At 45.7% G+C, this 72,089-nt stretch overlaps 1 protein-coding gene and 1 long non-coding RNA gene across 2 annotated transcripts; one reads left to right on the forward strand and one right to left on the reverse strand.

The window, feature by feature from the left end:
- Window positions 1–4,752: 4,752 nt before the first annotated feature.
- LOC130045271 (uncharacterized) lies at window positions 4,753–16,719 on the reverse strand. The gene is made up of 3 exons (XR_008795533.1): window positions 16,601–16,719; window positions 10,279–10,441; window positions 4,753–4,824 (listed from the first exon to the last, which is right to left on the reverse strand). It is a non-coding gene; the product is annotated as an uncharacterized LOC130045271 (long non-coding RNA).
- On the forward strand, window positions 16,540–24,381 carry ST8SIA3 (ST8 alpha-N-acetyl-neuraminide alpha-2,8-sialyltransferase 3). Its single transcript, XM_056138024.1, has 4 exons — window positions 16,540–16,856; window positions 18,153–18,272; window positions 20,636–21,193; window positions 23,563–24,381. Exons 1-4 carry the CDS (start codon window positions 16,678–16,680, stop codon window positions 23,843–23,845), a joined length of 1,140 nt encoding a protein of 379 aa, XP_055993999.1. The 5' UTR covers window positions 16,540–16,677; the 3' UTR covers window positions 23,846–24,381.
- Window positions 24,382–72,089: the final 47,708 nt, after the last annotated feature.

Here is a 72,089-nt window from a genome sequence, read left to right on the forward strand (position 1 = left end):
AGTCTTCGAGGTCCATCACTACTGGCCTCCCTGACTGAGAAAGTAGGATGGGAGATCAGAGGCAGCCCATGCGAAGGAGGCAAAAAAAAAATCAATGGATCCCAACTCCACAAATTTCTGTCTGTGTAACTTGGGCAGCAACAGAATGATTCTGAGCCTCAATTTCCTCATCTAAAGGTAAGCATAACAATTTTCTCACATACATATAACAGGGGTCAAATGAAATTGTGTTGGGAGTAGCTCTCAATTGGATGTAGAAGGAGCCATGAAGACATGGAGAATTTAGATGAACATCTCCCATTACATTTTTTTAAATTTTAATCATTGTGATTTACAGTACTGTCGGTGATAGGGTTTTGCACATGCAATGCTCGAAATTGAAGGTAGGATACTTCTTGGGTCTGTCATTTTGTTATGATTTGGGGGCCATACCCAGTAGTGCTCACGACTTTCTTCTGGTTGTGTGCTCATGGGTCACTCCTGGTAGAGCTTAGGGACCAAATTTAATGCCAGAAACTTGAATCAGGGTCAGCCAGCCACATCTATCCCTCCGGTCTACTAGTTATATTTTTCAAAGAACCATCAGACCCAACATGAGTAATAACAAATTCTTGCCTACCCCAAATCTGCCCCTTCTCCACACCATCAGTGGCACTCCATCCATCCATTTCATTATGAGCTTTTTCTACCATTCCCTTTCAGCTCATCACCAAATCTAGATGATTTTCTCTTTAAACATTAATGAATCACATCAATTTCTCTGTTCCTCCTAGTCCAAGTCAGCACCAGTTATTACTTGGACCACTGGCTTATTTCTATACATGGCCTAACCTTCTCTTCTTCTGATCCCTCACTGACTTTTTTTGATTTTCTGTCTCTGTCTCTATGTCTCTCACTTTCTCTCTCTTTTGTCTCTCTCTATCTTTTTTCTCTTTCTCCCTTTCTCCCCATCCCCACCCAAATGCACACTCACATTAAAGCTGCTAAAAAGTCCTTCAAGTGTTTTTGAAATAAAAACCAAATGCCTTAACACCTCCTGGACCCTGATCTCAGTGTCTTCTTTCATCTCTAATCATTATTTCTTCTTTAGAGTTGACCAAACAGTCCTGGGGCTCCTTTGGCTTCCTTGAAACCACCATGCCCTAGAGACTTTGTACAGGGTAAGGATGTTTACAGCCCATAACATCCTGAGTGCACCTATGACACTTCTTGGCCCCTACCCCCACCAAGTCCTTTGTGTATTGATATAGTGCTTTATACTAGAAGGCTGTGATTTGCTCCATCCCTCTGAGAACATCTATGCAAGTGTATCTTGTCCAAAGAGATTATCTGAGGATCTAAGGGTCTGCTTTGCCCACATCAAACCCTGACTCCCTGGGGCACACCCAGCAGTTCCAGAGAAGAGTCCACACTTCCCTGGTGGGAGGAGAGCACCTTGTCCTCTCCTGGACATGACCAGCCAGCTTTGAGCAGAAGCAGCACCCCACCCAGCCATGGCTGCCCTGCAAACTTTCAAGAGGTGCTTTGAACATAAGAGAGGATGGGGGAAAAAAACCTATGGCAGGGGCTGGAGCAATAGCACAGCGGGTAGGGCATTTGCCTTGCACACAGCCGACCCTGGTTCCATTCCCAGCATCCCATATGGTCCCTCGAGCACCGCCAGGAGTGATTCCTGAGGGCAAAGCCAGGAATAACCCCTGAGCATCGCCAAGTGTGACCCTAAAAGCAAAAAAAAAAAAAAAAACAACCTATGGTATATATACATCATGGAGTTCTTCTCAGCTTTAAGAAAAAATAAGGCCAGGCAATTTACTATAAGGTGAATGGACCATATTGAGTGAAATCAGGAAGAGGTAGAGGAACACACCCAGAATGGCCTCACTCGTATGTGGAATATAAAGAAATTCTATAGGGGGAAATCAAATGCCCAGTGGTAATAGAAACAAAGAGCAGAAGAACTGGTCTTCAGGAGGAAGCTCAGCACTGGGGCAGGGGCAAGGGGAACTTGTTAGGGAAGGGAACACAATGCAGGAGAGGAAAAATGTCTGCCTCAAGGCAGGCTGGGTGGGACAGAAACAGGGGACATTGGTGGAGGATAGTAGACACTGGTGAAGGGATTGGTGTTAGAAAATATACATTTGAAACTCAATCATAAATATGTTTGTACTTTTGTAATTCATGGTGGTTTAATTTAAAAAATTTAAAAAGAGATGCTTCTGCCATTTCTCTGTCTAGACATTGCCTTCCCCATATATGAAATCCCAGCCAACTCCACTGCCAGGAGCCAGGCTGGGTCACCTGAGCTGGACTGCAGGACGGGAGAGAGGGGATGATCTGCTTCATGGGAGGTGGTGCTCCTTTCATCTCCTTGAGGTGGGCCTCAGGCAGCACCTGAAGGGTACCCGGGTCTCTTCTGTGCTTGCCTCTCCAGAGAGCAGACCTCAGATACCCTAACTGTGAGGATACATATTTCTACAAATATGTAGATACATATTTCTACCTCCACTACCTCCACTACCCAGCCGCCGCCACGCTCCAGGACACTTTTCGGACCATGCAGCCGCAAAGCGGCCGCGCAACACATTGTAAGACACTATATACCCATCTTCCAGAATTGCCATACCATATTTGATAGGGTTCAAATATTGTTTGAACCATGGTAACACCTACAAAGGTGATTAGAGGCCGCCCCAAAAGCCTCTATCCCTCTCGGAGAGCCTGGCAAGCATTTCTACAAAAAGATACAGATATTGAGCTTCTGACCAAAGAAGATTTGAGCCAGGATGAAAAATGGAATGCACTGGTTGGGTTTAGTTTTTTTTCCCCCCCTAACATCCCCCATGTAACATCCCGTGAAAATAGGTTTCCTCGTACTGTGGTATTCCTTGTCCGAGCTTTTAATTCTAACAAGGACATAAAAGAGAGGGAGAAAAACTAGGGCTGGGGGAGGAAAAAAGAGAGAAAGAAAAGAATCACACAGAAAGAAGGGAGATTGAAAGGAGGTAGAGGGAGAGGGAGATGACGGGAGGAAAGAAGCTTATGGGGGGGGATTAAATTCTAACCAGAGAAGCCCAGGGTACACAGGCACCTCCCTTTCTCCTTCTGAAGCCTGAAGGCAGACCAAGATGCTGTGTCAATTACAGAAAGAAAAAAAAAAATCAATGACGCTGCTTCTCAAGCTCTTTCCGCCATTCGGTACGGATGGGAGCCTTCACTTTCCAGCCCTGATTCATTTACGTGTAGCCTCTCTGGAGGCTGCTGACATATCGTGGTCTCTGAAGAGTTGGAAGGAAAAGCCCCTTTGTTTCCCACTGAAACTGTTCATCAGCACCGTTGGTAGAGGAGCTGCTATGGAAGCTCTCTAGGGCCTCACTGGGCCCCTCCCCAGGGATGTGAGTGCCTTCCTCCACCAGCCAGACCTCTCCCCGGAAGTGCCCAGGGCCACTAGGCACTCCATCAGTGGGCTGAAACTCTCTTAATTCACCCTTTTGGCCTGCTCGGTGTCTTTCCTGGTTTCAGTATATGAAGCCTGATCTGGTGCTACCATCATCCCAGGCTAATAGCCAGCGGGAAAATGCCTTCGTAGGGGGTGTTTATTCCAAAGCGATGGCCTTACTGAGGACCCTCATCATGGCCAAGAAAGCCCTGGGCCAGGACTGGGGGGTGAGGGTCTGACCCACCTAGCACTGCACTGTAGCACTGTCCTCCCGCTGTTCATTGATTTGCTTGAGTGGGCCCAGTAACGTCTCCATTGTGAGACTTTGTTGTTACTGCGTTTGGCATAATGAATACGTCACAGGGTAGCTTGCCAGGCTTTGCCATGTGGGTGAGATACTCTCAGTAGCTTGCCAGGCTCTCTCAGAGGGGCGGAGGAATCAAACTCGGGTCAGCCAGGTTGGCCGCATGCAAGGCAAACGCCCTACCCTCTGTGCTATCGCTCCAGCCCTGACCCATAATCTGAAGGTGGTGACCCACCTACTAGGATGAAAATCTAATGGTGAACAGAGCTGTGCACTTAACCTTTGGGCTCATTTTATATATTTATTTCTTAATTTTTATTTACACAACATGATTTTCAATGTTGTTAATAATATAATTTCAGGCATACAATGTTCCACCACCAAACCCACCACCACTGTCAACATCCCTCCACCAATGTCCCAAGTTTCCTTCTCACGCCCCACCCAGCCTCCTTCACAAACTCATTGTTTAAATGTGATTACTATAGTTGGGGCACATGTTTACAATAGCATTGCCCCTTACAGTTTTGGCATTTGTTGTCATGACCTCACTTCTACACCACTCGTTTTCAAGTTCCCTGATCCCTTATATTACCATCATTCCGCCTCCTCCTTCTCTCCTACCCACAAGTCCACCCTTTCTTGGACATTCTCATTTCCAGGAGCAAGGGTTTGTTTGGGCTCATTTTAAATTTGAAACATTTCTAGGGAGGTCTAACCTGCAGGGCCCATACTAGTTTCCTACAGCTGCTCAACAAGTCACACACACACACACAAAAGTATGTCTTCAACAACACAGACATTCTGTCATCGTGGTAGAGGTCAGAGGTCTGAAATGGGTCAGCAGGACTGCTTTCCCTCTTGGGAGCAGGCAGTGGCTAGAAAAAGACTCCTGCTTGCTTATTTTTATTTATTTATTGGCACTTAGGTGCTGTCTGCCTTCCCTGACTCAGGACCATCTTAGTCCATTTTGAAAGTTACAGCTTTAACATCCTCCAAGCTCAGGCTGTTTCCATCATTGCCTTTGCTTCTCAGTGTCCTTTACCCTGTTTCTTTTTCTGCCTTAGACACTCCTTCCTTCCTCCTGTTCCTCCCCCATTAAAAAAAAGGGAGTATCATCATTGTGATTCCATTAGATCCATCCAACAATGCAAGATAAATTATCTCCAAACCTTTACAATACTCATCCTAAAAAGCTCTTTTTGCTCCATATGGCAATAGAGCTCATGTTGTAAGAGGCATTAGTCTTATGTAACTACCATATTTCCAACTTCTATCTCTCTGTCTCTCCCTGTCTCTGTCTCAGTTTCTCTGTGTGTGTGTGTCTCTCTCTCCTCTATCTCTCTCTGTCTCTCTCTCCCTCCCCCCCCCTTTCTCTTTCTCAAATTTCCTAAATGAAGTTACTTCATTACCTGTCTTTGCTGGAAATTCATTTCTGCAACAAAAAAACAAAGAGCCTTAAGCCAGGTGGAGATTGGCTGGGACTGAGTTGTTTTCCTGGGGATCAACAAGACCTCACTTCCACCTGAGAAAACCTAAGCTATAGTGGACAACTCCCATGCTGCGTGGAAACAGTGATCCTAGGGCATAGCTCTATGGATGTTTTAGTGAAGCCAGCTGGACCTTGATGTCCAGGCCATGCAGGAGCTCGTACCTGCACCAACCTGCCCTCTCTGGTCACTCAACCCACCAAAGATAGTTCTCTCAGGACTATGTGGGCTGCTAATAGATTTTTTTAATTTTTTATTAGTGAAACACCATGAGGTACAGTTGTAGACTTACAAATGTTTGTGCTAATAGATATTTTTGTAAAACAAAAAAAAAGTCTTTAAAAACAATTTTAACAAACTAATAAAGAATATTCTTTAGCAAAAGTAATGGTCAAACAATGGATAGGGGATAAGTTACCTAATGAAACCAGAAATTGTAAAACACACAGGGAATGTAGTCAGTTAAAAGGCAGGGAACCTAGGGGTCATTGGTATACGGATAGGGCCAAGGAATACTGAGATTGAAGGTGAAACCAGTCTGTGCCTGAAACCCTATTGTAAACAAATTTATAACTCATCATATCTAAATTAAAAATTTAGAAAGGAAAAGACATTCTGTGTTTTTTTCTTTTTTTATGCTTTGTTTTTGCATTGCTTGAGATTGAACCCAGGGTCTCGACCAAAGACTTTCCATTGTATACATTATGACATTTGGATGGTTTTTCCACAATGAATATAACAACCTGTCTTCTGGTTTGTCTTTCTCTACAACATTGTTTAAAAAAAAAATCTTTGTTGTTTTAGTATTAGTCACTATTTTGTTATGTTAAATCCCTAACTAGACTATTTCAGGAAATTCTGATCACTCTGATAAGGCCTGCCCTAGTTCGAACAGAAGGACCTTTCAGTTTGTTCATTGCAGCACTCTTTACAACAGCCAGAATCTGGAAAAAACCTGAGTGCCCGAGAACAGATGACCGATTAAAGAAACTTTGGTACATTTACACAATGGAGTACTATGTAGCTGTTAGAAAAGATGAAGTCATGAAATTCACATACAAGTGGTACTATGTGAAAGGTATCATGTTAAGCGAAATGAGTCAGAAAGAGTGGAATAGACACAGGAAGATTGCATTCATCTGGGAAACATAAAGCAACAAAATGGGAGACTAACACCCAGGAGTGGCTAAGATTAGTACCAAGAATTTTGCTCCATGACTTGGAGGCCAACCACATGTGCTAGGGGTAAAGGAAGCTCAGATAGAGAAGAGAACACCAAATAAAGGGTGGGAGGGACGCTGGGACCCATGGTGATGGAGGATGGGTGCTGGTGGAGGGATGGGTACTTGATCATTGTATAACTGAAACCCAAGCACAAAAATTTGTAAGTCTATAACTGTATCTCATGGTGTTTCACTAATAAAAAATAATAATAATAAAATAAATATAAATTTTTTTTTAAAAAGCATACAAGCAGTTCTGGACTGAAAATTCAAGGTGTGATGACTTTAACAACCACACCAAAAATACACAATCAGAATGATAATGCCTTCAAAAAGTGGTACCAGGATATTTGTAAATCTACATGCAAACGCATGAAAATGGACCTTTACCTGATACCATACATTTAAAGCAAATAAGAGTGAATAAGAGACTTAAAATAAGAAAAGAAAGAGTAAAACTCATATACTAGGAGTCAGATAATACAAGGGTTACGAATTTGCATGTAGCCAACCCCAATTTGATCCCCTGAGCACCACTAAGAGTGATACCTGAGCAAAGAGCCAGGAGTAAGATCTGAACACTGCTGAGTGTGGCCCAACCTGTCCCCCCAAAAAGCTCCTAGAACAAAACATCAAGAAACAGTTTCAAACAGTTTCAATTTGTCTTGACAATAAGGTACTGAGTTTGACAAAAAGTTAATGGATATGTCCCTAAAAATACAGGTAAGGAAAGCAAAGAGGAGCAAAGGAGTTCTGCACAGCAAAAAAAGTAATATTGAAAGAAAAAAAATACCGATAGAATAAGAGAATATATGTGCAAACCACAAATAAGATATGAGCTAATTTTCAAAATATATCAAGAACACCTAAACTAAATAGCAAAAAAAAAAAAGCTAAATAACCAGAAGCCTAATAATTTGATTTTAAAATAGGTTAAAGATTAGAAACAGGGACCAGGAAAACTGGTCCATGGTTGGAAGTCTGCCATAAGTGGGGTGAGGGGCGGGCGGGGAGGGCAGTTAAGATAGAGAAGGGACCACTATTATAAGAACAGTTGGAAATGATCACTCTGGGTAAGAACTGTGTGCAGAAAGTAAAGGGATACACATAATAACCTATATTGCAAATCCTAATGCCTAAAAGGAGAGACAGACAGACAGACAGACAGACAGACAGACAGACAGACAGAGAAGAAAAGTGCCTGTCATAGAGGCAGGCTGGGTGTAGCAGGAGGGAAACTGGGGACATTGGCGGTGGAAAATGTGCACTGGTGAAGGGACGGGTCTTGGAACATTGCATGACTAAAACCCAATCATGAACAACTTTGTAATGCTGTACCTCATGGTGATTCAATTTAAATAAACAATAAAACTAAAATAAATAAAATAGGTTTAACAGCTGGATAAATTTTTTTCCAGAGAAAAGATTGAAATATCCCATAAGTACATGAAAAGATGCAAAATGTCACTAATCATCAAGGAACTACAAATCAAAACCACAATGGGATCTTATCTCACATCTGTTAGGATGGCTGATAGTAAGAAAAGAAAGAGACAAGTGTTGTCAAGGATGTAAAGAATCCTGGTACAGGCAATAGAAATATAAAATAATGCTGCCTCTTTGGAAAACTCAAATATTAAAAACATAATGACTGCATGTTTTTATGTTATACACTTCTAAGTGTATATTCAAAAGAGTAGATCCAAATCTAAAAAAGATATTAGCATTCTTCATTACTACTCACAGAAGCCTACATCTGGAAGCAACCTAAATACCCATTGACCAATAAATGAAGGAAATGTGATATCTACCTACAATGGAATGGGATCCACCTATCATGGAGGAAAAGAGCAGGGAGTGACCAGTCTCTGAAGGATCAAATTAATACATCATAATTAACATATGTGACCCAATTGGTCAACCTCTATAGATTATTTGCATAATGGGATGGCATCATCTTGTCATATAAAAATGTTTATATGTCCATATAAAGATATGTGCAAGTCAGTCCCATAACCACCCACACCCTCATTTGCCACCAGATCTGTTGTTCCAATAAGTTGATCTCAAAAGGTATAACCAACCAGATAACAGAAATAAGTAATGGACAGGATATGTAATAAATATGAACCCAGGCCTCTGTATAGAAGGGGTTGTCTTTCTCCCTTGTTTCTGTTCCTGCACCTTATTGTGCTATCTACCTGCCTGCCTGTCGTGATATACCAAGTTGAGCTGTTAAGTAAAAGAGACAGAGTCATAAACTAAAAGGCCTGTGGTGACTGGCATGCTAATCTTACACACTATCCACAAGATCCCAGAGCAGATCTGTATCTGCTCAACACATCTTTTAATAAGAAGAAAATCCTTTCACATGCAACAGCATGAATGACACTTGAAGTGTTCTGCCAAGTGAAATAAGCCCGTCACAGAATGACCAGGAGGGCATGAATCTGCCTGTGTGAGTAAGTTAAATTACTCAAACTCAGAGGAACAAAGAAGAGAATATTAATTAGCAAGTGTAAAATTTCAGTTATGCAAGATGAATGAATCCCAGAGGTCCACTGCAAGTCGCTGCCTATGATCATAATACTATACTGTACACTTAAATATGAGTTTAAAAGATAGATTCTAGACTGGGAATAGGGCACAAGTCTGATCCGTGTTCCAACTAGTCCCTTGAGCCCTGCTGGGTACAGACTTATAGATTGCCGAGTACCACTGAGGTGACCCTCAGTCTTCTGAGCACTGCAGGGCCAGGGTCGCCTCTCAGCCTGGGCCCTGAAATTGACCGGCTGGCCTGGTTGGCTGAACACAACTGAGAGTGGAGCAAACACTGAGCACAGCTTGGAAGGGGCCCACAATACAAAAAAGATGGTAGAACTCGGAGCCCAAGAATACAGCTCAGTGGCAGAGAGCCTTCTGGAGCCCTGTCTTGAATGCATAAAGGCACAAATTAGATCCCTGGCATTACCCCACATCACTGGGTGTGATCCCCAGACACAAGTGAGATCCCTGGGATCCTACAAAAATGTGTGTGAGCCCCAGAGCTCCATAACCAAATATGCAGGCACAGCAACCAAAGGTGCAACACCTCAACCCTACAAAAAAAAAAAAAAGAAAAAGAAAAAAGAAATGTGTGATTCCCCCAGACCCCACAGCAAATGCAGCCCCCAGCAACGATGACACCACCTTTACAGAGGAAACGGCACGAAGGAAAGGGTGTGGTAGATGAATGGATAAATAAATAACAGAATTTATTCTAAAATGGTAGATCTCATAGTAAGATCTCTGATTGCTATAAAACATTTCGTTTCTAACTTGAAAAATGAAAGGTGTTATCTTGAATCCATTTCTGCCATGCGCCAGCCAATTGCCTCCCTGGGAGGCAGGATCCAAACAACGGAGTCAGGCAGAGGGCCAAGCCTCATGGTCTAAGTTTCAGTGATTCTTTCTTTTTCATTTTGGGGACCATGCCTGGCTGTGCTCAGGAGTTACTCCTGATTCTGTGCTCAGGGATCAGTCCCAGCGGTGCTTGGGAATTATACATAGTTCTGGAAATCTAACTGGGAGGCCATATGCCAGACCAATGTCCTACCCACTGCACTATCTGGCCCCTAAATTTCAGTAACTCACCACACTGAGAGCACCCTTCTGCTCAGATCCCCCAGTGAGCTTTCTCAGCCCCATCTAAAGGAGTTTTCCCCTCCCAGGCCAACTCAGAAAAGCCTCTGGCCCTGACACAGTGGAAACTTCTCCCTAGTTCCAACTACTCAAGCAAGTGACACCAAGACACAGGAGCTGCTAGCTGAGACAGGGACAGCACACCCGGGGGTCAGATTTCCACACGACTTCCATTCCTGGGCTGTGTGCCAGGCCTGTTGGCTTCTCTGTACTCACTCTTTGTCTCCTGCCTCTGATACAACACATCAAACCGACCAGTGTTCTGCTGTGCTGTTTCCCAAACACAGAACACCAGGTAGTCAGACCCCTGGGAGGAGAGCAGAGAGATAAAAAGATCTACTGCGGCCAAAATGCATTCCCTCCAGAACACACAAGCTTTTCTGTGTTGTATCTCACACTCTGTCCATATTTACTTTCAAACAGAAATCTTGTTGCCTTCTTCAAGTAAAACTGATACCCAGGAAACCATTCTATTTCATCTTGTACCGAGAGGGTGTTGTTTCATGGATTCCAAAAGAGGAGTGAGGTGAGTTTGGTGAGGGTGTGGTGGAGGAGTGGTGGGCCCCCAACCCCCTACCAGGGACCCCTCCCAAAGACTGACTGCCTTAGGAAGTGGTGCTGGGGATTCTCCAGGAACTGCAGGGTTACACCAAGCAGTGCTTGGGGGCCTCTGGGATTCTACTCAGCCATGTTCCAGGGACCATGTGGTTCCAGGGACCTCACCAGGGTCATTCACATGCAAGGCATGTGTACCTAGCCCCTGTTCTATATCTCTCTGACCCCGAGAGGAATGAGTTAAAGAGGACACTATTGTCCAGTGGTCCCACACAAGCACAGAAGGAAAGGCCATTGAACTGTCACAGCGACTGTCATACTTGAGTCTCACTGTGGGTTGGAATCACTGAAACACCTTCCAGATTGCATTCCCAGAATACACTGAAATTACTTACACCGCCGTTATGATTGGTCTGGGCTGGGACCTGGGCATCGGTATCATTTTTAACTCTGGCAATTTAATGAGCAGGGAGAGATGAGAAACACTGCTTTAAAATAAAGAGATTTCAGAAGTAGAACTAGGTTGCAGAGAATGAAAAAGCAGACATGTGGTTTTGGGGGAGTTTGCTTTCAGCAGAGACCAGCAGTCTTCACCCTCAGACATGAATGCCTCTCCTCACTCTCCTGCTACCTTGCTGGGTGATTTAACCTTCTCGTGTCTTATCTGTAAAATCAGAATAGAAATACTTGCTGTGCCCAACTCGCAGTTTCCTTGGGAGGTCAAGATGGGATAATAGATGTGAGAGCACTTTGAAAAAAAAAGAGATTGAAGTGCTATAAAAAAGGTAAGATTTATACAGTTGTCAGTTTTCCCCCCAAAGATGGCCCTAAAGATAGTGATTATCAGCAGTAAAGACCTCCGTGCAAGCAGCATCCCTGAGCTCACAAAGGCAACGTCCTTTGACAAGTGCGCTCAGTCACTCTGAGTGTCCCGTGCTGTTTGCGACGCACACTTGCCCGTAACCTGCCTTGCACTAGAACTATAACAGAAGTAGGTCCCATCAGCTCGCAAATCCAAGACCTTAAAAAAAAGCCGAATGCTTAGCACACTTAAAACTCCAGTTGCAGAACACTGCTCTAAAGGGGGAAAATGTAGGGTCCCAGTCTTGTCCATCCTGGCTGTCATAGAAGACGGGGGCAGGGGACTGAGAGTAATCTATCAGGGCAAGATGTGTGTCAGAAGCAGAAAAGCCTGATTCCCCTGGCAAATAGAGCAGACTTGTCAAAGATCAAAGCCCAAACCTGCTGTAGAATTTAGTCCCATCTAGACATCTGCTCCAGCTGCCTGGATAAGCATCTCTGTAAGAGACAGTGCCAAGTTACCAAGAAATGAAGCGACTTGCTCCACCTTCTCTCCCCACTGGTCCCGGGGTGCAGTGGGGCCCCTCTTACAGGGAGGCGGTCTTGAACCATAGATGGCCACAGAGTTGAAGATTAGCATTGCAACACACTCTCCCCTCTCTTTGGTTTGATGTTTTCCTTTGGCTAAGAAATATCAGCGATACAGTTCTTTTTCAAGGAAAACACATACAGAACTGTTACGTCTCTTTGATTTTTTTTTTCCTAATGAGCAGCTTGGGCTCAGAGCAAGGATGGAGAGAAGCCAGGATTTGGCTAGGAATGATCCTGGTGGTAGGTGTGAGCATCAGAGAGAGGCGGGGCAGATCAGTTACCTCCTTCTCCTCAAGTTCTTCCACTCCGCTTCAAGGTGGAGGTGCTCATTATAGGCGTCTGCCTGCTGGGCTCTCTGCTCTTCCACCCAACCCCCTCACTTGCCTCAAAACTACGCCCCCCTCAAAAAACTAGAAAGATGCAGAGTAGGGAGAGTTAAAAGGTTTTCCTTGCATGAGGCAGATCCCAGTGGATCCCCAACACCAAATGTGATTCCTTAAACCCCACCCAGAATGATCCCTAAGTGCAGAGCCAGAAATGATCCAGAGCATAGCCAGGTGCAACGCAAACACCCCAACCCCGCAAAGAAGCCAGAAATACACTCAGCCAAAGCTAGTTACACCCTGATCTTAACACGTTTCAGATCCCTTTGCAGGTAAAGTTACAGTCAAAAGTGAGACTTGGTGTCCAAGGCACAAAGTTCAGAAGTTAAATGTCAGCAGTCATGGTCTCATGTTAGACCCCCTTGCATCTCATTTTCCTGTACCTACGCAGAGGAGCAGACACTTGTGTGTCAGCCAGTTTTTCTCGTAGAGCATATTATGAGCAAGAACAGCTGTTAGAGAGGGAGTTCAAAGAACACAGCATAGTGCAAGCTCTCTTTCCAGTAACTGAGACTACTGCCTTCCTTCCTAGGAAGTCCAGGAACTTCCTAAGCTTTGTGTCCTGTGACAAGACTCTCAAACGTTCTCAGGGGCCAGAGATATAGTAGTTTAGGATTGTGGTAATTATAGGAGTTAAGACACTTGTCTTGTATGCAACCAACCCCAGTTCCATCCCTGGCACCACAGATGGTTCCCCAAGCACCACCAGGAGTGACCCTTCATCATTGCCAGGTTGGGCCCTGAAATAAAATTATTTTTTTTTAAGATCTTGGATAGGGGTATTTATCCTTAGGTGGGGACAAGGGGTTCAGAGCTCAGGAAAAAGAACACTCAACCATTCATCCCTCAAGGACTCCCTCCCTTTCTTTGGAGGAAACAATACTCATCGATAAAGCAGCAAGAGGTTGTACATTTTCTCAAAGGACATGGAAATTGTAGCATTTTTGTGCTGTTAGAATTACATGCAAACAAAACAGTAGATTTTTTTTTCTCAGCTCTCAAAGAGTGAAAATTTCTGATGCACCAAGGATAGACAGGCCCCAAACTCAAAATAAAGGTTAAAATTAGATTTTCTTGTAAGATACCTCCCAGGGGTACCCAGGTTAGTTGCTGCAGCTGCTCTTCACAGGGACCACTTCCTCCACCCAGTCAGCCTAAGAAAGAGACACAATACACATAATAGCCCGAAACTTGACTGTAAGATAATTTCTCAAGTAGCTTCTCCAAGTATAATACCTTTGCTTCCAGAAAAAAAAAATCCCTGCCAATATTTGAAAAGTCAAAATTCTATGCAAAAAAGAATAATACAATTGAACATAAAAGCTCCTTTCAAACTATTTCCTAGGGACTGAACCACCCCAAAAAGCCTCACAACAGCTTTCCAAATATGTTTTATTTATTCACTAAAGAAAAGGCAATTTGGAGTTCTTGTATTCTTTTCACATAGAGATGCTCCACTGAGCTTTAAGGAAATCATTCGTCTTTTGGTGCGAAATGAGTAATTCCTCAGCTTCCAAGGAACATAATTGTTGCAAACATCTGAAATGTGAACATTTACTCAAAATACCTTTTATAGAGGTACAAACAAAAAAACTTGAAAAAAAGTCATTTACTCCTCTCGACATTAATGTTTTAAAAAATTGATACACTGACCAGGCCTCAACTGCCAGCCCCCATCACATATGGCCCCCAACCTGCTCTGCTGCACTGCCAGATATGACCAAAATAAACAAAAAAATCCATGTACTCTCAAGCACTTGGTATGTACAAAGTAGCTCTGAACAGTTCTTTCTAGGGAGAGAACAGGAGGTTCTGTCCTTCCCTGAAACACAGTGCCTGAAACACTGTACTAAGAGGCAAGCACTGAGACGCACCTAGCTTAGGCAAATGGCTTAATTTCATTAACCAAGATCCCTTAAATAGAAATGCCAACTGATCCATCCAGCCCTGATAAGAACAAACTTCGTCTGTAGTCAGCGCAGGAAAGGGGCCTTCTCCCTAGCCTGGAACCCAAGTACCCAAAGTAAAGCATAGGGAAGTCCCCTTCCTTCCTGTCATACTGTGCCCCAGCCAAGCAGGCACCATGGGATCTCCTGGAAATGAAGACCAGAGAGATAATCCAGGGGTCAGGCTGTCTTGCACACAGCCAAACCAGATTGGATTCCTGGCACCAAATATGCTCCCCTTGTATATCACTCTAATGTTATATCACTCTAATGATATATGGCATCATCAGGAGTGGCCTGAGCAGACTCAGGAGTAGGCCTTGAGCCCACCAGATATGACATCCCCTACACACACAGAAAATGAGATGACCTCTCCAGCTGTCCCCACAGGGTGGCTGAATGTGCCACCACACCCCCCACTGGCACACATCACACACACACACACACACACACACACTGATCCCCAGGCTCCAGACCCGAACAGGTGGTAGCTATTAGATCATTCAGTTCCCACCCTCCACCTTGGGTCCAAATAACCTTTTACCAAGAGGCTAATTTCCTCTCTTCCTTGGTACCCACAAGACACAAGGAGGAGATTAAGGTTTCTGTTCCTCTGAGTCTAAAAGGAACAAATCCACACTAGCTCCTACTGGTCCTTTCTCCTCTCTGAATCCAGTTTCTTCCTGCTTGAAGTGGTCATGGCCATACTTTACCATGAAACTGTGACTGAGATCCATTATCCCCTGGTCACCATGGAGAACTCTGTGGGCACCAGTGAGTCCTCAGCAGCCTGGACCATGATCTCTGCAATTGTGGGATGGGGGGAGGGGGGAGGGGGTCTAGGGTAAGGGGAAAGGGGACTCATTTGTCCTTTAAAGACTTAACTCCCTGATGTCCTCTTCTGGGATGCCCCGGAGCAGAAATATGCTCAACAGTCACACTGGGGTTAGAGGGGACATCAGCTCAGTACAAAGGGTTTGAGGCTCCCCTCTGCACAGGAAATGATGGGCGGAAAAAGGGGATTAATTTTCTTTTCCAATGAATCTTAACACCAGTAACAGATGTTCTGACTGACACAGCGAAGAGTTCCGAGGCAAAGAGGCGATCTTCCGGAGTTCTCTCTCTTACGTGGTGCCTGGGCTGGCTCAGTCCAGGAAGAAGATCTAGAAGGTCTCCTGTCTGCCCCACCCCCGCGCCGAGGTGTGGCCACAGCGAGGGCCAAAGGAGGAGACCCCAGAATCTGAATCTTCAGGCTTGGTCAACGCCAGCTGCGAGCTGGGTGTCAGCTTCTGGGAGGGGCACCGCTACCCAGGCCAGGCCCTACACACTGACAGCTCATCTCACAGAGAGGTCATGCACCCTCTCAGCCAAGTGTGTAGTGGGCCTGGGAGGTTCTGGAAAATTCCATGGAGTCCATAATGGTTCCCAACGCAGGCAGAGGCAGCTCCCTCTTTGGTGCTTCCTTGCTAGGTGGGATGCGTGTTGCCAATGTGGAGGTGAAGGTTCGGGTGCGTGGGGATGGGGGGGGGGTCGAGAAGAACTGAGTGCGCAAACACGTGTGCCTCTGTGCGCGCACACGTCTGTGGGTGCGTTCATGTGTGTGCATGAGTGTGTGTGTGCGTGTGTGTGAGTAACCACGGCTCGGGCCTGTTGCGTGCGTGTGGGCCTCGGCCAGGCCACCGCCACCTCCTAACCTGCACCGTCCTCCTCCGGCGGGCCCCGGGGCTCCGCGGATGCAGGCCGCCTGCTGCCGTTGGGCCCTTTCCTCCACCACCGCCCGCTCCCGCTCCTCCCCGCGCTTATTGGGGAGATCCGAGTTCATTAATTAAATCCCGGGCTCAGATCGAAGTGTAACGTTATTCCAATCACATTTATCTCGCAGGCGGCGGCGGAGGAGGTGGTAACCTCGCCGGCAACGCGCGGGGGAGCCGGGAGCCGGCGGCCGGGGACGCACGTCGCTGCGCGCTCTCCGCCCCGCCGCCCGCCGCCCGCCGCGCAGACCCTCCGCCTTCCGCCCCGCCGCCCGCCCCGCGCCCCGTGGCCTCTGGGGTCCCGCCGCCCTCCGGGGCTCCCGCCCGGGCCCTCCCCCGCCCCCCCCCACCCCACGGCTCCCCGGACTCCCCCCCCGGCCCCCTCCCCCAGCCACACACGCGGCCACGCGCGCGCAAACACACACATTCACACTCACACGCGCTGACACGCCGGCGAGCGGCCGGCCGCTCCGTGCACCGCGTTCCCCGCGTTCCCCGAGCCCGGCGCGGCCCGGGATGAGAAACTGCAAAATGGCCCGGGTCGCCAGTGTGCTGGGGCTGGTCATGCTCAGCGTCGCCCTGCTGATCCTCTCGCTCATCAGCTACGTGTCCCTGAAAAAGGAGAACATCTTCACCACTCCCAAGTACGCCAGCCCGGGGGCGCCCCGAATGTACATGTTCCACGCGGGATTCAAGTGAGTGCGGGCCGCCGCTCGAGCGCCCTCGGGGGTCTGGTTTATGGGGGGGGGGGCGGTGTAGGGGAGGGTGGGAAGGGGGCTCTTGGGCTTCCCGGAGGGGTTTGGGGCCGGGGAATTGCGTGGTTCTGCCACTCTGAGCTTCCCTCCCGTGTCCCTTTTATTATTATCATTGTTGAACCCGAAGCCCCCAAGCCTTTGTCCGAATCGATGTGATTGCATGCTTGAGTCTCGTGTTCCGCGTCCCTTCCCCCATCTCTGAGAGGCAGAGGGTGTGTGTGTGCCTGTGCGTGCGTGTGTGTGTGTGTGTGTGTGTATGTGTGTGTTGGGGGGGGGGCGGAGGGAGGTGGACACTCGCGCGATCGCGCCTTCCCCGCGCCCTGTCCGCAGCCTGGGCGCCTGGGGCTCGGCCGGTCCAGCGCGAAGTCATGGCGCAGGCGCCTGTCCCCTCCCCGCGCCCCTCCCGCGGCGCTGCCCCCGCCCAGGATGCGCGCCGGTGTCCCCTGCAGCCCCCGAGGATGGGGAGTGGGGGGGACTCGGCCTCGCTCCCCCGCACCGCCCACCCCCGCCCCCTGCCCGGGATCGCTACAATCCCCCCGCCCCCCACCACCACTCCCCGCGCGCGCTGCGGGGGAAACGAGGTTCCCCCGGCCCCGGGTGCGAGCCCCCTCCGCGAGGTGGTGACAGGGGAGGGGGAGTGGGGGAGGCGCAGCTCAAGCAGAGCCCCCCTAGAGCAGGGCCTTGCGCGGGACCCGAGAGCCCAGCAACTGCCCCCCACTCCCGACCGACCCCGGCGGGCCGGGAGGTGCCGAGCCTTGGACCGTTGCAGTCGGCGGGCGCCTCCCGGATGGGGGTCGTCCTCCTCCCCGACCACCCCGGTGGGGATGGGGGCGGGGCGCGGCGCGGGAACGGCGGGGAGTGTGGGGGGCAGTGGTGCGGGCCGGAGGGAGCATCCCCCCCCCCCCATCCCGGTCCCTCCTGCATCCGCGCAACCGACTCGGTGGCGCTGGCGCTGTCCGCGGTGCTGACGCCCCGGCTCGGCGCGCGACGGCCATTTTAAGGTCGCTTGGGCACCGCGAGGGGTGGCCCGTGCGCCCGCCGGGACTCCCCGGGGCCCCCCCGGCCTCCCCGGGGCACCCGAGGGGCGCGCGGCTGCAGCCCAGGCCTCGGCGGGGCGTCCCGGGGGCCCGCGGGCCGCACCTGGGCCTGTGCGCGCGCGGCCGCCGAGCTCAAATGGCTCCTCCGGCAGCCGCCCGGCCAGCGCGCTTGTCTGTCTGTGCTCACGCTCCTCTCCAGGTCCCAGTTTGCCTTGAAGTTTCTAGACCCGTCATTTGTACCCATTTCGAATTCTCTGAGCCACGAACGCCAGGAGAAACCTAAGTGGACCTTTAATCGGACCGCGTTTTTACATCAAAGGTAGGCTAGGCGGGGTGGGGGAGAAAGAGCCCCCAGAGGTGCGTTTTGCATTCTGCAGCTCAAAGCCAAACAGATGACCCGAAGCCACCAAAGTCTGACCCCACCCCCAGCACACAGCCCAGGTGTAGTTTTGCATTGGGTGCTGGGCCTGATTGGAAGCTTTTCTACGTGCGTGCGGAGTGTCTTCCCAGAAAGAGAAAGCATCGGGAAGATCAATTGGAAGGGGGGAAAGGAGACTTTCTGCCCTGATTTACAGCTAGCAAGTCCGGCTCTCCTGCCAAAGCCATCTGTCAAAACAAAAACAAACAAAATTCATTGCGAAAAGACCACCGATACATTTTCCAGTCGCCTACCGAAGGGTGAGGGGGTGGGATTGGAGGGGGCTTGAAAACAATCAAATATTATTATCTCATTGAAACACACACCCAACACGATCTCTGTCCAAAGACCAGTGGAAATCCTGCCTAGATTTTGGGCAGGCATCTGGATATGCTTTTGCCTGTTTGTTTCTATCAGAAACCTTGGTAGTTTTTTAACATCTGACCAAAGCTACATAACCTCATCCTTCGTTTTCTCAGAGCACCCTCTTATATACAAGAAGGAAAAAGAGTCTATCGAAGTGGGGTGGGGGCGACTTTAGGGTGGGTTGGTTGGTTAGTTGGTTGGTTTTCTAAGTGAGGGAAGAAAGGGTTAGTCCTTGGAATTCATTCTCAGTGATTCTCCTTAGCCTGAGGGCTTAGAGAAGCCCTCACTCCTCCATGCTGGGTGGGGGGGGGGGGGGGGGGTGCGGACCATGCTGCTAAATGCAATGTGAGCCATCTAGTGTACTCATTAGGAGTGGAAATACTTCTTTTACATATACCGCCTTTACCATTGCAGGGAACTGTGTGCTGATCCTAGTATCCCTAGTTGGTGCATCTTCTCTTATTTCAAAGTGTGGAATTCCAGTAAATTTAGTACCTATAGTATGACAAGAATGTCACTTGAAAAGGGTGATGGTGATTTAAAACAACTTAGCACTGCTCAATTAGAATTTAGTCTATGACAAAAACTGGTTTATGCTTAAAAACTCTAGAAGTGTTCATTTTTAACTTTTGGGATTTTAATCCAAGGTGAGTTGTACAGACAACCTAGAAAATGTTCTTAGGTAAACAAATAATACCTTTTCCCAAAACATAATTCTAACTTCGTAAAAATATTCTCACTCTATACTATGTGATTGAAATAGCCCGCTAGAACAGCATGTTCCTTTCAAAATACCCCCTCTCTTATCCATTTATTAGGTGATTTTTTTCATTAATTTTCCAAGTTCCATTTAAATTTACCTTATCTTGGTTGTAAGAACTTGAAAAGAACATGACTGGATTAAAATTCTAGATTAAAGCCTTCCATTTGTGTTGCTCTATACTTCCACAAAAGAAGAAATTTCAATACAATTTCAGGTAAAGTGATGCTATGTAAAGACCTGCTGATTTGAGACAAAATAAGCAGTCATTCAAATATGATTTCTGAGCGTTGAATGATTCTAGTGGCAAAGTAACGTGCTTCTGGTTTTCTTAAATGTTTCCAAGAGCTGAGGCTTTAAGAAGACATATGTAATTTTACTTGGAGCTCAGCATGAAAGCAAAATGAAATTAGTGCTAAGTATCCCCTCTGCCTGTTTATCCTCCGAGTTCTTAGAATATACACACATTTTTCAGGACTTACCACTGCTTCTTTTGCTGAGGATTAGATTTCCCTGCCTAAATTGTGCTTTTATATAATCAAAAATTTTAAAAATCCCTGTTCCATTATTTAAAGGTCCTTAATGAGATTATCATCTCATTTCTATTAAATATTCAGCTACACCCACTGCTAGCACCATTTTCATGTTTTAATAATAGATAGTACAATACTGACTCACATCTATTTGACTCTTATTTGGACACCAGAGATATTTGATAGGCCTTGAACACTGGAAGCCAGTAGCAAACAAGTAGTGCCTAGTTACAGACTCTTGAGTTCCCAATGGCAGTGCATTAATGTGAGCTCTTTAGTGCCTGTGTCAATTTTCTCCTCGTATTTTCTGACAGTTTGTTCTATGTCCCTCCGCCCCCTGCAACCCTCCCCCCAACAAATAGACTTTTCACTTAGAGCAGAAAACCGATGGATGGCAGCTCAAACTCTAAATTGCAACATTTACAAACCTTGACTAGAAGAAGAGGAAAGCATGTCTGTAGGTTCTAAAGCAGACCAAAGAGGGTCTAATCTCAGGTTTAGTGTGTCTGCGATTCTTGTCTAAATGAAATGGGAACATAAGACATAAAATGGAAAATCAATTCTTTTGAATGGGATGCAATTTAATGAATTTCTTTCTATTTTAGGCAAGAAATTCTTCGGCATGTCGATATCATAAAAAATTTTTCTTTGACCAAGAGTAGTGTTCGGGTTGGACAACTGATGCACTATGATTATTCCAGCCATAAATATGTTTTCTCTATTAGCAATAACTTCCGGTCACTGCTCCCAGATGTATCACCCATTGTGAATAAGCATTACAATATCTGTGCTGTGGTTGGCAATAGTGGGATCCTCACAGGGAGCCGGTGTGGACAAGAAATAGACAAGTCAGATTTTGTTTTCCGTTGCAATTTTGCCCCTACGGAGGCTTATCAGAGAGATGTTGGAAGGAAAACCAACCTTACCACCTTCAACCCCAGCATCCTGGAAAAATATTACAACAATCTTTTGACTATTCAGGATCGCAACAACTTTTTCCTCGGTTTAAAAAAGCTTGACGGGGCTATTCTCTGGATCCCTGCATTTTTCTTCCACACTTCAGCAACTGTTACCAGGACATTAGTTGACTTTTTTGTTGAACACAGAGGTCAGTTAAAGGTCCAGTTGGCTTGGCCTGGAAACATAATGCAACATGTCAACAGGTGTGTATATTTTATTGCCTATAAGCATACCCTACCAGATGGCAAATCATTAGTGTAATCTCTTGGGGGTAGGAGCTATCCAGTTAGCTTAGCTGTTGCTTTTGGGATTTGTATGGGGGTTTATTTGCTGGGGAGGGGCTTCACTCAGTAATGTTTAGAATCTGCTCCAAATTGGACCTTTGAGAGTCACTCCTGGTAGTGCTCAGGAAACCATGTAGTGCCAGGGAACAAACCCTGAGCTAGCTCTCTAGTTAGCTTAGTTTTTAGGGCACACTTTATGTACTGTCAATGAATGAGTCATTGTAAGCAAGAAATTCTAGGTAAGGAATTTAGTCTACCAACTCCCAAATGAAGGGGCTGTTATTTCATTGGTCTTCCCTCTTCATCCCCTCTTACTTTCCTTGATGCGGAACGTAACCAGAAATCATAAACGTCACCACAGATCAATAACTCGAGGGGCTTAGTGGTAATACAGTGGGTAGTACACTTGCCTTGCATGTGGCAGTCAACCCAGGTTCAATCCCAGGAATCCCAGATCGCCCCACAAGCCCACCAGAATGATTCCTGAGTAGAGAGTGAGGAGTAAGTCCTGAACACTGCTGGGTGTGGCAACAAAACATTAAGACAAGAATTTTCATTCTAAAGCTATCTCCCAATAATATCCATGGCTAAATTAGATAAAATGGTATTTTAAAGAAGATGAATTTGAAAGGAAGACTTTTAAAAGTCTTCCTTTTTATTTGACGTTTGAATATTTTGTAGATGTCTAGGACTAATAAACCATCTACATAAATCACAGATTGTATAATCTGTCTTTATAATTTAAGATTTGAATGCCAAAACCTATGCAAGGAGATTTTATGAGCTTGTTCTTATGCCTGGCCTTTGATAGACAGGTTGGCCAGAGAGACAAAGTTTCCAATTGAGTTTGATGAGCCTGAATTCTAGCTGCACTTTAGAATCACTGCAGAGCTTTAAGAAATACTATTGCTTGGACTCTGTTGGAAGACACGTTAAGGTAACTTTGGTCAGGGAGGGAAATTTTGAAATTTTCAGGTAACTGCCCAAATGACTCAGACATGAAGCCATAATCCAGAGCGTTTTCTAAAGCAAGGTTCTCCCCCCCACCACACACACACCCTTTCCTTTTGCTTCAAATGCCTCATCTCAGGGCCTGAGAGACTATACACTCGGTGAGGTGCTTGCCTTGTGAAAAAGCTTACAAGGCAAGAGTTAGCAGTTATTGACCCCCAGTCAGTGTCCCCCCCAAAAGGGTAGAAACAGAATGAAACACCAGGCCTCCTTCCAGGTTGCCCTGTGGTCATTTGACCTCAACCTCCTGCTCTAAGATGCTCAGCTGAACTCAAAATTTCAGAAGTCAGTCTAATGCCTTCTGTAAGATTGGCTGGAGTGAGATGGGAGTTTTAAGATTTCAGCTGACAAGGAGGTCTTCGTCTTGGCAATCCTGGAGTAGTGAAGGAGGAATATGAGTGCTTGGAAACTTCAGGACAGGCCCTCAGAGCTGGCTGAGAGCATTACCTAGAATACCCCCTGCCACTCCAACCTGAACCAAACCCGAAGGGTCGATGAGAACTCCATCGGTATCCCGTCCATAGAAACCTTATTCCCATACAGTTGTTTCTGCATGTATAGCCAGTGAAAATAAACAAGCACCCATAGCAGTATCAAATGTTCAACAGTGTAGCTAGGAAGGCTCCAGGACCATATCTAAATAGGAAAGAAAGCATGATCCTCATGTAGCCTTTTTTTAAAAAAGAAATTCAGACCACATATAAGTACTTTTCCTAGGTTGTGGTATGTGAGGAAGGGCTTGGAGACCTCTAACTGAAAGGCTAAGGAGAGATCACTGCATTTTTTCACAAGAGGACCATGAAAGTAAAATAGCCTTCCCCCCAATCTTTCCAAACCTGAAAAGACTGAATGTGTAAGTTTGATAAGGGGGCTACAGGGGACTTAGCCTGTGTGGATGGTCCTCTCCTGGGTGACCTTCATGGCATCACCATGGGCTTAGAAACCCAATGGAGGACACAACCCCACAAAGGGGCAGGACTGGCTCTGTGCAAGCACTGGAATTGTATGCTCAAGAGGGTCTGGCCTTAGGTTAAATCATCTGTTACCACCCCCTTGGGATACCTGAGTCTTGTTGTTAGAGAGGCCCCCGTCTCCATTTTACGCATTTGACTGTTGAGGAGCCAGCCTTGCCCAGAGGTGTTGCATGGGCTAAGAGATTCAGGAAAGTATTGTAAAGGTCTGTGGACATCTCCCTCCCTCCACTCCCCCAGGCTGATCACTGTGATTGACAGCTGTGACCCAGGCCTCTGAATGCACCTGTACTTATTATCCCACAGGTACTGGAAAAACAAACATTTGTCACCCAAACGACTGAGCACAGGTATCCTTGTATACACCCTTGCGTCAGCAATATGCGAAGAGATCCACTTGTATGGATTTTGGCCTTTTGGATTTGACCCCAACACAAAGGAAGAGCTTCCGTACCATTACTATGACAAGAAAGGAACCAAATTCACCACCAAATGGCAGGAGTCCCACCAGCTGCCGGTTGAGTTTCAGCTGCTGTACAGGATGAATGAGGAAGGGCTCGCCAAGCTGTCTCTGTCTCACTGTGCCTAAGAACTCCAACAGAAAGTGCCAAACGGCTGTCTAAAAAGTGCCCCAAATCAAATTGAGTCGTCTTCAGATCAGAACCTTAGACATTCTTAGAAGGACCGTCTGCCCTTTCCGAGGAGAGCGATCTCCTCTCCCCCTTTTGTACTCACGACTCTTTTGCGGGTCTAAGCAGGACAGAAGCATGGGAGCCACGCGGCTCACGCTGGATGGATACGCAGCGTGTTGCGTTTGGAGCCATGCTGCTAGCGAAATGGAAGTATTTTCATGTTTGTATTTTAATAATAAACTGTCTCCCACTTTTTTAAATGAGGACCAGAGCTGAGGTCTCTGCATCTTTGTGCAGAGATAGACCTCCTCCTCCTCCTCGGAGGCTTCTAGCCAATTTGGGCAGGATGTCAACTTCGCTTGGGTAAGATCCGACTCTTCACAATGGAAATGCACACACAATCGGTTTGCATCTTCCAGCTGTCTCACTCTTCCTCACTCCTGTCTAGCTTCATCTCTTCTCTCGCCCCACCATGATGCGGTTGAGGAATTGGCTAGGAGTCCTGTGGAATTAGCTTTGCTTGCTTGTTGTTGCCTCTGTACTTGATGTGTTCAAGGCTCTGGGTGATCTTTGATGTTTCATGACAAGCAAATCATGATAGATCCCCGACTGGTAAGAAATGCCTCCTAGACAATAAGAAATGCCTCTAGTCCCTTTGTGGTGAGTGGCATAAAATCCCATGTATCTTTCCCTGTCACTTAGCAGGTCGATGCAGTGGGTAGCTTCCAGTCTCTTGACACAACTGTTATCAGTGCAAATCATTTTGTTGCTTTATCTATGAGGGTGATGGCATTCCGGCCTGGGTTTAGTGCCACCCATCATTCCAACCCAAGCCTGGCACTAGGAATTCCCTCTGGTTGTATAGGCAATGGATTGACCTAAGCTCCTGGGACAGAGCGAGGAACAAGAAGGAGAATGGATGGTATCAGAGAGTCCTGTCTACCACAGTGTGTTATAACCATGTTTGTCCTTTGAGAATCAGGAGGGTTGGGAAATTATGGAATCATTGAGGTTGGCCAGGCTCAGATACCACTTGCAGAATGTTAAGTTGAGGCTACCTTCAGGTTACCATTGTGTCCACCAGTGCTGCTCCAAACTGTTCTTTTTCAGCCAGTTGTAAATGCTGGATAATCCTCATTTCCATTGAAACTGGGAATATCCAGATGCCGATAAAGTGTTTCTCAAGGAACACCCATTGGGCTGTGGCAAGATTTGGTACTGAGTAACCCTTGGAATTTGAGGTGTGTCGACCTACCCTAATAGAATTAGTCGGCTATTCTCTTTTTCATTATTTCAGCCTGAGGAATAGGAATTACATCACTCTCATCCCTGGCTTTTCACTGAGTAGCACTTTGTTCTTTCCAGTTCAGCCCAAAGTCTGGCCAAGTGGATGTTAAATTTTAATAAGAGTTTCTTCTTTCCAAATGCCAGTCAAGCACATTTGTTATGCATTTAGGTAGGGTGGCTTGTTCTTTTCCAGAAATCACATCTAAATTGTTTTCAATGTTACAGAGACTAGTTAAAAATCATGGCTGGAGTTCGTTCAGTCATTGGCTCACTGACCACCTTTGGAGAGGAATGGTCATCCCCCACCCTGATAATAAGGAAATGTACAGTAAGGGAAGAGTGAGTCCATATGTTCCACCAGGACCTCAAGAGGAGCATCCTATTCTGGTTTTGTTTTTCCCGGAAAGCTAATCAGAGGAGCTTATATGGAGCTAGATACTAATTTGTGAAAGGGAAACTAGACAGGCTCAGTTTTCCTGTTACTAGTTGTGTCGTGCCTTCCAACATCTGACCGCTGACCATTGCCCAAAGAGATGAAAAGAAATGGTAGTGAATGTTTTGGAATAGGAAACATGAAACCAGCCAGATACTCGAGATATTTAGAAAGGAAGAGATTCAAAACTTTTTAAATTCAGTGGTATGACTTGATGGACATTGTAACCACATCAGAACTGTTCCCTGTCACTTTAAAGAGGAGAGGGCCACACTTCTCCTGCTGTGCTGTCAGGACCACTGGAGATGGATGAGTGACAGGAGTGTCTAGTTGGCTCTTCCTAAGCACTTAGTTCACTTGGTTACAGCTAAGTGATATCAATGCCAATGTTACGTGGGCCAGATTCTGACTCTGGAGTTTTAATCCCAGTGTGCCCATTAAGCTTCACTAAATATAAATAAATGCACAGACACTTTGAACCAGGCAGGCTAAAATAGCAAAAGGCCGAATCCCTCAAATTAGCCCATTGTTCTGTGGTGGACCATTTAGTTTAAGCTCATCCTCATGCCAAGCTTCAGTTAGTTTCTCCCCCACCCCGCCCAGTTCAGGAATATTTCTTAAAGCTTATCTCACTCTTGGGTCCCATCTTAACTTTAAAGAGAGAGAACTATCCCACATCTCAGCGGTGTCTATCACATTCATGAGGACTCTGCATGTTGAGGAAAGATTTTTTTCTCCCAGCACTTCAAGAACTTGGTGATCAGCATCAACCCATTTTCCTCTAAGCAAGACCTCCTGGAGCTGACCCGCAGACTCAACTGATCCAGAAGTTGATGTGGTTTTAAGACCACCTCACTTTAAAAAAAAAATCTCAAGCCAATTTCAAATCCTCCCTACCAGTCACAATTATCATCATTCTTCATATATTTCCAAATTACTTCTATTATTTCTCCTATTTGCAAAACGTGTAAGTTTTATGTGGGAATCTTTTGTCTCAGTTTTAGGAACTTTTACTGTCGGTGTTTTTATTATTGTACCTTTGCCTACAAGCGTAGATTATAGACACTTGGTGATCATACATAAGCCCAGTTTGTTGTTGTTGTTGTTTGCTTGTTTGTTTGGGGGGCCCACACTTGGCACTACATTCATGGATCACTCCTGGTTGGTTGAGGAACCATGTGGGATGCTGGGGATTGAACCCAGGTCGACTGCATACAAGGCCCTGTCCCTTGTACTATTGTCCCAGTTCCTACAAGCCCTGATTTTAAAGACAGATCCAAAAATTAAACTTTCATCACCATCATCATGATTGTAAAAGGAGGTAGTGGGCTTCCTGATTAGAAAGGCAGCAGTATAACCAGAATACCTGGACCTGTTGTTCAAAAGGAGAGAGTTGGGCAGAGGAGACCCCTGTTTCCCCACCACCACTTCCTGCTTCCGCTGCGAAACCTACCCCTGGCTTTTGCAGAGCCCTTCTTCTCTCTATTAGTTCAAGGGTAAGTGTCTCCTATTTTTTAGGATATTCACCACAGAGTTCATCCTCAGCTACTGGAACCAATTTCATCATAAGGTCCCCCAGGCTATCCGCATACAACACCAACACAAATGACCAGGTCAGCTGCCCAGGGGAAAAGCCCACAAACACTTAGCGTGCTTAATGCTGACCTGCTAGTTTTCATTGGTCTCTCCCAGGGAATGTCATGTGCAGACATGTAACACCCAGGGAGACAGAGTTAGAAGGTGGGTTCAAGAATCCCTCATACACAGCAAGACTCCCATATTCAGTGGTCACATTGCTACTTCCACTATCTCTGTCCATGATGTCCTCGATCATTGTACAGTGCTGTGTGCTTAGTAGTGCTGTGTGCCCAGAAGTGCTGACTGTGACTCCAGTGTCATCTGTCTGGATCCTTGATACCAGGGACCTGACCCTGGCACTCCCAGGCAGCACACACAAGGAGAGTTTTCCTCAGCTTCCTTGTGCCTGTACCTCCAGTTATCCACCAGCATGAATACCAGGACTCACCTGGGTATTCTCAAGGATGGAAAATTGATGTGGAAGAGTTTCTGAGTGTCTCTCTTCCTGATTATTGACACTTGAAATGGGAAACATTTTTAAATGTGGTTATTACCGTGTTATTCGGTGTCTCTTAAAATTACTTTGTATTGTTATGGTTTATTAGTGAAGACATATATGTGTTTGAATCCATTGCGATCCTTAGTGAAGCTCATTTTCTTATTGATGCCAGTGAGATCACAGCCTGCAGCAGAATAACTGCCTCTAATTTGAAGTTACAGAGATGTTAGGGGGCTTGGATCTGCATTATGCTGCTGATCTGCCAGCAATCAAAGCTGGGTGCCAGGAGGGGCTCCTTAAAATACAGTTCTTGCCCCCAGCCGAGACCTTTGACTCAAAATATCCTGGGGTAAGCCCAGCTTGAAAATATTCCCCCAGTCACTCCCATGTTGGGCACCAACAATGTATAGTAAAATTATAAATACCATTTTGACCAAAAGTAACTGAATGCTTATAGCTTCTCATGCACTTAGTATCAGATCTGTTTCTTTATGTCATTATGGTACTTGGCAGTATAGACAGTTTTAGAGACTCTCCTACAACTTTCTTGGCTGGACTGACTTGTCACTAATCTAAGGAAATGGTAACTGGTAGTTTCATCACAATGGTCACAGTCCATAAGACAGTGCAAAATATAGCTTTCCTGCATTTCACCCAAAGGCCAGGTCCCTGTAGTCCATTCTTTGTATTTCAAACTATGGCCATCTCAGGTCACGTCTCTTTGTAAATAGGTTGAAAAACAGAAGTTAAATGATTCATTCAGATTCTACCTGGATGTCATTATAAATATTCCTAAAGGGATCTGATTTCTTAACCTCTGAGTAATGCCCCCAATTCAAAGGTCCTCAGGTTAGGTTGAAAACCATCAGTCCAAGGAGTTAAAGGACTAAGACCAATCCAGAATGTTACGATGGGATACCAGTCAGCTTGGGCTGCTCTGTGCCAGCCTTTGTTGGAGAAGATGCAATTATCCTAAGGAACTGTTGACCAGGTCCTCTCAGCAGTGGCACAAAGGTGAAGTCTCTAACTTATCTGTAGTCTTTAAGGGTTCCTTTGATTTCCCTTCTGTGGGATTCATAGATAGTCTTGGTTCTTTAGTGTGCTGCTAAATGCTTAGTAATGGGCTCCAGAGAAGCCCTAATTTGTAGCGTTTGCCCATTTCTGTGGTGTAAATACTCTCATCGTAGATAAGTTCACATCATTAACTTGATGTCAGTTAGCTGAAAAACGTAACAATAAGATTCCAAGAGCCCTTGGTCCAGCTCCAGCATCACACTGCCTGCACTTTCTGACTCTGACTTCCAACTAGGAGATGGTAGTAGCAGTGTCCTCACCCTACCACCCTTCCAACCCCTCAAAAGGCATTTATACATTGGTTAACTCTGCTCACTTTTTTGAGCACCACATTGCTTTTAATTGAATCACTGTGAGATGCACAGTTACAAAGCTATTCGTGCTTGGGTTTCAGTCATACAATGTTCCAACACCCATCCCTCCACCACTGTACATTTCCCACCACCAATGTCCCCAGTCCCTCTACCTCCCACCAGCTGCCTCTACACCTCTCTCTCTGTGTGTCTCTCTGTCTGTCTCTCTCTGTTTGTCTGTCTCTCCCTCTTTACCTCCCTCCCTCCCACCTCCCCCCCCCCTTTTTTGGGCATGATGGCTTGCAATACAGCTACTGAGAGGTTTATTCCTTTACCTACTTTCAGCATATAGTTCTTATCCAAAGTGCTCATTTCCAACTATCATTGTCTTAGTGGTTCCTTCTCTATAACAATTTCCTTCTGCCCCAGCACTTGAGGCTGGCTTCCAACTATGAACCAAACCTCCTGGCCCTTATTCCTACTGTTCTTAAATATTAGTAACACACTATGTTTTTTTAATATCCAACAAATGAGTTCAGTAATTCTATGTCTATCCCTCTCTGACTCATTTCACTCAGCATGATACTCTACATATCCATCCATTTATAAGCGAATTTCATAACTTGATTTTTCCTATCTACTCCTTTTTAGTATACTGTTGGGTCCTTGAGGCCAAGGATTAGAAATCTTTCCTAGCCCTGAGTCTCATAGGAATCTCTATCAGACTCCCCATTCCTTAGGGAGCCACATCTCATTTCTAAGGGTGACCTTCAGGTAGACATCCTTTAATGACTTCAGTGTTTTTTGTTTTTGCTTTTGTTTGGTTTGAGGGGCCATACCTGGTGATGTTCAGGATTACTCCTCACTCAGCATTCAGGAATTACTTTTGGTGGGCTTGGGACACCATATGAGATGTCGGGGATCAAATCCAGGTTGGCCTTGTGCAAGGCAAATACCCTACCCTCTGTACTAATCGCTCTGGTCCCTTGAAACCATATTTTCTGATATTTTTTACCTATCTGACATCACAATTGACCTGATTCATTTATTTCCCCTGGCCAATTGCTCCCCATCCTTCTGACACAGCACAAAATACTGAAGCAACCAGAAACCAGTACCCACAGAGGACCAGGGAAGAGTAAGACGGCCAATCAATTCCCCTTATCCCAGCTTACATGCGAGGGAACTTGGTTTCAATGTTTTTGCCTGCCGGGGGACATTCAGCTGCATCTGCCCTCAGTGGAGTCCCTATTAGTGACAAGAAATGCCAGAACGAGCACCATTAGGCACACTCTGGAGAGGAGAGGGTCCTGATGCCTGTCCTTGGCTAAGCTAGGGCAAGCCTGCTCCTTGATGGACAAGGCGGGTGGGGAGACACATAAAACTTTCCAGTAAGCATTTGGTCAGGACCTGAGCAAAGCTAGAGCAAGGCTGCTCCTTGGGGAAAAGGAAAAAAAAAAACTTCCAGTAAGCATTTGGCCACTGAGGTGCCCTGGGCACAGAGAGTGGTACAGGTTCCATCTTCCTAAGTTGTAAGTGAGGGCCCGACTTATCCAAGTACTGAGAAATCAAATAGCTTGATGAGCCACAGAACAAGTCATTTGCAATTTGACCATGTTTTCTGCTACAAATCTTTGACCAGCAGGTTTAAGTAAATCCTGTGAAAGCAATTCTGGGAAAAAAATATATTTAATTCCTCACATACTCTACGTGACCATAGGGTTAATTGTAAGTATAGTAAATCTAAATTAGATTCTAAAGGATTGGGGGAAAAAAAGAAAGGAAAACCTGTTTTCCGTGTTTGTGGCACAATTTCTACAAATTCAATAAGGCATTTCTAGACCATAAATGTTTAAAGTCAACTTGGACACTTTCTATATTAAATTTAAAAGGCTGAGTACATGTCTGTTCTCGGTATTCCTCAATACTAAACCAGTTCTTTCCTGTTTAGAGTGAGTCGAGTTCATGTTTGGATGTTGTTCTGTACTTATTTTTTAAAAAATCCCATGAAACCTGGATACTGGGTGCATCTTCATCTTTGGCTTTTGTCCAGGCCAAAATGACAAAGCTAGTATGGAATACGAGAAACTGGAATGCAGGTGGAAATATAAGAGGACACGTCCATAGCTGAGCAGAAAGTGCTTGGTGGTGGTCTCTGTCTTAACTGTGAACAAATTTATATAAAGCCAGTTTTTAGGAATCAGTCACTCCAAAACACTTTCAACTAGAGTGAAGGGTAAGAAAGAACAGTCGACAAGGAAAGGCCTGGTCTATGTGTGACAGTGGAATCGTGCCATTGAAATGCTTATAAAAAAAAAAAAAAGGGAAGCAGAAGCTTCCCTCTGAGATCTGGAATCTAGACAGTTTTCATGAGACAGAACAACCGGCCTCCAGGTTAGCAATTGCTTCTAAGCACATTTCAGGATCCTTACTCTGCATAACGGCAGCCTTGCAGCAAGAGCCTGAGGAGGCGTGATGGATGAGTAGAGATCCAATCACCAAGCCTTGGTCATGAGCTCTGAAATTCTCCAGGGATGCAGGGGGAGAAAATGGAAACACCACAGAATAGCAACATTTACCCTCCTAGGACTATCAATCTGTACAGAGCTTCACAGACAAGGTCTTAGATTCTAGATCAGCATCAACATGGAGCTAAAGACAAGTGATGTTCAGAAAGTAGGAAGCAACTGCTCTGCCCCAGAGAGTAACTGGAACTAGAGTCTGTCTCCCAACCAGAAAGTAAGTGACCGGGTCACATGGTCTCTGCATCTTCAGATGGAGAGTGGACAATCCATCGGGAAAGTGTTCATTAAAAGTCAAGACAAAATAATGTGGTGTCTTCTCTCACTTGCCCTGCATGGTTTCACCATTTCTGTTTGGCATCTTTTTAAAGAAGGATTAATCAATGGAGCATGAGGAGAGCAGTGTTTCCCAGAGTGGGTGATATCACCTTTGGGGGCCAATTCAGGGGGTCATAGTAGCCTCAGGTGCCATTGGAGGGGGGGGGGGGTCATGTCCTGTTTGCTTAGAGGAGACTTCCAGAGGCAGGAGAGTACTAGTGGGGTTTTGGGGTTGGTTTAGTTTTTTTTCTGAAGGGGGGTCATTAAGCCAAATAAGTTTGGGAACCTCTGGTCTAGACAAATGAGGAAGCCAAGTGGGAGAAGAGTGAATGTGAGCAGTTACAGGAAGGAGTGAGCCGTGTGCCAGGACAAAGAAATGTATTTGTATTTTCATAACCATGTAGCCCTCCTTCCTTCCCACGCACACTTGTTTAGGGAAATGTTCTTCTGTGCGGGGGACCGGGGGGGGGGGTGTGGCATGGAAGACATCACTCCTTCCCAACCACGTCAGAAACTCTCCTGCTCCTGATAAGAAGCTGCAGCTCTTAGGAAGCCAACTCGCATCTCTGCTGAGAGGCAGCGTCAGATGCCCTCAGAGACCAGCTCGGTCTCATGGGCACGGAGAGCCAGAGGGCAGCACTGCGGGACTGAGGAACATGTACATATCCCCTGCCTTCTTGGCCAATGAGACTTCTGTAGGGGTAATCGTATGTATTGTGACTGTACTTTGTGAAGAAAATGCAATGATTTGCTTGGACAGCTCCCCAAACGTACCTGTTAAGTGTGAATGTGCCTGCCTCATTGCCTCATGTGCCAAACACAGTACTGAATGCTTTGTTTTTAAATAAACTGTTTTATTGTGCATTGGAAAACACCGCTGGCTGTCTCTATCCTGCTGAAAGACTAAACACACACACACACACACACACACATACACACACACACATCCCACTCCATCCAATGGAGGATTAAGGGCATAAACCTCTTTTTCATTCTTTGTGTTTTAAGGAATTCTTGGAGATTCTGGAACTTTCACAAAGGTCGGCTGCCCTTTAATGAGAAGAGAATCCTGAAGGTTCTCCATATACAGATTTCTCTGTAGGGCCTTTAAAATGCGAACTGTGCAAGAGGCCTGGGCATTACAAATAAGAACACATCACTCTTGGAGTCACACACATCAGTTTACGCCATCAATAACCCAGTCGGAGCGGGTCTGAGGGACTTGGTCCTCGCTGCAGTCAGCGACTCCAAAGTCATGTGCCAGCGTGGAATGTGGGAGATTCGGAACTGCAGTCAGAGAGCTAGAAGGGTGGGGAGATCATTCGAAGGTCTGTGGCACAGGCTTTGCATGCAGGAAATCCAGGTTTCATCCCCAGCATTACCTGGTCCAAGAAGTGACCCCCAAGCACTGAACCAGGAATAACCTATAACACTGCCAGTTGTGGCCCTAAAGCCAAAAAAAAAGTGGGGGGGCCAGAGAGATAGCACAGTGGACAGTGATTATACCTTGCACACGGCTTACCCGGGTTTGATCTCCAGCATCCCATATGGTTCCCCAAGCACCACCAGGAGTAATTCCTGAGTGCAGAACCAGAAGTAACCCCTGAGCATCTCCAGGTATGGCCCAAAAAGAAAAAATTAAATAAAAATAAAAAGTATAGCCAAGAGAATCAATGATGGTGGCCCCACTCACTTTAAGTGAGACAACAGAAAATTTAGAGACACGCTACACATAGGACTTATATTTTCTGAAAACTCTTTGCCAACCTGATGAAGAGATGAACACACCCAGGGCCCTCCTACCCTCAGAGCAATGGTAAGACATTCAAAGGGGGTACATTTCACAAACTTGGGTGAGCCATTAAATCGACACCAAGTTTATTGCAGACTCTCCTTGCCTGGAGCTGACTAGTACAAATCCAATTGTTCAATAGTGGTTTTTTTTTTCCTCCCCTAAGAAAATGCACTGCCACAGAATGATCAAGGCAAAGAGGATTAAAGACATCCACCTTCACACCCAGGTTATCCCGGACCCTTGGTCATGGAAACAGTAAGGTCAGGGAAGAAAAGAGACATTGTGGGGAGTAAAACGAGACATACAGGAGGTAGAGGGGCCGAGTCAGGCACCCGAGCTCATTGGCGGTATGGAGATGTGATGTAGGTACTGGTGTGTCCATACATGGTATGGGATTACATACACATATGTTACTGAGCCAAAAATACCTCAAGCATGAGATCTAACATGCAATAACCAAATTTAAAAATGCACCTGCCAAGGATGCAACAGGGGTGGGAAGGGATCTGGGGACATGGGTGAAGATAAATCAACTCTGCCTGTGGGACTGGTGTGGAACATCGCACTCCTGACAGTCAACTATGAAGAGCTATGTAATTCACAGTGTCTTCGTATTTAATAAAGCCACTTCATAATCAAAAATAAATAAAGATTCCCCCACCCCTTTTTACAAGGGCCAACACGCCCTAAGATTTCCGGGCCAGGCAGGAAGTGGCCTTGTGCGTAGACTGGTTCCATGGGCCTGCCCTGGAACAACGAGGCGAGTGCAGAGCCTGGAGGTAACTGGCACAGCCTGGATCTTGAGGCACCTCTTTGAGTGTGCTACTACTAGGGAGTATAGCGGTGTGACCAAATGGGCAGCCCTGAGCACTACCTCCTGCCACCAGAAGGTCACAAGGGGCCTCGGGAACTTAAGAGACTCCATCCATGAAATGTGTTCATTCCCCTCCTGGTCTTCGTGCGAAATAAACCTCAGGAGAGAAAGTTCCGGGTCCAAGTGGATGCTCCTAGTGAGTGTTTATGCACGTCAACAGTTTTTTTGGAAGCCAAAAATAGGCTGTTTTTATTTTTTTTTTATTTTTGCTTTTGGGATCACACCCAGTGCTGCTCAGGGGTTACTCCTGGCTCTGTGCTCATAAATTACTACTGGTGGTGCTTGGGAGACCATATGGGATGCCAGGGATCGAACCCAGGTCGGCCACATGCAAGGCAAACGCCCTCCCCGCTATACTATCACGGAAGCCCAAAAGGCTGTTTTTAATCTTACTAACAACTCTCAATCAAAGTATTTGAAGACATTTAACTTAAATTGGCTTTTTGTGGGCTGGAGGAATAGCAAACCAGGTAGGGTGTTTTCCTTGCTACAGTGGCTTTTTGTTATATTTACAAAAGTATTCTTTGTAAAGTGTCAGAACATGGAGATTAACAAAATATATTTTTAAAATATATAAAACTTTCGTATCTCTTTTTAGTGTGCTTATTTTCTATCACAATGATATGGTTTCTGCTCTTTCACCAATAAGAACATATCAAGAGCATCTTTCCATGATGCTGAATTTTTTTTTTATAAACTCACAGTATAGGAGTATAAAATCTTATTCAACAAGTCTCCATGGTTTCAAAAGTATGCTCTTTTTTTGAGAGGGGTGACAGAGGGCACACCTATCAGTGCTCAGACGCTACTCCTGGAACTGTGCTCAGGGGTCACTCCTCATGGTAGACCATGCATTGCTGGAAATATAGTTCAATCACCAACTTTCTAAACTGTTATTTACCTAGAAAGCTTTTATTTTTTTTTTTAGTTTTTTTTTTTTGATTAGTGAAACACCATGAGGTAGAGTTATAGACTTACAAAGTTTGTGCTTGGGTTTCAGTTATACAATGATCTAGTATCCATCCCTCCACCAGTGCCCATCATCCACCACCACGGGTACCAGCATCCCCCCACCCCCCATATCCCCCATCCCACCCTGCCTCTGTGGCAGGGTATTCCCCCTTGTTCTCTCTCTCTCTTCTTTTGGGTACTGTGTTTTGCAAGAGAGGCATTGAGTGGCAATCATGTTTGGTCTATAGACTACTTTTAGCATGCTTCTCCCACCCTGGAAGGGTCCTCACAACACCCTTTATTTGGTGCTCTCTTCTCTATCTGAGCTTCTTTTTCACCTAGCACATGTGGCTGGCCTTCAAGTCATGGAACAAAATTCCTGGTACTAATCTCAGCCATTCCTGGGTATTAGTCTCCCGTTTTGTTGCTTTATGTTCCCCAGATGAACGCAATCTTTCTGTGTCTATCCCTTTCTTTCTGACTCATTTTGCTTAACATGATACTTTCCATGTAGTACCACTTGTATGTAAATTTCATAACTTCATCTTTTCTAACAGCTACATAGTACTCCATTGTGTAAATGTACCAAAGTTTCTTTAACCAGTCATCTGCTCTTGGGCACTCAGGTTTTTTCCAGATTCTGGCTATTGTAAAGAGTGCTGCAATGAACAAACAATTGCAGATGTCACTTCGACTATACTTTTTTGTCTTTCTGGGATATATTCCCAGGAGTGCTATAGCTGGGTCAAATGGCAGATCAAATTCTAATTTTTTGAGAATCGTCCATACTGTTTTCCAAAAGGGTTGGACCAGCTGGCATTCCCACCAGCAGTGAAGGAGGGTCCCTTTCTCGCCACATCCGCGCCAGCACCTGTTGCTTTTGTTCTTGTGGATGTGGGCCAGTCTCTATGGTGTGAAATGATATCTCATTGTGGTTTTAATCTGCATCTCTCTGATGATTAGTGATATAGAGCATTTTCTCATGTGCCTTTTTGCCATTCGGATTTCTTCTTTGCAAAAGTTTCTGTTCATTTCCTCGCCCCATTTTTTGATGGGATTGGGTGATTTCTTCTTGTGGAGTTTAACCAGTACCTTGTATATCCTTGATATCAACCCCTTGTCGGATGTGTATTTGGTGAATATCCTTTCCCATTCTGTAGGCTGTCTTTGTATTTTGGTCACTGTTTCTTTTAAGGTGCAGAAGCTTCTTAGTTTAAGATAGTCCCATTTGTCTATCTCTGTTTTCACTTGCTCGTCCAGTGGCGTGACATCTTTGAAGATACCATTAGCTTCAATATCATGGAGAGTTTTGCCGATTTTGTCTTCAATAAACATTATGGATTCTGGTCTGATGTTGAGGACATAAATCCATTTTGATCTTACTTTTGTGCATGGTGTTAGGCAAAGATCTGAGCCCACTTTTTTGCATGTAGCCGTCCAGTTTTGTCAGCATAGTTTATTAAAGAGGCTTTCCCTGCTCCATTTCACTTTTCTTGCCCCCTTATCAAAGATTAGATGATTATATGTTTGGGAGGAAATGTCAGTATATTCAACTCTGTTCCATTGGTCTGCAGCTCTGCCTTTGTTCCAGTACCATGCTGTTTTAATTATTACTGCTTTATAGTAGAGTTTGAAGTTAGGGAGGTTGATTCCTCCCATTTTCTTTTTCCCAAGAATTGCTTTAGCTATTCATGGGGGCTTATTGTTCCATAAAAATTTCAGGAGTGTTTGCTCCATTTCTCTGAAGCATGTCATGGTATCCTTATAGGGATTGCATTGAATTTGTACAGTGCTTTGGGAAGTATTGCCATTTTGATGATGTTGATTCTCCCCATCCATGAACAGGGGATATTTTTCCATTTCCTCGTGTTCTCTTTTATTTCCTGAAGTAGCGTTTTGTAGTTTTCTTTGTACAGGTCCTTTACTTCCTTAGTTAAGCTGATTCCTAGGTACTTGATTTTCTGGGGCACAGTTATGAATGGGATTGTTTTCTTGATGTCACTTTCTTCTCTTTCAGTATTTGCGTATAGGAAAGCCATGGATTTTGGGGTATTGATTTTATAGCCTGCCACTTTACTATACAAGCCTGTTGTTTCTAGGAGTTTCTTGGTAGAGGTTTTAGGGTTCTCTAAGTATAGTATCATATCATCTGCGAATAGTGAGAGCTTAATTTCTTCTTGCCCTATCTGGATGCCCTTAATATCTTTTTCTTGCCTAGAAAGCTTTTAAAAGCTTATAAAAGCAGAATGTAGCTCAGCAGTAAAGCACTTGCCTTGCATCTGTGTGGTTCCAGATTTAATCCCTGACACAGAAAAAAAAATTTTTTATGGGTGAGAGAGATAGTACAAGGGATAAGGCAGAGGCCTTGAAGGAGGTTTATCTTGACTCAAATCTCAGCACCACATCTTATAGTTGCCCAAGCACCCCCAGATGTGACCCAAACCACCATTCAGCTCCCCACCCCCAAAAAAAAGATCAAATCCAATAAAAAAAATTTTTTTAATGAAAGGCCTAAGAGGGCAAAGAAGCTTGGAGGGAAACATGCATCATCATTGAGGAAGCCTCCCTCAACAGAGAAATAAAACCTTTTATGTATTCAACTAGGTAGATAAATAAGCTATTGCTGTGTGCTGCTGAAATTCACTTACCTTATCTCTTGTCTAGGAGCTGGGAAAACTTCACACACCTCGAGAGAGAAAGCTCCTCAATCGCTTCCTCATTGCTAATCAAATAAGATGCAGCCAGGACCATCTGGGCAAGACGGACCTTCAATACCATGATAGATAGCTCTTTCCCCTATTCTGAGAGTATGCTTATTGCTTACTCAATCCTACTAACCTAATAATGCTTCCAATTCACATTAAGTCCAAGAAGTCAAAATGAGGAGGTTGAATTAAACCATCTACCTTGAAGCTACATAAATACTATAGATCAGCAGCTTTTTGTTGAACATTTTTTTAGTCAGTATGTTCATTTTTACAGGGGAACTGTGACGTTAAGTAAATTTAAGGTGTGAACACACAGATTCTCAATGGAGGTATGTTAAGAGTGGCCAAAGAAATTATTACTCCCTGCCAATGTCCCTTTAGTTTTTATTTAACCTTATTTTTTTATTGTTGTCATAGTTAAGGTGACATGCTTACAATGGTGTTAACATTTATGATCTAGATGTGTAGTTGTGTCTAGACCTCACCACCACCAAAGTGCTCAAGTCCCTCTACCACTATCCTCATGTTACTCCCAGTTTATCTCTTCACGCCCCGCACCTGCTTGCCTGTCACTTGGTAATCTCGGGTTTGTAATCTTTAACAAGGCTTCTTTAGCAAGGCTTTGTCCTTGTTAAAGCTTTCTATTTCCTCATTTCTCTGTATGTTACTATGAGTCAGAGCATGTGGTACTTGTCCTTCCTCTGACTTCCTTCACTTAACATGACACCCTCCAATTGTATCCCAGGTGCTGTAAACTGCACCTACTTCTTTTCTTACAACTGCATAGTAGTCTATGGTGTATATATATACCACAATTTCTTTTTATTTTTTTATTAATGAAACACCATGAGGTACAGTTGTAGACTTACAAATTTTTGTTCTTGGGTTTCGGTTATATAATGCTCAAGTACCCATCCCACCACCAGTGCCCATTCTCCACCCCCACCAATCCCAGTATCCCTCCCACACCTCCCCATCTCCCCATCCCACCCTGCCTCTGTGGCAGGGCATTCCCTTTTGTTCTCTCTCTCCTTTTGGGTGCTGTATACCACAATTTCTTTACCCATTCACCTGTTCTTGGGCATTTGGATTGCTTCCCTATTTTGTCTGTCATACTAAGTGCTGCCATGAACATAGCTGTGTATCCATCTTTCAAATTAATGGTTTTGTGGTGTCTCAGGATAGAAGCCATGGATGAGGAATCTCTGGCACTATTGTTAGTTTTTAAAGATGCCTCGCTAGGGCTGAACCAGCAATGTCCCTTTCTTAAATATATCTTTAGTTGCAACTGTAGCAGTAAAGATGTTTATCTCTGTGAACCTTAGAGCTCCTGTTGTTACAACTTCCCAAGCCTGATGCTGAAGCAGAAGAGCAGCAGAGAACATACATAAATGAATGAGTGTGGCTGTGTTCCAATAAAACTTTATTTACAAAACAGACTGTGGCTAGATTTGGCTCAAGCGGCTGTAACTGCCAAATTCTGTTTTAAGTAATATGTCCCTCACTATCTGCAAAATTTTTATAGAATACCTTTATGGTATTAGCATGCTAGGTTTGGCTAAAGCAACTGAAATATATTCTGTTACTTCAGAAGTCTGAAATCAAGGCATCGGCAAGCCTGATTCCTTCTGAACTTCGAGGGAGAGTCCACCTCCTACTCCTCTCCTCACTTCCGGTGTCTACTGATCACCTGGACCTTCTTTTATTAGTGGCTGCAAAACCTCATCTGCTCTGTGTGCAAGTGGCCTTGTCACTGTGTCTATATCTGCGTCCTGTCCTCTTAAGAGGATGTGTCAACTGGTTTCATCATTCGATTTCATTGCCCGCCCCAGTGCTGGGTGACCTTCCCTTGAGATCCTTGACTTGATTACACCTACAAAGACCCTTAATATAAACGAGCTCAGATTGCAAGTGGGCATCTACTGGGAGGAGAGAAGGCGCACAATTCCATCAACTAGACCTACTTACAATAGCATTCTAACCCCTGAGTAGCTCAAAGGGCCTCTAGAAGGGCCTGTGGAGCACAGAGAGGCCATGCACAGACTCCTGTGTCCTCAGAGGGAATGATTTCCTCCTAAGGTACAGATCCCTGTGGCAAACACCCCATAGCATCACTAGCTAGTAGGTGGTGGAAGCAATGCCTGAAGTTATATCAAATATAGTTTTCCAGTATCTACAGATAGAAATGGACCTGCTTCCAACCACCGGACGGGAAAACAAATCAAAGGTCTCCTTTCAAATCAACAAAATCTAAAGGCATCCTAGTACACAAGTATACAGGAATTCATTTCCCACACCAAGAAGACAGGCGCTCGGTGCCAGGGTCATTTATCTTGTGTAAGTGGGTTTTTTGGCTGGCATGCATGCACCATGCTGAAGAAGAAATGTGTACTGAGAAAAATAGTGATGTGAGTCAACCTATGACATGAAGGAAATGAAAAGTTCAGAAGAAATTTCTGAAATGTTTCAGTGGACACAGGGGTCCAAACTTCAAGATCAATTTAAAACTCATTCTCATTTACAGCGGATAAAACTGATACGTAGATATAGATCTAAACAACGTTCGTCACAAACACTAATCTGTCTGATTTAGCTCCCAGGAACCTTTATGACCCAATCATCAAGGGAAGCCTGCTGGGAACGAAGGTGGGAACTTAGCGGGAGGAATTTTTCTCAGAAATGGAACATACTGAAACTATCTTTAATAAGGTGTAGAAGAGGGTGATTGAGTGACTTCAAAGAGAGAAAATCAGAGTTAAATTGAAAATCAGAAACTGAAACTGAAACATATCACACAGATATGTTCCTTCTGTTGAAAACCTGTCCTTCAAAATGTGAGGTGGACAGGAGGGTTCTCCGCCCTCGAGACTGCTGAGGACAGGGTGACCCATGGATCTTGGTTCTCAGGAGACAGGTGAGGGACAAGGCAAAGAACTCCTAGTGGCCAGCACCTTAGAAGGCCTCTCCTGTGAGCGTGGAGAGTCCTGTGGATGGGTCATAGCCCTCTAACCCCCTCAACCTGGATGTCCTAGACCTGCCTGTCCTTTCTCCCACTTTGCTCCAGTTCTGCTATGAGAGGGAGTTTCCCTGGGCTGGATATGAGAACAGGAGATACAGGGCCAGGCATGGGGGAGGGGGCGGGCGGGTGGGCGGGGGGACGGAAGGTCCCTGGCATAAAAGGAAGAGGAGTGGGTTGATACCCAACCTCTCTAAAGAGGAAACTCCTGAACTATCAACTAGGGACAAGAAACCAGAGAACTTGTTCCTCTCTCCACCTCTAGTGACACTTCTGTTGCATGCTGCAGGCTGTCTCCTTTTGGGGCTGGAGTTGTCAGCCCCTTTCTGTGATTCTTCTTCTGCATCTTTTTTTTTTTTAATTGAGTCACCATGACTCACCAGTTACAAAGCTTTCATGTTTGGGTTTCAGTTATACAATGATCAAACACCCGTCCCTCCACCAGTGTGCATTCCCCACCACCAATGTCTCCAGGATACTCCCTTTCCAACCCTCCCCCTGACTCCAAGGCAGATAATTTCTTCCATACTCTCTATTTTTGGTCATTATGGTTTGCAATACAAATACTGAGAGATTATCACGTGTGATCCTTCAAAAACTGAAAATTGAGCTCCCATATGACCCCCCCACCCCAATATCACTTCTGGGAATATATCCTGAGGGTGCAAAAAAGCACAGCTGAAATGACATCTGCATCTGCATTTTAAATAGAGCCCCAGGGCTCTGCTTCAAAGAAGCCTCCTCCTCTGCCTCCCTTTGTTTGTTTGTTTGTTTGTTTGTTTGTTGGCCACACCCTGTAGTGCACAGGGCTTACTCCAGGCTCAGGGAGAAGGAATCCTTTCTGGCAGGGCTCAGGGGAACATAGGTGGTGGTAAGGATCAACCCGCATGCAAGGCAAGAACCTACCGGTAGTCCTATCGCTCCAGCCCCTCAGTTTCTATTCCATTGCAGGGGCCTCCCTCCACCTCCTGGCTGAGAGCCCCTTTCACTGTCCTGCAGGGATTCTGTGGCACCAAGCCAGATTCTCCCTGGTTCTGCACCCAGAGAATTTTGTTAAATTTGTCCCCTTCCTTTGTTAAAATAACACTGCCATCATTTCCTGCTTGCTATGATGCTCTTCTAGTGAGGCCCTTGGAATGTGACTGTGGTCACCGTATGTCCAAGCCTAGCACATGGGGAGAACTGTCAGACTAACCTAGGAGTCTGTCTTTGACTGCCAATTTGGGGTTATACACAGGAACAACTCGAGGAGAAAATAAGAGAAAGTATTGCAATAAAGAAAGAGACTGACTCCCAGGGTGAGGGGAGAGGGGGGTGGGATAGGGGGGTGGGCATGGGAAGGGGCACGACGCTGGGGAGGGGAGTTGCTTACTCATCTCTAGACCAAATAGCATCTTCAGAACCTCAGTCATGATCCCACCTTCCCTGCCAAGTTCCAAGTTCCACTTCAACTTCTGCAGGCAAAGACCTGAGCTCTGGAGGTTCATTTCTTGCCCGACCATAACATGCCATCTGGTTGAATATCACAGTTGTTTAAATTGCAAGAAAAAAAAGATTACCAAAATATGGGGTGCATCTAGGGAACATCCCTACATGATTTCCTGTCCTAACTACTTCCTCGCCAGAGAGGCCAGTGTACCTCCTCTGGCATCCCATCCTCCTCCCTGCCTTGATCCCCTGGCGACTTCTGGTAACCTAAGTCTACACTGAGAGTGTCTCCAGGGTCACCACCCCATCCTCACTTTACCTCTTTCCCTGACATCTCCACAGTCAGAGTCTGTGCATGGGCTCTCAGCACTGTGTGGCTGAGCCCACAGCAAGGGGCCTGTCGCCTGGGCAGCAGCCTTAAAAGAAACTCATATATTACAGAAGTCTGGTCATCACAGTGAAACCTTTTGCAAAAGAAATTTATAACTGGGGAGGGAGGTTCCCCAGAACAGGAAGCTTAGCCTGGGGTAACTAAGTGACCCACAGTTTACAGAGGACTGATCTGATTTTAGTTGACAGTAGTGAGACCTTATCCTAAACACAATACACAAACGGGAAAGGTAACCAAATGATAACTTGATCGAGACCAAGCTTTAATGGCAATGAAAAAGATCCTTTCCATGATTAAAGTAGGCAAGAAGTCACACAAAGGGTAGTATAGGTGACTTTGCATAAATGTCCCAGATATTTTCATAGCATACTAAATTGTAGCACCTTCCTTAAATTATCACATCTTCATTGTGACTTTGAAATTGATAGGAATAAGGTCCCCATGTGATCTATCAAATGTGATCACTTTATTTCTATACCCAAATTGGGGATGTTACTATTTTGACAGGCATAGACAACATATTCATGTGTCTTAAATGATATTCTGTGGTCTCAAGATTTACCAAGCCTTCTAAAGAGATTCAACAGCACACATGGTCCAACATTACAGAGGAGCCCATGGGAGCTAAGAAACGGTTATTGGAGGGGCAGGGTTAGCAGCACCCTATGCTGGGCATGTGCTGAGAGGTTTTCAGGAAACTCACATTTTATCCCCTCTCTCTGCCTCTCACTTGGTTTCTGGCCTCACATGGTCACATTGATTAAATCTGTGCCCTTAGTGGCCGGCCAGTCTGACCTTCACAAGGCAACTCTGGGACTGGAGGGGACCCAGTGTGGGCTCTTCGAAGCAGAGGTCCTGAGTAGTGACACACAAATTAGATGCCTGGCCCTCCAACTAGTTTAGGGACTTTATTTCTAAAGAATCTTATTTGTGAGCCAGTGAGCTAGTACAGCAGGTAAGGTGCTTGCCTTGCACACGGCTAACTGGGCTTACATGGTTCCCCTGAGTACCACCAGGAGTGATTCCTGAGCACAAGGCCAGGAGAAAGCCCTGGGCACTGCTGGATATGGTGCCAAACGACCACCCTCAAATCTTATTTGCTTCTAAGAGTCTCTGAACCAGCAGGGCTTCCTCTCCTTCCCCGGGAACTTCAGGCAGTGTGAGAAACTGGGTAGAGGCATTTTCCAACTTGCTCCTACTTTCTACTCTCTACTACTACCAGATATAGATGTAAGTTTTCCACCAGGTTCTCTCTGGAAACAGATTTTAGATATGACTCTTTTCATAAATCAAATTCTATCAATGCTGCATTATTACATTTCAGAATAGCGAGGACCCTAGTCGATTGGATCTTCAAATACCATCAAGCACTGGCAGCACAGAGCAGACACTAATATTTTATCATCTGAGTCTTTTTTTTGTTTTAATTTTATTTTTATAAAGTAGTTCACGACCTCCACTACCACCACAACCCAGCCGCCGCCACGATCCAGGACACTTTCCGGACAGCTTGGCCACAAAGTGGCTGCGCAACACATCATAAGACACGTAATACCCACCTTCCAGGATTGCCTCACCATATTTGATAGGGTTCGAATATGGTTTGAACCATGGGAACACCTCCAAGGGCGATTAAAGGCCACCCTAAAATCCTCTCTCCCTCTCGGAGAGCCTGACAAGGTACAGAGAGTATCCTGCCCGCATGGCAGAGCCTGGCAAGCTATCCGTGGCGTATTCAATATGCCAAAATCAGTAACTACAATGGGTCTCATTCCCCTGACACTGAAAGAGCCACCAATACGGCAGCGTTAAGAAGTATGAGTAAGGAGAGGCTGATAAAATCTCAAGGCCGAACTAGGCTGCCAAAATGAAGAATGACAAAAATGACTGTCTGTACTTTCAATGCACGTACTCTGGCATCAGATGCATCCATCGAGGACCTGATGGTACAAGCGCGAACGATCAAGTACGACATCATTGGTCTGACTGAGACAAGAAGGAATCAATCACATCACACCGTTTTCGACACTGGAGAAGAACTGTTCCTTGGAACATGCGGCAAAAGAGGGTCAGAGGTGTCACTGTCCTTGTCAACACGAACTTGGCAATGAGCATTGATTCATGTGAATGCCTAACAACCCAAATCAGACGATTACACTTGAATAGATGTGGCTCACTGCCGGCAGTTTTTATCTTTGTAGTCTATGCACAAACATCCAGCTATGATGAAGGAGAAATTGAGAATTTCTACATGGAGTTGGAGAAGTTCCATAAAGAAGACCACACCTTCTACAAGATCACTGTCGGTGATTTTAATGCCAAGATAGGACCAAGAAGATCAGCCAAAGAACTCCACATCGGGAGCCATGGCCTAGAATGAAATGAACAGGGTGACAGACTGTCTGAGTTCATCATGTCAACCAAGACCATCCCTGGTAACTCACAGTTCCAGAAGGCCGAATCTAAACGTTGGACATGGGAGTCTCCCGGTGGATGGTTCCACAACGAAACTGATCACATCATATTCAATAAATGATTTTGCCTGACCGATGTCACTGTTGTCCCAAAATTTCAAACGGGGTCGGACCACCATCTCCTTTGCGCAAAATTCTACTTCACAGAGTAGGGAGAAAGGACTGCAAAGTTTAAGAAAAGAACTCCCAGAATGACCACCAGTTGGGAGTTCTTTGGCACGATGGCAGCAACATGGGAAGATGCTGTCCTTAAAAACACTGATGAGCAATACAACCAACTGGTTCAAGCACCTCCATGATTGTGCAAGGAATGCCAAGAGAGAGATAGCCACAAAAAAAACTCTTCGAAAACTCTTGAGCTTATTCACCAATGTGATTTGGCACAAGCCTCAGGCAACCACAAGAGACGTCTGACCTCGCAAAGCAGTACAGAGAAGCAATAAAGGAAGACCTGAAAGAGAGAAGAGCAGCAGTGCTGGTAGATGCGGCAGAAGCCGGGAAAAGCATTCACAACGCTCGCCTGTCCTTCACCAACTACAAGACCAAGATGACTGCTCTCTAACATCCTGATGGATCTATCACATCTTTCAGAAGGGCAATGGAGAAGATTATCCATGACTTTTACTCGGATCTCTTCAATAGCCACATCCACCTGCCCACATACCAAATTCCGCAAGATGGATATGTTGTCCCCAACGTTCTTCCTTCCGAAATCCAACACACCATTTCATTGGTAAAGAAGTGAACAGCACCTGGCCCAGACAAGGTCAGACCCAAACACCTGAAGAATCTGCGGTTGGTACTCATCAATACACTGGCTCAGCTCTTCACACGCTACCTGTCTGGATGCAAGGTTCCATCCCAATGGAAAACCAGCAGGCCTGTACTCCTGTACAAGAAGGGAGGACATTAGCAACTATCACCCAATCTGCTTGTTGTCTGTCGTCTACAAGCTGTTCACTCGAGTTATCCTGATTGGCAGAACACTAGATGAAGGACAACCATGTGAGCAAGCTGAGTTCGGCAAAGGATTCAGCACAATCGACCATATCCACACGATAACCAAGCTCATTGAGGTTTCTCGGGAGTTCAAGATGCCACTCTGTCTAACGTTCATTGATTTAAAGAAAGCCTTTGATTCTTTTGAGATGAAAGCGGTCATCAAAGCCCTAGCCAAACAGAGCGTTCAAACTCAATACATCAGGATCCTCCGCTTTGTTGTATTAAGGATTCACTACCAGGATCTCACCATTCTACGAAGAAGTGATCATCATGTCAAGAGGGGGGTTCAGCAGGGTGATACCATTTCACCGAAACTCTTCAGGTCACCCTCGAGAACATCATGCTACGACTGGAATGGAAAGGAACGGGAGTGAAGATAGACGGTCAGCAACCACACCATCTCCGCTTTGCTGATGACATCGTTCTAATAACACCAAACATTAGCCAAGCAGCACAAATGCTGGCCAACTTCGACCATGAGTGTGGAAAGGCCGGACTGCAGCTGAATCTCATGAAGACAATGTTTAGGACAAAAGAACATCTCCGAATGCAACAGTTATGTGTACCTAGGTTGAAAAGTCAACATGACAAATGACCTGGCACTTGAGTTGCACAGGATGAAGAGAGCAGCTTGAAACACCTTCAAGAGCATTGAAGAAATAGCTAAGAGGACGAAGAACCTCCAGATCCAGGCACATCTCTTCGATTTCACTGTTCTTCCTGCATTAACATATGCCTCAGAGACCTGGGCCCTATGAAAACAGGATGAGAACGCTATTCAGGTCTCCCAAAGAGGAATCGAAAGAGCTATGCTTGGAGTATCACGCTTCAATCAAATGAGAGAAAGAATCCGGAGTTCCAACCTCTGTCGATGGTCAAGAATCATGGACGCTTTCTCATTTGCCAAGACGTCAAAAATCAGATGGGCTAGGCACATAATGAGATTTGGAGATGACCACTGGACTAGAGCCATTACAGACTAGATTCCATGGGACATCAAAAGACTGCATGGCCGCCTACCTACGAGATAGTCAGACTTCTTCTTCAAGATCCTGAATGATCAGTTTGAGGCTTTCATGTTCCTAGAACGAGCAGATGCCATTGGGCTACACTAGCACGCAACAGGGATGAATGGAGGACTTACTGGCGCCCCCTCGAACAAATCGATGAGTAACAGGATTTCAAGTGATCAAGTGATCAAGTGAAAGTAGTTCACAATATTTGATTACATTTGATACTCAAACAGCAATCCCACCACCATTACATTTTCCCAGCACCGTATTTCAGATGTTTCTATCCTGAATCTCAACCCCTACTCCAAAGCAGAATTGAAATAATTTATTTTTCATTGTTTGTTATGAATAATCTGCTGAAAATGACCCAAAAAAGTTTCCTTAGAAGAAAGTGTGTGAAAATTGTTGCATTTCACCCAGGGGCCATTAAGCCCTTCTATAAGAGATCACTAGCATGTTGTTAAAGGTTGAGCTTTACATATATATATATGTAAAAATATATTTCCCTCTAAGATTGGTTGCCTTCTACTTTAAACTCCATCAAATGTGGTGTGCTACTCTTGGAATATGAGTGGTGTGAGGTATGAGATGTCCAGGAACAGGTTTATCTTCTGAGTCTTATACATGTAGGCTACTCTGATTCTTCTGAAAACTGGAAACCAAAGGAGCAGCTGTTATAATATGCCTTGTACCTGCTATTTTCAAAGCAGAGAAATTGGGTCCATTTGTCAATGCATTGAGGAATCAGCCTCCACAACAGTTTCTGATCTAGAAATTCCAGTGACCCCCCCCACCGAAAGTATCACCCCACGAGCTTAGGAGGAACAGCCCACTGATGGAGAAGGGCTGAGGCCACCTTCAAGAACTCCTCATTTCCCCCTTTCACAAGGATGTCTCCTGCTTTCTTTCCCTACTGAAGTATGACTTACATAAAACAAAGTATATAGATCTTTAGTCCACTGTCCCATAAATATCCTCACCCTAAACAACGCAAAAGAAACTTCAGTCACTGGGGCGGGAAACATCAAATGGCTGAGTGCATGCTTAGTACGTGGGAGGCCTGGGTTTGATACCAGGAACCACATAGTTCCACCTTCACATCACTGAGTGTGACCCCAGAGCACAGAACAAGAAGTAACTATACAAAGGCAAATATGTATATGTGTGTGTATGTGAGTGTGTCCCTCCCTCCCAGGGCATCCAGGTCAGAGGGATGTGTCTTGCTTCTCTGCTCTTTCCTGTTCAAAGAACTCCTTCTTTCACTTTTTTATCCTTTCCTTTCACTTTTATTTAGCCAAATTCTGCAATTCTGCACAGCTTCAAACACTCTTCTCTGCCCCAGCCACCAATACAGTGTGCACTGCACTTGGAGGGGATTCTGGATACTTCAGATGGGCTCTCACAGCTCCACTTTGCCCATAGCCTTCAGCACCATAACCTCGAACTTGGAGAAGAATCTGTGTCACTGAGGAGTTTTCACTTAGTCTGCCTTCCATATTTACAGTAGCTGGTGTATGTCAAGGGATGGGTTTTATACTTCACCCCCAAATTCCTCTGTTGACTTCCTCAGAACTCAACATTATTTGTCACTGCAGATAGAATGAGTTAAGTGATTGATTATTGATTATTATTATTGATTATTGATTATTATTATTATTAAATCTATGCATGGGTTAGGGTGGACTCCTAATCTAATATGAATAGTGTACCCATAAACGGGTAGACTGGGACACAGCCACACACACAGGAAGAACAGCATGTGAAGAGGAAGGTAGAGTCTGAAATATGATTTCTATAAGCCACTGTTAACCAAGAATTGCTAGAAAACAACCCAAACTCAGGCTAATCTTGGAAGAGACACTAACCCAATGGAACTCCCAGGTAGTCTGGTCTCCAAGCTTAGAACTATGGGGACTTCTTGGGATGGGGTGGGCCAAGTCCCCACTCTGCTAAAGCCCCAGCATTCACGCCCACAATTGACATCCTCCAACATATAAATGGCCCGGCTTCACAGCTCCATGACCAATCTCAAAGAGATGCCAAGCCAACAAAAACTCCCAGGTAGATGGGTCTCCAAGCTGAAAACTTCCTGACTTTCTTGGGATGGGGACAGGCCAAGTGCCCACCCCCTAAGACCCAGCAGCCATACCCAGACCCCACAACGCTAGCATATAAATGACCCAGCTTCACAACTAATCTCAGGGACAAGGAGTCACTGAATCGTCCCAGTTTCATAGTCCCTTAAGTGTGCAGCCACACATGTGGTCATGCAACACCTCCACATTTTACAATACTGACAGCACAGTAGGAGCACAGCAAATTAGATGGGAAATTTCATACAAGCTCACTCCACTCCATAAGCAAAACAAAAACACAGAAGGATCAAATAGCTCAGTTAATCCCCAGACAATGACTTTAGTAACACTATTCTGAGATACAAAAATTTTCATGGGCTGAAGCAATGGTACAACAGGTAGGGTGTTTGCCTTGCACGCAGTCTACCCAGTTTCAATTTCTGGCATCCCATATGGTCCTCCACGCACCACCAGGAGTAATTCCTGAGTGCATAGCCAGGAGTAACCCCTGAGCATCGCCGGGTGTGACCCAAAAAGACGCACAAAAGAAAGAGTTCACAAATTTCCTTTTACTGAACAATTTTTTGATAATTTCATTTTGTTGAACTAAGCAATATAAAGTAAAATATTTCGTGCCTACTAAGGGGCCAGGCTTGGGAGTGGGGGATAGTGGATAGGGGACATAGATGGAGGGACAGTCACACTGGCAGTGGAATTAGTGTTGGGACATCAAATGCCTGGAACAGCTACATTATGAACAACTTTAAAAATCATGATGTTTGGCAGTCACACCCACACTGCACGGCTGCAACCACGCCAAAGACTCAGCTGCACCCTTTCATTAATAATCTCTGCAGAGACACCAAACCACAAATAATTTCAGTTACCCTGAGCCCAGGCTAGAAAGCTGTGAGATGAGCTGATTCTTTCAGGGGTGATGAAGTTTCTCATAGTTTCTCATAGTCACGGTGGGCAGAGTCCCCCCAACCCCATGTACTTCTGGAAGCCCCGACAACCATGTCAACCTCCCAAGTCAGTTTATTGGCCCAGACCATAGATCCCAAAGTCTCTGAACCATGCAACCACATATGACACCTCCTAATTCCTTAATACTAAAATTTCAGTAAGAGCACACCAAATAGATGGGGAAGTAATGTAGAAGCTAACTAAACTCAACAAACAAAAACAATAACACAGATGACTCAACTAGCAACAAATATCTTAATATATTCTTAGACAATGACAACCCAATGATCAGATGTAACAATTTTCACGTAAAATTTATTTTTTTAATATTTATTTATTTTAATATTGCAGGGTTTTTATCTAAATCAATGTCAGCTCTACAATGGTATCAACAGTTGTGAGTTTTGTCTATGTTAAAATAAGTTTAAGAAATTGTTTAAATAATAAAATATAAACCAAGATGACCTTTGATTCAACAACAACAAAAAAAATCATGGCGTTTGAATAACTTTTTTATAAAAAGAATACAGGTTGGGGAGATGTGGGAAGACTCTTCATCACTTCTGAAAGAATCAGCCCATCTCACACCACGGTCTCAGACTAAACTTAGAGCATATATTCCTGTTGCCTAAAAGACTCTGCGTGTGGTACTTTGCCATGGCAGCCCAAGAAGCTGCAGTGGCTGCCTCCAGGTACCTCTGAATCCCATCAACATAGTGTTGATAAGTGCATTCCTGACTCAGTGACCTGTGTCCACTGATATTCACTAAAGGTAAGAGATATGAGCAGACACTTCATTAAGAAAGACACATGAAGGGCAAATGAGTGCATGAAAAGATGCTGAACATCATTAGTCATTCAGGAAATATACTTTCAAAGAATAATATTCCCCACCATACCCACTTAAAGGGCTAAAATAAAGAAGAAAGACAACCATCAAGGGTTGCTAAAGAGAGGATAAAATGCTCTCAAACCCTGCTGAGTTGGAAAATCTCTCAGCCACTGGGGAAATGTTTTGGTGGTTACTTAAAAGGCAAAGCACACATTTGGGTTGGAGAGATGACCCAGCAGGTAGAGTGCTGGCCTTGCATACTGCCCACCCCAGTTCTATCCCTTGTACTGCTTATGATCTTCTGAACTCTATCAAGAGTGATCCCTAAGCACAGAGCCAAGACTAAGCCCTGAGCACTGCTGGGTGTGACCTGTCCCTTACGCCCATCACAAAAAGTAAGACATATTTGCTCTAAGATCCAGTTATTCTACTCCTATATACCAAATCAAGAAAAATAACATTTACGTCCATACAGACTGGTAGAAAGACAGCACTCTACTTGTACAGCCAAAAACTGAAGACAACAAAATTGTCTACCAGAAGATGATTGGTAAGAAATTATGATATAGCTATACAAGGGAATCACGATCACGACCATCCTGTTGTTCGTCGATTGCCTCGAGCAGGCACCAGTAAAGTCTCCTTCGCCCTAGCCCCAAGATTTTAAAAAGTGCCATATTCAAGGCTCTTTCAGGGTTAGGAGAATGAGACCCATCATTGTTACTGGTATTTGGCATATTGGGCACGCCACAGGGAGTTTGCCAGACTCTGCCGTGTAGGCAGGTTACATTCAGTAGCCTGTCAGTTTGTCGAAAGTAAGAATGAGATAATAAGATGTCGCAAATGAGGCCATGCGCTTCCGGGAGCTGGGTTTTATAGTCTCTGGGTCTTGGCCGTTGATGGGATTACACGGTGCCAGGGGGCCAGTTGGTGGGTGTGACCCCTGCCTACTGGAATATGGAGGATCTGGGTGGAGGATGCACAGCCCCAATCCGAGTAGGCTTGGAGATCTCAGCCCCGGGACCCGCTTGCCTTTGTTCCTCTGCCGGTACCTTCATGCCTGTGGCAAGTGGTCTCAGCATGGTGGTGGCTGGTTCTAGAGGTCTTCAGCTGCCGGAGCCCTCGTCGGGGTGGGGAGGAAAACTCAACCCGCTCCCCTCCAAGGGGCCCCGGCGAGGACAGCCAGGCTCGGGGGCAGGAGACTCTGCCATACAAGGGAATACTAAGGAATACAAGGGAATACTACTAATCAATAGCAAAGCATTGGAGCCAGAGAGATACTACAGTGGGTAGGGCTCTTGCCTTGCATGCAGCAACCCAGGTTTCATCCTCAATACCCACTTTGGTCAGGAGTGACCCCTGACCAAAGAGCCAGGAGCAACCCTTGAGCACTTCTGGGTGTGACCCAAAAACCCAAAAATAAATAAATAATGAAATATTGATCTTCCCAAAATTTACGTGAATCCTAAAATAATTAGGTAGAATGAGAAGATCGAAACCTGACATAGTGCACACTGCATGGTTTGGTTTCCATAAAATTTCTAAAAATAGACATTATAGCGATGAAAATCAGATCACTGGTTGTGATCTGGGGGTGAGTACAGGTGAAGGAAAGTCTGGGAAGATAAACAAGAGACCATACTTGTTACTTTTGGAGGTAACACATTCATTATCATAGGTATCATATAGTGGTGTGAAACACCAAATTTCACAGCTCACTAACTGACAGCTCAATTAAACACTTTTCAGTCAGTTTTTCTTGAGTCCCCTGGATATTTATCCTACCTCAGTCGTGTCCTCCACCTCAACCTCCATCCCCACACTCTGTTCTTCCTTCTAAGGAATTACTTTTCCTGGATCATATTTCCTTGAAGTTTTCTTCCATCCTCACCTCTCATTTTTATGAATTATATGCCACACCTAGAGATGCTGGGGTGTTTCTCCTGGTTTGGTGCTCCAGGTACCATTGCTATTAATCAAACCCAGGATTCCTACACATAGAGCATGTGCTCTAGTTCATGCGTTGAGCTATCTCTCCATCCTTCCCTCATTTCTGCTTTCTCATATGTAATAAGACACACAGAATATAAACTGCCCCACTGGTCCACTTGCCACATATCAGAGATATCAAACACTTCACAGTACCGTGAGCTTTCCTACATTCACCCTCAAAATGATTCCCTCGGAGCTGGAGAAATAGCACAGCAGGTAGGGCATTTGCCTTGCACGCGGCTGACCCGGGTTCGATTTCCAGCATCCCATATGGTCCCCCAAGCACCGCCAGGGGTAACCCAGTAACCCCTGAACATCGCCGGGTGTGACCCAAAAAGCAAAAAAAAAAATATATTCCCTCTTCCAGAACAAAACTCTGTTCCCATTAAACAACAACTCCTGGTTGGATCCCTTCCCCAGCCTTGACACCCACCATTCGATGTTCTAGCTTCTAGTGTCTGACTATTCTAGGGACCTTGTGCAAGAGGAATCCGGCCATGCCTGTCCTTTGGTAATTAGGTACTTCAGGGAGCAAGACATCCTCATGACTCCCCCACATTTCAGCCTGTATCCAAAATTCCTTCCTTTTTTAAGGGTAAGTAATATTCCATTTGATATGCACACTACATCTTTACCATCTACTTGTACCCATGGTAGTTTAGGTGGTAATTATGTCTATATGTCTATTGAATGTTTTAAAGTTAAAAGTTTGAGCTGCGATATTGATTCTCCTTTGTGTGGGGGATGAAGGTGGAGGGAATGGAATGTGGTACCCTGAAGTTTCTTGCTCCCTACTCAGAACTGAAAGTTCTCTCCATGTTAAATTATAGTCTCATTTTAAAAAAAATCTCTCATAATGGTGGGAAATGCACACTGGTGAAGGAGCAAGTGTTGGAACACTATATGACTGAAACATAGTCATGAACAATTTTGTAATTGCGTATCTCACTGTAAATCAATCTAAAAATAAATAACATTTTTAAAAAATCTGTCACAAGATCCTAGAACTGTGGAAAGGATATCAATAATCTACTGAACAAAAGATATCCAATTATTAATGTGAGCTGAGAGATAGTGCAGTGGGTAGGGCACCTACCTGGCCCTGGCACTGCAGATGGTCACACAAGCCCTGCCAGGCGTGATCCCCGAGCACAGAACCAGGTATCAGCCCCAAGCTCCGCTGCAGGCAACCTAAAAACAAACAAAAGTCATTAGGAATCCAGAAATCGGGTCGGAGAGCAGTGACAGAAGGCAAAGCCTTGCGATTGGCCAACCCTGTTTGCTCAGCAGTACCACATATGATCATGTAAGTCTCTCCCCACCCCCACCCATAGCGCAATCCTGAGCCCAGAGCCCAAAGTCAGCCCTGATCACTCCCTGCTATGGCCACAGAACAAAGACAAAGAAAAGAAAGAAACCCAGAAAGTCAGGCCTTGGGACTCGAAAACTTCAAGTTGCTGGTATTCAGCAACTCCTCTCAGGAAATGAGGACACCGCAGATTCACGGCACCCATAGCACCCACAGTATCCACAGCACCCACAGTATTCACAGCACCCACGGCACCCACAGTACCCACAGCACCCACGGCACCCACAGTACCCACAGCACCCACAGCACCCACAGTATTCACAGCACCCACAGCACCCACAACACCCACAGTATTCACAATACCCACAGTCTCCACAATACCCACAGCACCCACAGCACAGTCATCCGTGGAAAACTGCCAGGATGCCGCACCTTCACCTCAGTCTGGCTGTTGCCTGTGCAGCATTGAGCCTCTCTCAGGAGCAGATCTAGCAGCTCTGGTGAGAAACACATCACAGATGAGTTCATTGTCACAAACTAGCAGCAAATAATTTGATGGAAATTCCCGTTGGGGTTTTCAGCTGGAAGGCAGAGAACAAGGCAAAGAACAATCTGCTTTGACAAAACGATATGCAAGTTCACCCTGAAGAATAACTATGCCACCCAGAAATTATTGAAAAACAATTAGTAAGGAATGACTAACCGTGACAGATGCTAAAACATACTACAAAGTTACTGTAATCAAAAGTGTATTATTAGTGAGTGAGAAGACAAAAAAATCAATAGATTTTGTTCTTGAAGAGAAAACCTGAAGGCAGATCCAAGAATTCAGTCTGTGACTATAATGACACTTTAATCAGTAATTAAATAAGTAATGTTGAAAATAATGGTCAGCTATCTGGGAACAAATACGAAAAACAGTTAACGTTGCAGTCATTTAAGCTCCCATAGCTAAAGACTAGATAGTGATGGTTTCCCCAGCCAAAGATTCCCTGCTCTCCCTCCACTCTATTTTTTGTTCCAATTGTCATGCAAATTATACCAGGTCACTCCAAAGTTTGCATTGAAAATCCACCTTACTGTCACTGGCCAAAAGCAAGCAATATTTTTTGTGGAGAATTCTAAGGGACCTGTCACATTAGCAGGACAGAGAAACCGGGGGTGGGGGGGGGGGGGTGGAGGGGGTCTAAGTTTCCAGGTAGTTCCTATGCTGGAGTATTGTTTTCAGAGTCTGTGAAGGCTAGAGAGCAGGTAAGGCGGTGTTGGCCTTGCATGTGGCTGATCCTGGTTCAGCCCCGGCACCACATACGGTCCCTGAGAACTGTCTAAAGTGATCCCTGAGCACAGAACCAGGAGTAAGGCCTGAGCACCTTCAGGTGTGGCCCCCAAACCAAAGAGCCAGAGCCAATGAATGTGAATTGAGTCATTTCTTTTTTTTATTAATTAATTTTTTTATTTTAATGAATCTTTGAAGCACAGCGGGTAGAGCGTTTGCTTTGCACACGGCCAACCCGGTTGATCCGGGTTTGATTCCTCTGCCCCTCTCGGAGAGCCCAGCAAGATACTGAGAGTATCTTGCCCGCACGGCAAAGCCTGGCAAGCTCCCCGTGATGTATTCGATATGCCAAATACAGTAACAACAAGTCTCACAATGGAGATGTTACTGGGCCCGCTCAAGTTAATCAATGAACAATGAGAGGACAGTGCTACAATGCTACAATTTTAATGAATCACCGTGAGATGCAGTTACAGACTTACAAACTTTCATGATTGTGTTTCAATCAAACAATGATCGAGTACCCATCCCTCCACTAGGTCCCATTGTCCATCACCAATGTTCCCAGGGTCCCCCACCCCCACCCCTACCCCTTTCCACATCCTGCCTTGATGGCAGACACATTCCCTCTTACTCTCTCTTTTCTTTTGAGTGTTATGGTTTGCAATACAGATACTCAGCAGCCATCATGTTCGGTCCATAGTCTACTTTAAGCACGCATCTCCCATCCCGAGTGATCTCTCAAACTATCATTTACTTAGTGGTTCCTTCACCCCGGCTGCCTTTTCCCCCAGCACATGAGATTGGCTTCCAAGCCGTGGAGCAATCCTCTTGACCCTTATCTCTACCGTCCTTAGGTGTTAACCAATTGAGTCATTGCTAAGGACCAACTAAGGTACTAAGGATCCCAAAGTAAGTAAAGCTCCATCCTACCTTCAAACCCTGTCCATCCATCAGCCGGCCCAGAGACTGAAATATATATATGCGACCTCAACACACAGGCTGCCTCTAATGACTTGATTATAATATAAGTTGCTTAGGGCCATGGAAGGATTTGTGACGGTGCTACAAGCTTGATTACTGGTACTGCCCACCTGGGCCCAGAGCATTCCTGGGAAGCTTTGCCATCTGGGATCCTTAGAACCACAACTCCAGCATTCAGGGTCGGGAGCAGCCAAGTGTTTACTCCAGGTGACTGCCACATCTTCAGATGTGCAAGAGCTCAGCCAGGAGCGGAAGCCCCGAGTGAGAACCATGAGAGCCTGGTATGTGAGAAAACACCAGCAGCACAAATATTGCACCCTGGTTAATGTGTGCAACATCACACACTGGCACGGCCAACCCTGCAGCTGCCTGTGTGGTCCCAGGGAAGCTCCACAAACAGAATGTTCCAATACCATAATCATCAGTGCCACAACAGCAGGAGAAGAAAAAAATATATATATGTATATTTAAAAAGAATCTTAGATAAAACTTTAAACCACCAGATAAAAATTAAAAACACCAGGAAAAGAAATAATGAGGCCTTGTGAGTCAGCTCTGGGCCATGCTCACTCCTGCACATTTCCTGAATGAGACAGGCCTCCAGGTCCTGCTCAGACCACATGGTGGGCACAGCTGAATGCTCTCCCTTCCTACACCCTCTCCCCAACCCCCAATAAACCCAGAAAGCTGATCGCATTAGGCAAGGGCATACCAAACATGGCATAATTGTTGGCTGTAATCACCATGGTGATAGCCGACTTGGTAAGAGAGATCAAATCCCGTTTTTATACCCTGAATTTCTAAAAATATTGTTTCGTCCCCAAAAAATCAATGTCTCATTTTTCTAGCATTCACTTGAAAAGGGTATAATTGATCACGCCTAAATCCCTGACATCACCCAGGCCCATGTGACCTGCTCCAGCCCAGCGAGCCACTTGAGTTAGGGCCTGGCCCAGCCGTCCTCCGCCGGCAACACCCAGGGGCCTGAGCAGCTTCAAAGCAACAACACGTTTTACAGCCTCTGGTTAAGACTGTGGGGAAAACTCAGGCTCATGGAATATAGATGCTCAGCTGGCTCATTTGGGTTTTGTGGTCCAATTTGTGGATGAGACGTTTATAAAACCCGGTGATTACAATGCCATCTCATTAACATTCGTTAAGTGAAAACCACAAAGTGCAGAACGGGAGTTCCAGGCTGCAGGGAGAGGGAGGGAAGATGATGAGTGAGGAGCTGGGGCTTCCCCTCTCCGAGAGCACAGACAAAAAGGACCCGGCCCCGTTTCCGTGAAGCGACAGGGTCTCCTTTGGCTGGAAAGGGGTGCCCGGGGAAGCAGGGGAGCCTTCCCTGTGGGCTGTGTTTGCTCTTTGAAGCAAACCAAAGTTCAGCTAAGACCACAGGGGTTCATCCACAGCCAGAGTCCTCCCTTCCCTGTAAGATTCAGCCAGGACCCCCGAAGCAGCCAAGGCCCGTGGACAGACTGAACACCCGGGTCTCCTGCATTAAGCGGCTCTTACTGTCTGTGCACTGTCTCGGGCCTGGGCCTGTGCAGAGGCTGCATGCATGGCTTCAGGAGAGCCGAAGGGAGGCGGCCCAAGCAGTCAGCACCCAGTCCCCCCTCCCAGGCCCAGATGTCAGCACCTCTGATGAGATGAGATCTATGTTGCAGGAAAGTCCTGGGTGCTGGAAGGGAACATGAATTGCATGGTGATTGTCACCGAGTCAGCAGCCCATTGCTGGGCACGACGATGGTCAACACTGTGGTGTTCCCCATGGATTCTCTCTTGAAGGTGGCTTAGCCGATTCTGACAATCAAATTAGCCTTTCAGGGGACATTGAGTAGGCACCGAGGGAACACAAGACTGAGGCTAGGCCCAGAGACAGAACCTCAGAGCTGCATGCATCTGCCATGATGAATGAAATAGAGTGACCCGGAGGGGACAATGGTCAGTGCAGAGATTCTCCCCAGAAGGAATGGAAAAACTGCCACAGAGTCTTCTCTGCCTCTTCCCCGTGAGCATGGAACTCTGAATCCACCCTCCCAACACCTACCTCATCCTATCACAGACATGGACACATACACCGCACAGGCACGCACACGTGTATACACATAGAGAGACACAACACACATGTGCTCCTCCATTTGTGCACACATGTCTTTGCACACCACACGTATGCATGCATGTAAGTTCATACCACATGCATGCACACAAGCACGTGCGCACACACACACACACACACATACACACACACACACACACACACCACGGGTTGTTTCAGTGGAGTTCAGGGTGGACCCAGAGCCTACCATAAAGGCTGGCTGAGAGGTGGGGGGAACATGAGGGAAACTGGGGACATCTGCGAAGGGAAATGTACATTGGTGATTGGACAGGTGTTGGTATATCGTATGACTGAAACCCAACCCTAAACAACCTTGTAACTGTGTATCTCACAGTGATTCGATAAAAATAATAAAATAATTTAAATTTTTAAAAAAATTTTATTAGTGAAACACCATGAGGTACAGTTGTAGATTTACAAATTTTTAAGCTTGAGTTTCAGTTATACAATGATCGAGTACCCATCCCTCTACCAGTGCCCATTCTCCATCACCAATAATCCCAGTATCCCTCCCATCCCCATCCCTCCCCCATCCTACCCCACCTCTGTGGCAGGGCATTCCCTTTTGTTCTCTCTCTCCTTTTGGGTGCTGTGGTTTGCAAAAAAAGGCATTGAGTGGCGATCGTGCTCGGTCTATAGTCTACTTTCAGCATGCATCTCCCATCCTGAGAAGATCCCACCAACACCCTTTATTTGGTGCTCCCTTCTCTATCTAAGCTGCCTTTTTCCCTAGCATGTGCGGCTGGTCTCTAAGCCATTCAAGAATAACCAAGATAGGTACCAGGAGATTTACTCCATGGTTTAAAGGTAAAAAAAAATTTTTAAAGAAACTCCACTGAGAGTACAGAGGTCCAGAGGAGGAGTTTGGCCACACAGAATGACCACACAGGGTATGAGGGATAGGTGACCCTCAGCAGAAAGTGCTGTGTCTGTGACATCACCTCACCACGCCTTCCAGGCCTGAGCAGAGCAGGCTGGCAGGCTGAGGGCTGACTGGCAAGTCCACCGGGGGTATCTGTGCAGGCTCAGCACAGCCAGGGTGGGAGACACAAGTGGAAGGGATCTTCCTGACCCTGCTCTCTGGAAAGCAGCAGAGGGGGCAGCCTGCCAGCAGGGACCCAGCTGTCCCAGGTGATGTCACAGAAACTCCTGGGAAGAGGCCTGGGAGGGGAAGCAGCAGCTGAAGGAGTGGGACACCATGTCTCCTTCTGGGGTGCCCTGAAGCATACTGGCATCCCTGGCAGGCAAGGGTCAGGGTGGCGGTGGCAGGAAGTGAATATACTGAAGCTGTCCAATTGGGGCCTTAAAGTCACGAAGCTCCTCCCCCAATCCATAAATCATTCCAACTGGAGCCTCTATCATCCAAGGCTCCTGAAGCTTGGGCTGGAAGGAGCCTCAAAAGCAATGAGAGGCGAAAGAAATGCCAGGGTAGACATAATGAGTCTGGGGTGCTGCCTCTTGGCAGTGAGGAAGCCCATTCACCCTGCCCAAATGACATGCTACTCTAGAGAGAATGTGGGATGAACTAAGAGTTCTACTAACACGCAGTCAGGCTGCTAACAAATGGTCCCAGTACCCTTGGATGGACCCAGTTTTCTGGCCCTCATTCATTCACTGGACAAAGCATCATAACACTCAGACCATACACCACACCCTCTTACTTAGCATGTTGGAGTCACATGGTGAGAACTGCCTGAGACAGACAATAGACCAGGAAGCTTGGGGCAGGAGGGAGAAGCATAGTCAGGGGGTGTGTGTGGGGGGGGGGGGGGGAGAGTAGGGCTATTACTTTCCTTATAAAGGGAAAAACCAAGGTCATGATTTGAGGTGGTGCTGAAGGACAGAAAGTCAACCTTGTGGGCCAGTGGGTAGGGTGTTTGCCTTGCAAACGTGGCCAACCCGGGTTCAATCTCTGGCATCCCAGCACCACCAGGACTAATTTCTGAGTGCAGAGCCAGGAGTAACCCCTGAGCATCGCTGGGTATGACCCAAAAAGAAAAAAGAAAGGAAAGTCAACCATGCAAGGATCAGATTCTATTGCTTCCTGTTCACAGAATCACGAAACTTTCTTACAGATGGAACCCCAAACTCTTGATGTATGAAAACGAGGCTGATGCATGTTCATTGCAGCACTGTTCACAATAGTCAGAATCTGAAAACAACCCGAGTGCCCGAGAACAGACGACCGGTTAAAGAAACTTTGCTACATCTACACAAAGGAATATTATGCAGCTGTTAGGAAAGGTGAAGTTATGAAATTTGCTTCTAAGTGGATGATCATGGAGAGTGAAATGAGTCAGAAAAAGAGGAACAGACATAGAATAACTACACTCATTTGTGTAATATAAAATAACATAATATGAGACTGACACCCAAGGACAGTAGGCACAAGGACCAGGGATATTGCTCAGTTGGAAGTCTGTCTCATGAGCTGGGGGAGAAGGCAGCTGGAATAGAGAGGGGATCACTAAATCAATGATGGTTGGAGAAATCATTCGGGAGGGGAGAAGTGTGCTGAAAGTGATAAAGAACCAAACGTGATAGCCTCTCAGTATCTGTATTGCAAACCATAATGCCCAAAAGTAGAGAGAGAGTATGGGGGAAATTGTCTGCCATAGAGGCAAGAGGAGGGTTTGAAAGAGGGGGGTAAAACGGGGAATATTGGTGGTGGAGAATTTGCACTGGTGGAGGGATGGGTGCTCAATCATTGTATGACTGAAACTCAAATAGGAAAGCTTTATAACTGTATCTCACGGTGATTCAATTTTGAAAAAAGAAAAGAGAAGAAAATGAGTCAGGGAAGTGCCTGGAAGTGCCCACTGGAAGAGAATCAACTCTCCCCAGGGGAATTCTCTGTACTTTTGTTGGAAGGTCAAGTAGACCAACAATACAATTCAGCCGGTGTGTATGAGCTATGCACCCTTATGCATGAGCCCTGCACCCTTTTCTTCTGCACGGGTGTAGACCACTCTCCAGAAAGGCAACTCTCCACAGAGAAATGAGGAAGGATGAGGGGAGCAGAGATCTATCTATCTAAGGGGGAGGGGAATGATCTGATACAAAGAAGGAGTCCCATGAGTGGAACCCACCCCAGGAAACGGAAGAAAGGAGGTGAAATTTGAAGTTTTGAGAAGCGGAAATAGTGGGAGTGAGGGAGCGGATTCCCAGTGGGGGAAATGCCTGGAAAGGGCTTGGGAAAACCCGAAGAAGAGCAAATTGGAGAGACGGCTGTGGAGGAATCAGCTCATGCAAGTCATGCACTTGACCTGGGCTCTATGCCCTCCACCACGTGTCCCCCAGCATCACAAGCATGGTCCTGTTGGTCCTACAGATTATGTCCTCAAACCAAAGTCCAGACCAAGGGTCCTCAGGACTGGGGAAAAGAGACGCTTCAAGGGCGACAGACCTATCACCAGCATCTTCTAAGCCCATAATTCACCCCCTTCACACCAGTCTCCAGGTCTCCCTAATTTCTCCATGAATAGAGGGTGACAGTTCTAGGTGATGCTGGGGATTTGGTCATCCAGTGCTGGCCACCTACCAGCCCCTAGATCAATCAGTCTACAATCAATCAGCCTACAGTTAATCACCACTATAATCATTCCAGCTCACCCACCTCTCCCACCTGAGCCACACAGCAGCAGGCAACTCTCATTCTCACCCAGGCCTAGAGGCAGCGCTGGGGATCGCCGACAGGCAGGTGTCTCTTGCTTTATCATCACACTGACCCAACGAGGCCTTACTCCCAACACAAACCTTCAGAGGCCAGAGAAATAACACCACACTCATTTAAATAGTAGAGCACTTGCCTTACATGTGACCAACCTGAGTTTGATCCCTGGCACCCCGTACATCCTGAGCCAGGACCAGGAGCGATCTCTGAGAACAGAGACAGGAGTAAGCCCTAAGCATTGCCAAGTGTGACTCCCCACACACACAAAACACACACACACACACACTATTAAACTGATCTGAGATTTCCCCAGAGGAATCACATGAAGACAAGTTGTGATGCAATAAGCAAAGGGTCTTTATTGGCTAGCTCGAGCTAGGGTTCAAGTCTCATCTAATGCAGTAGAGTCTTGACAAGGACCCTGACTCCAAATAACAAGCAGTTTATATAGGGTTCAGAGTTAAGGGCTGTTATATACTGGTCTATTTTTAGCATTGGTCTTATTACATTAGTGGTCAGTAATTAGACAGCAGGTACCAGTTTGGGGTTCTTTCCAAGAAGTGTGTGGTGACCCCTCATGACTGGCCAGATTCAACTGCCCAGTTTCTTATCTAGGTGAATTACTCAATTGGGAGTTTACCAGAAACTTCAAGACCTGCCTCAGGAAAATAGAAACTGAGGCCTGGTTGAGACTTGATGTTAGCTGCAGCTTGTCATGGCATCAGTTTCACCTTCACAACACACATACACACACACACAAACACACACACAGGTGCACCAGAAAACTGTGCCTCTGACATGCGAAATAATGTGCTCAAAATCAAACAGCTGAAAGACAATGATTTGATCCGAATCATTTAAACACCAAAACCGAAGAACTTTTCAATTTTCTCTACAAAAACATTCAGTACAAACTGTATACGAGGGAAGAAAAAACAGACATCCTCCTTCATACTCAAACCTCAACTAACCTACTTGTCTATACACTTTTTGTTTCATCTCTCTTGACAATTCCCTTTTCAGTCTTCAGCCAAATCTCCTAGGTACAGCTCAGTTCTGAGAAACTGGACCCAGCATTGGTTCCCACAAGCTATAACTCAATCCTTAAGTCAGGAAACATGAAATATGAAAGGTCTTTGAACAGCACCAGAGGACAAGGTGCCATTATATTTTTTTGAAACCAAAACAGAGGCCAGGGAAATAGTATCCAGGTTAGAGTAAAAGTAAAACTGGGTTTGGTCCTGGAACCACATGCCTCAACCACAACATGCTGCATGTGGCCAGCTGTTTCTCACCCTTGCCTGGCCTGAGCAGTCCTGCATTCTCAGCCCTCACGTAGGACCACCAGTCCAGGCTGCTGAGAATCACAGAGAGTAGCCTTCGGCCCCTCAGCGCTGCTCAGGGGACTCCAAAATATAAAAATAGATTAATTGATTGATTGATTGATTGATAACAGATAATAGACATATCAGAAGAAAGGTTGATAATAGGTTGATTTTAGATTATAAATAGATGATAAATAATAGTGATAATGAAGAGAGAATGGATGATGGAAAATAGATAACTAATAAATAATAAAGATAGATGATAGAGGATAGTTGATAGATAATAAAAAATAGATTGTAATAGATATTAGAGAGACATAAATAATAGGTAGATAACTAGAAAATAGATAATAGTGAAAATAGAGAAGAGATAGCTGATATGTAATAATTGATAGATGATTGAGAACAGATGATGGAGAATAGATGGTAGAGAATAGAGATAGGTAAGTCAGATAAGTTTGAGAGTGACAGTGGCCCACAGGGTCCTGACAGACTCAGCCCTGTGGCTGTGGGCGGCACTGTCCCCAGGTATCCACTCCATGACTGTGTGAGGGTGTCTTGGGATGTGGAGAGACAGCCAACTTTACACAAAGCAGAGCTCTGAGTTTTCCACTAGGTGCCGAGAGCCAGGTGGCCACAGCTGCAATATGCCTGCACCCAGGGATATGCCTGGCTCGTTCGTGTATAACCTGGCCGGAGATCACAGGGGAAGCCTGGGGAGGAAGGCAGGAGAATGGCCAAGAGGAGAAGGCCTGAAAACAAACACATCTTTGTCTTCCGTGGGCATTCTCACCAGAGAGCAAGTCTGGTGGGAGACAGCCCCCAGCAGAGCTAATGGGAGTATCAGTCTGCCATTGTCCTCAGCGGCCCCAGTGCTGGGACAAGGCATGAACCTGTCAACCACCCTGTCAACCCTCTATCAGTACAGGCCTCCACTCACCGAGTGCCAGTGAAGAGCACATAACCTTCAACCCCCGGTACCCAGAGGTCCCCCAAAGAGAGCAGCTGGTGAGCTGCACTGGACTTCCCTAGCCACCCTGCAAAGGTAGCCATCCTCAGCTGGACAGACACCTACTCCAGGCACTTGGTTTCCTTTCCTGCCCACAAACCTGATCGGTATCGCTATCCAAAGACTTACAAGAGTGTTGACCACCAACACCAATTCCCCCAAGTGCTCCCTTTACTGCTATGGCCAGGTGCAGTGGCCGGAGGGTGGGGCCCTCCAGACTCAGCACCCAGGACGCAGAGCAGAGCACCAAGCCTGATAACCTGACAGCCACCACAGCAGGTGCAAATGTTTCTGCAATACTGATGGACAGAGAGTCCCTTTTCTGTGTCCTTTTGTCCCAGTCTGTGAAAGGACAGGCAGGGACTGCATTTCCCCCCAAACTACCTGCAATATTATTCAATGGTTTCCAATCGACTTCTTTTTGTCTGAGCAGATTCCAATCAAATCACTTCTCCTCAGCTGTGGGCCCAGGGCTCTGGTGGGTGCGCACCCATTTTCTCTGCTGTTTCATGAAATGAGGGAGCAGGGATTGCAGCTCTCCTGTGCTCAAAAATTTTAATAGAACCAAAATCCTCCGAGGATTATCTCAAATCCGGGTAATATTCTCAAGTGGGGCCTGAACGGAGCCAAATAACTGCATTGAAGCCTGCCTGGGAGATGCGGGCCAGTGGGCCTCCTTCACGTGAGCCCGTGGATTGGGTCCCGGGTCACAAAACCATGTCAGGAGTATATATATATTCCAGCACTGTATATATATATATATATATATATATGTATGTATACATATAAATATACATATATACATACATATATATAATAAATAAACTCAGTAACCAGAATCCAAAACACATTCAAAGGCCAGAGCGGGATGACTGGGGGAAGTCTGCCAGGCCAGCCTGTCCCGGGCTCTCCTCTTTAAAGCAACCTGCCCTCTGCAATTCCCCCTGCCAGGCCATAGCTGCTCTGCTCTTGGCCCCTGGTCTATCTGTCTGTCCGTCCATATGTCCATCCATCTGTCTGTCTTTCTCTGTCTCTATCTCTGTCTGTCTGTTTGCCTCTCTCTCTCTCTCTCTCTCTCTCTCCTCCACCCCCATTTTTATTGCTGGCATCGTGCTTATAAAACTGTTAATGGTAGGAGCTGGAAAGATAGCACAGCGGGTAGGGCGTTTGCTTTGCACGTGGCCGACCCAGGTTCGATTCCCAGAATCCCATATGTCCCCTGAGCACCGCCAGGAGTAATTCCTGAGTGAAGAGCCAGGAGTAACCCCTGTGCATCGCCGGGTGTGACCCAAAAAGCAAAAAAAGAGAAAAAAAGCTGTTAATGGTAGAGTTTCACGCATAAAACATTTGTATACCAACCTCCACCAGAGCATCCACTTCCCTCCACCACTGTCCATGGGCCCCTGCCTCCACCCCACCTCCAAACTTCCTACTCAGTTTCTGTTGCCTTTGGGCATTTTTTATTTCCCTACTCTGTTTCTTTATGGGTTATTTGGACTTTGGTTTTGTTTGGGGGTGCGGGGCACACCCAGCAGTGCTCAGGACTAACCCCTGACTCTGTGCTCAGGAACCATTCCTATTGGTTTGTGGGGACTATGTCGGGTGTCAGAAATTGATCCCAAGTAGGCCACCTGTGAGGCAGGTATCCTACCCACTGTGCTATTGCTCTGGTTGCCACTTTATTTCTTTACACTCTGCACTTGAGAGATCATTCTGTGCCTGTCCGTCTCCTTCGGGCTAACTTCACTCAACATGATACTCTCCAGATCCATCCATGTAGCAGCAAATTGCATGATTTCCTCCGAATGCAAAAAGGCACATGAGAAAATTCTCTACATCATTGATCATCAGGGAGATGCAGATCAAAACCACAATAAGATATCATCTCACACTACAGAGACTGGCCCACATCCAAAAGAACAAAAGCAACCGGTGTTGGCACAGATGGGGTGAGAAAGGGACCCTCCTTCACTGCTAGTGAGAATGCTGACTGGTTCGGACCTTTTGGAAAACAGTATGGACGATTCTCAAAAAATTAGAAATTGAGCTCCCATTTGACCCAGCAATACCACTCCTGGGAATATATCCCGGAAAGGCAAGAAAAGAACAGTCAAAATGACATCTGCACTTCTATGTTTATTGTTGCACTATTCACAATAGCCAAAAGCTGGAAAAAACCCGAGTGACCGAGAACAGACGACTGGTTAAAGAAACTTTGGTACATCCACACAATGGAGTACTATGCAGCTGTTAGAAGAGATGAAGTCATGAAATTTACATACAAGTGGTACTACATGGAAAGTATCATGCTAAGTGAAATGAGTCAGAAAGAGAGGGACAGGCATAGAAAGATTGCATTCATCTGGGGAACATAAGGTAACAAAATAGGAGACTAACACCCAAGAATAGCCAAGATAAGTACCATGAGATTCACTCCATGGCTTGAAGGCCAGCCGCACATGCTAGGGGGAAAGGCAGCTCAGATAGAGAAAGGAGCACCAAATAAAGGGTGTTGGTAGGATCTTCCCAAGATGGGAGATGCATGCTGAAAGTAGACTATAGACCGAACAAGATTGCCACTGAATGCCTCTTCTGCAAACCACAGTACCCAAAAGGAGAGAGAGAACAAAAGGGAATGCCCTGCCACAGAGGTGGGGTGGGATGGGGGAGCGGGGGTATGGGAGGGATCTGGGATCATTGGTGGTAGAGAATGGGCACTGGTGGAGGGATGGGTAGTTATATAAATCATTATATAACTGAAACCCAAGCACAAAAATTTGTATGTCTACAACTGTACCTCATGATGTTTTACTAATAAAAATTATTTATTTATTTATTTATTTATTTATTGAATCACCGTGGGAAAGGTTACAAAGCTTTCAGGTTTAGGTCTCAGTCATGCAAATATCAAACACATTTCCCTTTACCAAAACTTATTTTTTACCATGAAGAACCCCAATAAAACCCCACTCCCCACCCCTCCCAGTCCCTGTGGGGCAGATGAATTCTAGTTAACACTCTATCTGCTTTGATTAGATTCATTGTTTCAATAAAAGATTCACCACTATTATTTAGAGTTTACCCCCCCCCCAAATCAGACATGCTGAAAAAGCATTGTGAAGTGATTTGCTTTCTACAGCTGGGTTCAAGAATTATATGTTGGTTTTGGATTTCTGCTATTTTACTTATTGACCCTGGAAGTATTTCTACTGAAAGTCAGATAGTTAAGAAATTGGTTTCTGTGCTCTGGAGACGTGGCCGTGCTGGAGAGCCGCTAGTGGGGGGCAACTGGTGGCCTCGGTAGGGCTTGAAGGGCGGACCAAAACACCCCTCTTCCCATGAGGTTTTAGTCACCCCCAGTCCCCCGGCTCATACCTGCTGTCCACAAGGCTCCCATGCGGTCGCCATCTTTCTTTCCAGAGAGGAGAAGGCGACTGGGGCAACAACCTTTCCCCTCCGGACAGACCTGATGGCCTGGATTAACGCATAGTCCTTTCACTTTTCTGCTCCAAGCTGCCGGGTTCTGCATTAAGTCCTTGTGCTTCTGGGGCCGTGGCCGTGCTGGAGAGCCGCTTGCGGGGAGCAACTGGTGACCTCGGTAGGGCGTGAAGGACGGACCGGAACGCCCCCCTTCCCATGAGGTTTTAGTCGGCCCCACACCCCCGGCTCATACCTGCTGTCCACAAGGCTCCCGTGTGGCCACCATCTTTCTTTCCAGAGAGAGGAGGGTGGAAGGGACCAACACCCTTTCCCCTCCGGGCAGACATGATGGCCTGGATTAACGCATAGTCCATTCACTTTTCTGCTCCAAGCTGCTGGGTTCTGCATTAAGTCCTTGTGCTTCTGGGGCCATGGCCGTGCTGGAGAGCCGCTTGCGGGGAGCAACTGGTGACCTCGGTAGGGCGTGAAGGACAGACCAGAATGCCCCCTTTCCCATGAGGTTTTAGTCGCCCCCACACCCCCGGCTCATACCTGCTGTCCACAAGGCTCCCATGCGGCCGCCATCCTTCTTTCCAGAGAAGAGAGGGCGAATGGGGCAACACCCTTTCCCCTCTGGCAGACTTGATGGCCTGGATTAACGCATAGTCCTTTCACTTTTCTGCTCCAAGCTGTTGGGTTCTACATTAAGTCCTTGTGCTTCTGGGGCCGTGGCCGTGCTGGAGAGCCGCTCGTGGGGGGCAACTGGTGACCTCGGTAGGGCGTGAAGGACGGACCGGAATGCCCCCCTTCCCATGAGGTTTTAGTCGCCCCCACTCCCCCGGCTCATGCCTGCTGTCCACAAGGCTCCCATGTGGCCGCCATCTTTCTTTCCAGAGAGGATAGGGCGAATGGGGCAACACCCTTTCCCCTCCAGACAGTCATGATGGCCTGGATTAACGCATAGCCCGTTCACTTTTCTGCTCCAAGCTGCTGGGTTATGCATTAAGTCCTTGTGTTTCTGGGGCTGTGGCCGTGCTCCAAACTTAACTCTGATTTTCAGAGAGAAACGTTGGGTGGTTTACTTCCCATGGATCACTTTGTATATAGAGAGATGTCGCGCGACCACGTAAGCGGCCGCATGGTTTTGAGGAAAAGTCCTAGTTCCCGCATACTCGAGCTGTGGTTGTAGAGGCTTCTGGTCACCGGGGTTCCATCTGGGGGAGGCGGGATGCGGTACCTACCCCATCTGGGGCTTCCCGATGATCTCGGCTCTTTTTGGAACCTGTTGTTTTTCTTTTCCCTTTGGGATCTGTGGATCCCGCCCTCCATGTTGTCCTTCTCTTCGGCTGAATGCTGTAAATCCTAATAAAAAATTTTTAAATAATAAATAAAAAAATAAATCCTAAGGCTATAAATAAATAAATTGTGTACACTTAAAAAATTGCATGATTTCCTCTATTTTTAAAGCAGACAATTATTTCAATGCATGTATGTGCCATAGTTTCTCTATCCAGCCATCTGTTCTTGGACACTTGGGTTGTTTCCAGTTTTGAACTATTGTCCAATATCCCTACAATAAATATCCTAATGCAAAGATCTTTTCTGAATAGAGGTTTTGGGCCCTTAGGTTAGATGCCAAAAAGTGGGATTGTTGAGTCATCTGGAAGTTCGATTTCTAGTGTTCTGAGAAGTGTCCATATTGTTTTCCAGAAAGTTCTTGCTCTTTATCAGTTCTGTTCTGTGAATTAGCCAGACAGCCCTCTGGTTGAGTCACCCCGACTCTTACCTTCTACTTCCAAAGACACTGATTTCTAAGATCCATGCCTTTGTGAAACCGCATTCTACCCTCTGCCTTAACTATGCCATTGATCTCGACAGTGGCTGGCATGGCACTGTGTGGCAAGGCTCCCCCAAAAGCCCACAGTAGAAGCTGTCCTTTGACCAAAGGGGAGGACTCCACCAAAGCATTTCAAACACTCATCTGACCACAGCATTTCAAGCACTCATTGGGGGCCAGCAAGTCAGTTAATCGGTTAAGGCACTTGCCTTGCTTGCGGTCAACCACAGTTCAATCCCCAGCATCACGTATGGTCCCTCAAGCACCGCCAGGAGTCATCCCTGAGTACAGAGCCAGGAGTAATCCCTGAGCACTGCCCAGTGTGGCCTCAAAGAAAAGAGACAAACAAATATTCATTTCTACTATATACTGTCATTTGTTCGCCTTCGTGACATACATTGTCACCTTAGGGAAAGTCTTGTAAGACTCATGCCAGCAGGATCAAATTGAGATAAGCACTCCCACAAATCACTGCAGTCAAGTCTCACACTGGATTTCATAGGGGTTCTGAAAGTCCCTTTGTGGGGTTCCCAGGCCAGAAGACCTGTAAGGCAAGTTACAGAAGAGTGCGGCAGAAGTATGTAAGCAGCCATCATGTTCACGGCTCACGGGCAAGAATTCCACTTCAGCCTGGGGCTTCTGTTTCACAAGGTCTTCAGGGGTTAGAATTAAAGGCCCTGAAAGAAATGAGGAAACAGAGATATTCCAGGTGCCCTGGCAGAGCAAGGCAAAATCCTGCTGGGAAATATGTTCCAACACTATCAGCCCTTGGGTCCTACCATAGTCACATTTCAGTCGAGCACACCTTGCATTAATTTTAAAATGCTTGTATGTTGATCTAGATTGGTCAAATCAAAGAACAACTGAGACAGAGACAGCCACAGAAACAGACAGAGACCAGACGCAGAACGATTCTAAATCCTGTCCCTCACCAGCCCACTATGTGCCCAGGGAAGAATGACTCAGCCTGTCTCTAGCTTCCAGAGCTCATTTGGGAAATGGGGATAATTCAGTCTTCCTTCCTGGTATAGAAAGCCAGGAGGGTGGATAATCCCCTGCTTTATAGACAAAAACAGATAATTAGAAAAAGTGACTTCAAGTCATTAAGCTTGTTAAAAAAGAATAAGGCGAGACTAAAACCTAGGATTCTAGGTTCCAGTCTCCATAGACTTACTTTCTGATTGATTCCAATACACAAGATCTAAACTGATGAAATCAGTAGGGTTTTATAATCCTATTTGAGTAAAAAAAATAAAGTGAGGCATGAATAGGCCATGTGATTCTATCATGGCAGACTTGGGCAAGAAAACAGCATACTAATGTGGCAGCCAGAATTTTCTACTAAATCTGGCCAAAGGACTCCAGCTTAACATATTTTGGGTGAAAAAAAAATAGATAAACTTTCCCTAAAAATAGAGATTTTTATTTGGACATAGCAAAAGTCGTAAAAGCCCCAATCTGAATTTCATTTTGGTGGGTTTCTCTTTTACTATGTTGGTTGATCTTTCTCCTTTGAGCTTAATTCCCTGTTCATTTCTATTTTTTCACTATTTGAGTGGATATTTAGCTCACTTATTTTCAGTCTTCTCTAACATTTGCATTAAGCTATAAATTCAGCTCTAAGCACATTGTTAGTTGCATCACACACACACATGTTTTAACATTTCAATTAACATTCAAAGTATTTTGAGATTTCTTCTTTATTCCAAATTAATTCCAAGACTTTGG

This window comes from Sorex fumeus, unplaced genomic scaffold, assembly GCF_029834395.1.
Source record: "Sorex fumeus unplaced genomic scaffold, SorFum_2.1 ptg000128l, whole genome shotgun sequence".
Lineage (NCBI taxonomy): Eukaryota > Metazoa > Chordata > Mammalia > Eulipotyphla > Soricidae > Sorex > Sorex fumeus.

What these genes read in the sequence shown, in the direction of transcription:
- ST8SIA3 (XM_056138024.1), top strand. Translation starts at nt 16,678, where the DNA reads ATGAGAAACTGCAAAATGGCCCGGGTCGCCAGTGTGCTGGGGCTGGTC. An exon ending in ATGTTCCACGCGGGATTCAA is followed by an intron (nt 16,857 to 18,152) that starts GTGAGTGCGGGC and finishes GCTCCTCTCCAG; the next exon opens with GTCCCAGTTTGCCTTGAAGT. An exon ending in ATAATGCAACATGTCAACAG is followed by an intron (nt 21,194 to 23,562) that starts GTGTGTATATTT and finishes ATTATCCCACAG; the next exon opens with GTACTGGAAAAACAAACATT.